Below are 72,089 nucleotides of genomic sequence, written 5' to 3' on the forward strand. Positions count from 1 at the left end.
AATATGGTTGGGGTTTGGAGGTAAAACCTCTGGGAACTCTATATATGTCATATCTGATATATTTAGAGTGTTGGTTGATGTTGATTGTAAGAATTTATAGGGTTCTTGTATTGCTCTTGTAATTTACACAAGAAGATAGTGGATTTTCGTCATTTGCTCCCATGGATGTAGGCATTGCTGAACCATGTAATTCCTGGTGTCATTGTTATAGTTATTTCTTTCATTTACTTGTTGTGGTTTTTTATTGTTTTGTATTCTCCATTAAAGTGTTGCATTGTGTGTTTGATCCTTTTACACAAATATATATTCCGTTGTGCATATTTGGGGGTTTTACACAACACTTCCAATTCATTCCAACATGTTTCATCCATGCTTTCCGATTAAACTTTGTATAAAGCCTTCACCATATCTTACTGCACTAATAGATCCTTAACCCTTCTTTACCATAAACTGAAGTTTCCCATTCCATCGAACTTTACGACATTGAAATTTGCAAAAGAAGTTCCAGAAGCCATTACAACAATGCTCTGATACCAATTTGTTCTAAAAATTAAATGCATAGTGGAATAAAACGATCTTGCAAATGCAGCAACCAATAGTGAAATATATAGAACAGAAGTCATGCAAATTATAATGAAAGTAATAACAATGACACAAAGAATTATGTGGTTCGGTAATGCCTATATCCATGGGAGCAATTGAAAATGTAATTCTTACTATCTTGTGTCCAAAGACTTGAACATTACATAGTTACAACATAAAATATGTATATATAAGTTTACCGGAGGCTTTCCCTCAAAAACCCAACTTGTCCAACGTCCCAATTCAAAATTTGAAAACAAACGCTTAGTAACTGAGCCAAACTGTCGATAGTTTGCAAAGATGCCATCAACGATTTATACCGAGAGAAAAACCATTGACACTATCACACAATTTTAAACCAAAACCCGCTAAACAATAAAAAGTTCAGTAACGCCATTTAAATGGAAAAGTAAAAGATTTAAGCATCTCCTACTTTAGTTTAAATGCAAATAAGTGATTTTCATAAGATTTGGAGATTATACGCCAAAATCCTCATTTTTACCAAAAACCTGTAAAATTGTAAAACTAGCATTTCTACTTGGTAGAATTTTGCAAATAAGCAGTTAAATCAAACGTATAAATATAAACTAGCTTTTTAGCAGTTTGGTTTTCAAAAAAAATGTTGCTGTAATCAATTTCCCCCTACCTTAAACTCGACACGAAACTACGTACGAAAACCGATCCAAACCGACAACCTAGGATCCCCGAAACCTAACAACCACAGAATATAATCTTACTATAATTTCGACTACTATCCAAATATTCAATCGAAATCGAAATCAAATCCTTACCTCGATTTTTGGGAAACCCAAAAATCTTCAAAACAACGATCTGATCCACTAAAGTTGTAGAACTTTCTTCTCTGATCCCCACAAGAGCTTCCGTTTTTAGAAACGAGCGTCGAACGACGAAGAATCTTAGAGAGAGAGAGAGAAATTTTGTTGGTAGAGAGAGAGGGAGAGAGTTTTGGGAAGAAACTTAGCTTCTAACAAACCAAAATGAATATTTATAGAGCTTTTGACCAAGTCAAACTCGTTAACAAGGCGGCATCTTCGTCGACGAATCCGCCACACAGCTCGTCGATGAAGCCATCCCTTCGTCGCCGAGCCCAAATTTTGGATAATTCTTTGACCCTTCGGTATTTGCTCGTCGGCGAGGCTCTAAAGGACTTCGTCAACAAACGTGAATCCTTCGTCGACAAACCCAGCTTATTTCGAGTTTAGGTCTCTACAATCTCCCCTCCTTATAAGAATTTCGTCCTCGCAATTTACTAACCATTGCTCAACATAAAATTTTCTTATAATTCCTCATTCCAAAGAGTCAACCGTCACCTACAAAGTGACTTCAGCCCAAATTCATTACATACCCTCACACATAGCGGAGGAATACCGTGGTTACACAAAAGATACTTCGGAAGATTACATACATAAACAAAATTCTCCCAAGGATCATGTCATTAATCTAAACCACTATACTACTATATACCTATGTACTATCAAATAACTGCGGATACTTTTGGCATATTTCAGACTCTAATTCCCATGAAGCTTCTTCCACTACATGGTTACGCCATAATACCTTCACGAGAGGTATTTCCTTAGTCCGTAACTGCTGCACCTTCCAATCCAATATATGCACTAGTACTTCCTCATACGATTAGGCATCACTGATCTCTAGAGATTCGTAACTCAGTACGTGTGATGGATCTGGTACGTACTTACTCAGTACAGACACGTGAAATGCATCATAGACTCTGGATAATGCTGAAGGTAGAGCCACTCGATAAGCAACCGAACATATCCTTTCAAGGATCTTAAAAGGCCCTATATATCAAGGACTTAGCTTCCTTTTTTTCCCAAACCTCATCACCTCTTTCATTGGTGCGATCCTCAGGAATACCATATCTCCTACCTCAAATTCCAACTCTCATCGACGAGTATCAGCATAACTCTTTTGTCAACTTTGAGCTGCTTTGATTCTTTCCCATATTAATTCAACCTTTGCAGAGGTCTGCTAGATAAGTTCTGGACTTAGTATCTGCCGCTCTCCTACCTGATCCCAGTACAACGGAGATCAACACCGACGACCATACAAAGCCTCATAATGTGTCGTCTCTATGCTCGCCTGGTAGCTGTTGTTATATGCAAATTCAACAAGCGGTAGATATCATATCCAACTATCACCGAAATCTAGTACACAAGCTCGTAACATATCCTCTAACGTCTAAATAGTCCTCTCCGACTATCCATCCATCTGCGGGTGAAAAGACGTACTGAACGTCAGTCGCGATCCCAAGGCATCCTGTAAACTCTTCCAGAAACGAGATGTAAAATGCGGATCCCGATCCAAAACAATAGAAATAGGGATACCATGGAGTCATACCACCTCCTGCACATAAAGTTCTACCATCTAATTCAGAGAGTAGCTGACTCTGATTGGAATGAAATGTGCAGTCTTCGTCAATCGATCCACTATAACCCATATGGCATTCTGCCCATGCACCATCGCAGGTAAACCTGTCACAAAATCCATTAAGACATGTTCCCACTTCCACTCAGGGATGTCGAGTGGCTAAAGTGGTCCTACTAGCCTCTGATGCTCTGCTTTGATCCGTTGATATGTCAAGCATTGCTCTACAAAATGGGCGATCTCTCTTTTCATGTTGGACCACCAAAAAGATTCCTTTAAATCTCGATACATTTTCGTACTACCAGGATGTACAATGTAGAGTGAACGATGTGCCTCCTTCATAATGACCCATTTAGTCATGGCATCATTCGGTACACAAACCTTGCCACGAAATCTCAATATCCCATCGCTAGAAATACTGAAATCCAGCTTCAACCCCTTCTGAATTCCTTCCGTAACCTCAACCAACTCAGGATCCTCCTTCTGCACCACATGGATCCTCTACTGCAAGGTTGGCTATACCACCAAGCTAGCAAGGATAGCTTGATGGTTTCCTTATACTACCTCCAAACTCAACCTCTCAAGGTCCATATAGAACTTATGCAGGCCTTCCATTACCGAGACAGACGCATCCACAGACTTCCGACTCAGAGCATCGGCTACCACATTAGCCTTTCCTAGATGATAGCTAATAATATAGTCGTAGTCCTTAATCAACTCAAGCCATCTGCATTGTCTTATGTCGAGCTCATTTTGGGTGAAAAAGTATTTAAGACTTTTATGGTCGATAAAAATTTCACACCTTTCACCGTACAAGTAGTGCCTCCAAATTTTTAGTGCAAACACCACCGCTGCTAATTCTAAATCATGCGTCGGGTAGTTCTTCTTGTATTCTTTGAGTTTATGAGAGGCGTAAGCCACTACTTTGCCCTTCTGCATTAGAACACAACCAAGCCCCTTTTTTGAAACATCACCGTAAATAAAAAAGCCACCATCACTGGATGGAAGAGTCAAAATTGGAGCAATGACCAATCACCGTTTCAGCTCCTGGAAACTCAACTCGCACTCATCCGTCCAATCATACATCACATTCTTCCGCGTAAGTCTTATCAAAGGACCTGCTAGACTAGAGAACCCTTCCACGAACCTACAGTAGTAACCTGCAAGACCTAGAAAACTTCCAACCTCCTGAACATTCTTCAGTCTCGCCCAGTCCACTACTGCTTCAATCTTACATAAGTCCACTGATACACCTTCCTTGGACACCACGTGCCCTAGAAATGCAATATGTTCCAGCCAAAACTAGCACTTTTTTAGTTTAGCATATAACCTCTTATCCTTAAACATTTGCAATACTAGCCTCAAATGAACTTCATGCTTTGTAGCACTCTTAGAATACACTAGGATGTCATCAATAAATACCACGACGAACTAGTCTAGATACTCGTGGAAGACCCTGTTCATCAAATCCATAAATGTTGTAGGTACATTAGTCAAACCAAAAGGCATAACCATAAATTCAAAATGGTCATACTGGGTTCGAAATGCAGTTTTCGAGACGTCCACTACTTTCACCTTCAGTTGATGATACCCAGACCTTAGGTCAATCTTAGAGAAGACCCGCGTGCCTTGAGGTTGGTCAAATAAATCATTGATCCTGCGTAGCGGATATTTATTCTTTATCATCACCTTATTTAGTTCTAGGTAGTCGATGCACATCCTCATCGACCCATCCTTCTTCTTCACAACTAACGCTGGTGCTCCCCAATGAGAAATACTAGGTCGAATGTGCGCCTTGTCTAGTAGCTCCTGAAGTTGTTCTTTCAACTCTCTCAATTTGGCTAGAGCCACACGATACGGAGCTTTTGATATTGGCGCCGTACCTGGAGCTAACTCAATAGAAAATTTCACTTCACGGTCCGGAGGTAACCCTGACAAGTCCTATGGAAACACATCATGGAACTCGCGTACTACAGCAATCATCTCCAATTCATGTTCTTCTGCTAGCGTGTCTTTCAAAAATTCCAGATACCCTTGGCACCCTTTAAGGAGTAGCCTTCTAACTTGCATAGCAAAAAGGATCTGTGGTGTAGAACGCACACACGATCCAAGAAACTAAAATTCTTGCTTTCCTAGCGGTCTGAACAACACCTCCCTTCTGTGGCAATCGATACTGGCATAACTGGAAAACAACTAGTCCATCCTTAAGATGATATCAAAGCCATACATGTTGTACACCACAAGATCAACTGGTAGTACCCTTCCTCGAATTTCAACCGGGAAGCCATGAACTACCTTGCTACACCCGACCACAAATCCAAATGGTGTAGCCCCCACCAGTTCATAATCTAACAATTGCACCTCTAATCCACACAATTTAACAAAACCTCAAGAAATAAAAGAATGTGTTGCCCCAAAATAAAATAATATAACAGCTTCATGAGAAAACATGTAAATGATACATGTGACTACGTCACCAGCGTTCTCAACGTCACCAGGAGTCAAAGAGTATACCCTAGCCTGGGTCGTATCCCCCTGCTGACCGCCATGTTATTTCGGAGCATTCTCTTTGTATGGCTGCTGCGAGGCTCCACTGTTTCCTTGCATCCTACAGTCTCTTGTCTGGTGCCCTTGCTTACCACACCGCATACAAGCCCCCGTAGACAACCAACACTGCCCAGGGTGTCTCCTACCACACAAAGGGCAACGTTGAAAACGTGCGGTATTCTAAGACATACCACCACTGTTATTTTTCCAATTACCCTGCTTTTCCCCAGACGAAGAACTAGGAGGCGTTGGCCTCTTCTTCGGAACCTAGACCTCTACGTCCTCAAGCAAACACTCCCCTACCACGGTGGCTTTGTCAACCAACATAGAAAAGTCTTGCAACTGCATAATCACCGTCTACATATGGATCTCCTTCCTTAGACCCCTCTAAAACTTACAGGCCTTCTTCACTTCATCCGGTATCACGAATGGAGCGAACCGTCAATGGATTGGATCCAGTTCAATATTGACGTACTCCATTAATTAGACATCCCCATTCTAACTCAATTTTCACCCTTCTACTTGGAAACAAAATCGTCAATGGATTGCCATGATTTTCTTGAACCTTTCGATTGATCCAGAAAAACACAGAAGTCTATCAATGGATTTACGTTTCCAGGTATATAAAGCAAAACTCATGGTCTTATCCATGTCCTATACTCTGGTATATTCTAAACTATCAAAACTAGAAAATCCGAAGTTCTGCACCTATCTGTAACCAGGCAACATGAATCAAATCATACTTCCAACTAGCTATGGCTCTAATACCAACTGTAGCGACCCGGCCCTTTATACGGACCCAGGTGTCGCTCACTCATACAAAATATCTGTACCTGTTCAAAATACATAGACAACCCGCCCTAAATAGGGACATACAGGCGTAACTCATACATAACAAGAATGTAAATGTTGCGGAAAAACATAAACATTCATCGGGATTTCTAATAGACATATACCAAAGTTTACTGTTGTGTCCTCAAATACATTTATACAGACTTAGAACATATCCTAATAATACAACCCCACAAGAGATATTCCAACTAAGTTCAATATACACATAAACCACTTACGTATGCTACAACCAAAAATAATTCTCCAAGTCCCTTGAGCAACTAGGACCGACGTCCTAATGGACCTGAAAACAAAGGTTGTATAATGGGGTGAGACACCTCTCAATAAGGAAGAAAGTGTTACAATAGTGTGTGACCACATATGCATAATTGAATAAAACCCATATATATATATATATATATATATATATATATGTAAAACATTTCTTTACAATACTGCAATATATAAGATTTATTTGCACATTCTAGTATTTAAATCATGCATATGAATATTGGAAAAAATGACCAGCTTGTCATAACATGTTTTGCTTATTTACCCCGTGGCACGGGTTGTGTACTGATATATCTGACAATGCCCTGTTCGTGGAGGCATTTGTCAAGTATCTAATATATAGTCCGACTGCCCCCATCTGGTCTATTATTTCACCAGTGGTTTCATTACTCCTACTAGTAGACTATCTATGTACCCACATTGATTTACGTGTGTGGTTGCACTATACCCTTCCAGCTGAGGAATTCCCTGCCATTGGAAGTATCTTTCACCTCCATTAATGAAGCTTTTTCAACTTCTGACATTGGAGTATCTTTCAACTCCTTTTATTGGAGTATCTTTCAACTCCTTTGGTAGCAAGTTGTGGTTCCATTTATCATATATACAATTTATAACAAAATATGATAACCTGTGCAATTCAAGTATGTTCACAAACTCATATATCCATATCAGGTTTAAACCGACACATATCCTCTCGGTTTTCCCCTTTTCACATATATAGCTCGATGTATAATCAGCCTCTGTATTCCACATTTTAGTATAGCAAAATGGAACTCCAGTTCCCATATCTCATATAGATAGAGTATAGAATGATCATACATTTCCATTTCAATATAAATCACACAAGTTTAATCCAAAACCCGCTAAACAATAAAAAGTTCAATAACCACCATTTAAATGGAAAAGTAAAAGATTTAAGCGTCTCCTACTATAGTTTAAATGCAAATAAGTGATTTTTATAAGATTTGAAAATCATACGTCAAAATCCTCGTTTTTAACAAAAATCATAAAACCGGCATTTCTACTCGGTAGAATTTAGCAAATAAGTAGTTAAATCATACATATAAATATATATATATATATATTTATATATAAACTAGTTTTTTAGTGGTTTAGTTTTCAAAAAAAAATGCTATTGTAATCAATTTCCCCTTACCTTAAACTCGACACGAAACTACGTACGAAAACCGATCCAAACCGACAACCTGGGATCCCTGAAACCTAACAACCACAAAACATAACCTTACTATAATTTTGACTACTATCCAAATATTCGATCAAAATCGAAATCAGATCCTTACCTCGATTTTTGGGAAAACCTGAAAATCTTTATAACAACGATCCGATCCGCTAAAGTTGTAGAACTTTCTCCTCTGATCCCCGCAGGAACTTCCATTTTTAGAAAAGGGCATCGAACAGCGAAGAATCTTAGAGAGAGAGAGAGAGAGAGAGAGAGAGAAATTTCATTGGTAAAGAGTGAGGGAGAGAGTTTTGGGAAGAAACTTAACTTCTAAGCAACCAAAATGGATATTTATAGAGCTTTTGACCAAGTCAAATTCATCGACGAGGTGGTGTCTTCGTCGACGAATCCGCCACACAACTCATCGACGAAGCCATCCCTTCGTCGCTGAGCCCAAATTCCGGATATTTCTTTGACCCCTCAGTATATGCTCGTCAACGAGGCTCTGAATTTCGTTGACGAGGCTCTGAAGCACTTCATCGACGAACGTGACTCCTTCGTCGACAAACCCAGCTTATTTCGGGTTTGGGTCTTTACAATGCATGCATGCATCATGTTTTTACTTGAAAATGTGAGCATGCATGCAAGAGAATGGAATGTGTGTGTCCATGCATGTGAGTGTGTGTTATGTGCGCATGTGCGAGTTGGTGGAATGTGTGTTTATACATGAGAGTGCATGCATGCATGGGTTTTTACATAAAAATGTGAACATTCATGCATGAAAATGGAATGTACGTGTGTGTCCATGCATGTGAGTGCATGTTATGTGCATGCATGCATGTGTGAGTTGGTGGCATGTATTTATGCATGAGAATGCATGCATGCATGAGTTTTTACATAAACATGTGAGCATGAATGCATGAAAATGGAATGTGTGTGTCCATGCATGTAGTGTGGGTGTGTTATGTGCATGCATGCATGTGTGAGTTGGTGGCATGCATAAATATGTATATGCATGCATACGTGCATGTGAGTGCAAGTAAGTTTGTGTGTGTGTGTGTATATATGTGCATGTAGTGTGTGTGTGTTATGTGCATGCATGCATGTGTGAGTTGGTGGCATGCATAAATATGTATATGCATGCATACGTGCATGTGAGTGCAAGTAAGTGTGTGTGTGTGTGTGTGTGTGTGTATATGTGCATGTAGTGTGTGTGTGTGTGTTATGTGCATGCATGCATGTGTGAGTTGGTGGCATGCATAAATATGTATATGCATGCATACGTGCATGTGAGTGCAAGTAAGTGTGTGTGTGTGTGTGTGTATATATACATGAGTTCATGGGTGTAGTGTTAAGTCTCATTTGCATAAGTTTACGTGAGTATTTTCGCATGCATGGTGAGTTGGTAGTGTAAGTTTGCATGAACATGCACGGGTATAGTTATTTGTGGATATAGGTGTGTGCTTATGTTTCTATGTGGAGCTTTTGTTATTATTTATGTTGTTATATTTTTTTTTATAAAAAAAGTAAAAATAATAAAAATAAAGGGTGAAAAAAATGTGATGGATGTGTATGCATGGATTGGTTTTTTACTATATTTATTTATTATTTTTCAGGAATATGTTATTATGTGTGTGTATATGTGGAAATTAATGTACTTTTTATGTCCATTGGAATTATTATTGTTCCTTTATTTGAAACAAAAAAAAACCAAAAAAAAATGTAAGAAAATTCAAAAACACTACAAAAAAGAAAAATCATAATTTTTTCAAACTAACCAAAATGCCCCTAAAATTGGAAATTTCCTAAAAGGTACTAGAAAATTCTAGATAAGTTTCTAAAAATTAGGGGAATATTTTTGGGTCAATTTTGTTTAATTTAATGCATTTGCCTAATCATTTTGCATGTTTAAACATTGTATGCTTCATATTTGCGTGTGTGTGCGACTTGATGATAAAACAAAGAATAAAGGGGTATTTCAGACCTTATTTATACAATTCTAGGAGGAAGAGGAGTTTATCTAGCAAGACTCCCTTTTCTTGAGGTCTTTAGACATTCCTAATTTGCACGACATTTTGTATTTTCTTTTGAAATGTTCGTTAAATGCTAATTTGGGAGTTAAGTAAGAGTCATTTGAATCAGTTTGAGATAACTCATAGTTAATTAGATACTATTTGTGGAATTAGTGCATAGGGAGTGATAAGACCTTGCCACTCATACAATTATATCCTCGAACCTAGTTATAGTAAAAGCTGACTAAGACTATTGGTTTCTTAGCCTTAAGATTAGCCTAGAGACCAAGTAATAGTAGTAATTAAGCGAACTAACTACACCTAAGTAAATAACAAGTTAGTGGCAACTTTAAAGAACCTTAAATAACACAAATCTCTTACCCTATTTCCATCTTAGATTGAGGTGTCAAACCTCCACCAATCCACAAGTGTCGATAGTGCTAACCAACCAACCAAATTTATAGTGGTAAAGAAGCATAGCTAGTGAACTATGGAAAAATAGTGGTGAAATACCACAAATGCTCTAAGATTGGGTATAAGTCCAACAAGCTTCCAAATTAAGCTAAAAGTAGAGTTAATCATGCCAACAATCAAAAGGCTGATTGTGAAGAATTTTACAATTCTTGAGGACCAAGAGCAACAACTAGAAGCTGAAAAGGATTTGAAAGAAAAAGGGATTAAAGGTAATGTCCTTGATGAGTCTTTAGTCATTCGAAGGTCATTACTTTGCCCTTAATCAAATAATGACAATTGGCTACATAAGAATATCTTTCAAACTATATGTACAATTGATGGTAAGCTTTGCAACATGATAATTGGTAGTCAGAATGGTGAGAATCTAGTTTCTCATTGAAACCCATCCTCAATCATACTAGATTATATGGCTCAACAAAGGAAATGAGGTAATTGTCTCTTCAAGATGCCTCGTTAATTTCCAAGTCGATTCCTCTAAATAATTATTTTTATTCTTCTAGGACGACTTTGGCAATATGACAAAGACACAATCCGTGATGGTGTGAAGTATAGTTATTTATTTATTTTTTTTTTGTGAAAAATGGTGAGAAATGGAAGAAGCTTGTGCTAAAGCTAATGAAGGATGATGATGTTAAAAGGCAAGAAAAGGGTTATTTACTTGGTCTCTTAAATAAAATGGATTTTGGTGAAGAAAGTAAGGAAATTGTTGGTTTACATCCTTTTTCAAAAGGAAGGGAAGTTGTACTACTTGAAGTTTCCAAATGATGTCAAGGAGATCCTTAATGAGTTCATATATATGTCGGGTGAATTATTTGATATACTTCCTCCTACAAGGGATATACAAACATCAAAGTGATCTTTTATTAGATTCTACATAACCTAATTTTCCCCCACTATCAAATGAGCCCAAGGAGAATAAAGACCTTCAAAACCAAGTTAGGGAACTTCTTAGAAAGAGATTTATTCAAGAACGCCTAAGTTTTTGCGTCGTACCAACTTTACTCAATCCTAAGAAGGACGGAACTTGGAAAATTTGTGTCGACAATAGAGCTATCGACAAAATCACCATTTATTCCAAGACAGGATTTATACTTGACATGCTAGTTGGATCTTAAGTTTTTTGTTTCAAGGGTTGACTTGAAGAGTGGTTCTCACTAAATTAGAATCAAGGCTGGAGATGAGTGAAAATTAGCCTTTCAAACCAATGAAGGGCTCTTTGAGGGACTGGTCATGCCCTTCGAGTTGTCTAATGCACTTAGTACCTTCATCGAATTCATGAACCAAGTGTCAAGACCTATCAGAGCAAAGTTTGTTGTTGTTTATTTTCATGACATTTGGTGTACATCATGGACAAGAAAAATCACGTTAACCATTTAAGGGTTGTCCTGCAACTCTTAAGGCAAAAATCATATTTATGCCAACATAAAGAAGTGTAGATTCGTGGTGGACATATTGGACTTAGTAGGTTTTATTGTCTTAGAAAAGGGAACAGAAGTTGATCTATGGAAGATTGGAGTTGTAACAAATTAACTAGGCTACTCCAAGAACAATTACAGAGATCAAAATTTTTCATTGTTTTCCCACATTTAGTGGAGATTTATAAGAAATTTTAGTGCTATTTGTTGGGAATTAATAAAAAATTCCTGAAACCTGTGAGAAATAAAATAGATAAAGAATACACTCCAAAGAAAATTCAATCACACGCACAAGGCAGTATTTACGTGGTTCAGAAATTTTGCCTACATCCACAGAGTTGCAAAGATTTCACTATTATCAGGAAGAAAAAAATAACAAAGAGTGGGGCGGTACAATGCGCTCTCTCTCTCATTTTCTCTCGCAAAATGTGACCACTTACCCTAATCACCCAAAAACAATCATTTTATATGTTGCACACAGGGTTCCAAATGGGCTACCAAACGGGCCCAAAAAATTTTCTTGGGGGCGTTGCCCCCGGACCCCCACGAGTATGGATTGGTTCGCTTAGTCCATGAGCGCTGCAGCTTGAGCCAGATAGAAATCTCTCATTAAAAAAAAGTTAGGTCATCATCCAAATTGAACGCAACTAGGCTCCACAAAAGCCCAACACTATTATCATTCCTATCACTAAATATCTTAAAAGAGGGAAGTTTGGTTGGACTTTAGAAGTTGAAGGGAGCTTTGAGGAGATAAAGAAGATGATTAATCAAGTGTTGATCTTAGCCTCACTTGAATTTGATAACATCTTTGAAGTTGATTTTGATGCATCAGAGATTGGAATTGGAGTTGTCTTGAGTCAAGAAGAAATACCAATGGCTTATTTCAAGCACGAAACTCACAACAAGGCTCAGCAAGACTATTCTACTTATGACCTAGAGTTTTATGCTATTGTTCATACTTTCAAATCCTGGTGGCATTTCCTTATTCAAAGGGAATTTATTTTGAATTCTAACCACAAGACCTTGAAAGATCTCAATTCCCAAAAGAAGCTAAGTCAAAGGCGTGCTAAATGGATTGTATTCGTGAAGGATTACACTATCACATTGAGACATGAAGTTGACTTGCTAAATAAGGTGGCAGATGCATTAAGTATAAGGGCACATTTGCTCAAACTATGTCTATTAGTGTTGTTGGGTTGGAGTCAACCAAGGAAAACTTTCTAGAAATTTTTTCAAAAATTCCAGATATCGATCGTGATGTGTGTGCAAAATTTGTTTTGAAAAACATATATTTGTTTAAGGGTGTTAAGCTATGCATTCTTGAAGGTTAATACTTGATATTTGAATTGCATGGAGGTGGTTTAGGAGGTTATTTTGGCAAGGATAAACACTAAATTTAGTGGCTAAAAGGTACATATGGCCTTCCATGCATCGAGATGCGTATAAGTATGTTGATAAATGTCATACTTGCCAAGTTTAAAATGGGCAGAAGCAAGTCTTGAGATTCCTTTACCAATAACCATAGCATGGATTTTATGCTCAAATTGCTAAGGACAGCTTGGGGCATTAACTCCATCTTTGTAGTTGTGGATCAACTTTCAAAGATGGCTCACGTTATTGCATATAATAAGGCATTATACACAACCAATGTGCCAACTCTTTTTTTTTTGTGAAGTGGTTCAGATTACATAGGTACCAAAAACAATCACATATGATCGAGACATGAAATTCCCCAACCATTTTTGGAAGACTTTATATATGGAAGATATTGTCTAAAATATTGCAATACACTAGTGTCTATCACCCTCAAATAGATGAGCAAAGTGAAGTAGTGAATTGAAGTTTGGGGAATTTATCGTGGTGCCTTGCAGAGGACAAACATTCGACAATGGTATTTGACCTACCACAATTTGAGTTTTCTTACACTAGTACCATTAACAAATCTATAGGTTGAAGTCCTTTTAGATGGTGTATAATAGACATTGAAATCAAATTATGGAACTTGTGGATGTCTCTAACAAGCCAATGCATGGTGATATGATGATGTTATTGCTTATGCTAAAAATTTAAAAGAGGTTCAAGAAAGAGTTTGAAGGAGGCTTGAAAGTGTGAACCAACTTTACAAGGAAGTTGCTAATCAACAAAGGAGTTCAAGGAGTATCAAGTTGGTGATCGTATGATGGTTTTCCTTCGAAAAGATATATTTCCAACAAGTGCTTACCACAAGTTGAAAAGTTCAAAATTGGGCTATGTAAAGTTTTTGTGCAAATTTGGTGAGAAACCCATGAAGTTGAACTCCTTCATAGCTTGGATATATCGCAAATCTTTAGTGTGGTGGACTTGTACCCATTTGTAATATACAAAGTTTTTTCAAAAACTCACCAAAGTCACTTCTAAGGCAAAAAATTAAAGTTGTCATACATGTAAGAGAGGTGAAGGCTAGGACTATAATTTATCTTAGATTATTGGTATGAGCTTGTAGACTTGATTATGGGAATTCATAAATTAGCGCTAAGGAATTAATGAAGATTAATCATGACATGTGCCACTTAGCTCAGATGACAACTTGCATAGAGGCGAACCCTTTCTAAGAAGGAGGGAATAATGCAATTCTATAATCTTTATTTAAGTTTATGCTTTTATCAAATATTGTATTTTTGGGGTGCTAAAGGCATTTCTATAATTTCTAAATTTTGGGGTTCATTTTGGTCAAATTAGATTTGGGAGCCTTTTTGTAATACACAGGCAATTTTGTGATGGGATTTATTTTTGTTAAGGCTTAGAAAAATGATTTTAAAGGGGAATTGTGTGCGAAAAATGGGAGTTAGAGACTCTCAGAAGCCTTATGCCTAGTATAAGTACAAGCCTTCAGCCACTTTTCTAGAAGGTTTTTTGCTTTTTCTATTAAGGAGATCTCTTTTCAAAGTTGAACTCCAGACTAGCTAGGGTTTGAAGATTTAGATGCTTGGGTTTTAAGGATTCAACCCTATGGTGTCTACAAATCCCCTTATTGCTATTGAAGGTGCAAAAGACTAGTAGAAAGTCATCATTCTTATTTTGAGGCAATATCAAAACAGGTACTAATCTCATGATTAAGTCTATGTTGTACCTAGAATCCATACTTGTTGGACTAAAATTCATGACAGTGATCTCTTTAATCTTTTGAGGATTCAGCAGAATGAGTCAAAGAATGCTACTAAAATGCTATCTGAAATCTTAGTCTTTATTTGTGAATTTTTCCTTCTATTCCTACACCTATTTGCATTACTTCTCCTCAAGATTTCATCCACAAACAAATTACCATACCAAACGGGTGAAAACTTTATAGGCATTATACTTGAGATCCTGTGTGAGTGCTAACCAAAAAGGATTGGACCAAGTTGCTTGACATAGCTTAATTCTCCTATAGTTTACAAAACAAGTGTGTCCACACATCAAAGCCATTTTAAGCTAGCCATGGGATAACAATCATTGACACCTAACACCATTGTTGTAGGATACAGGCAAGAATCCACCAACTTAAAAACTTTCCAAAAGTGGCATGACATGCCCAAATCATTTTTGGCCAAGACATCTAAGAATATGAAGAAGTGGGCAAATAAGAAGACAGGTGGAAAGAAAGGACATTGTCTTGGTGAAGCTTCTTCCACACCAGGCTATAGAAGGACATATTTAATCATTTGGCATGTTGTCAAGATGCTTACCAAGCGAAGCTACATTTAAAGCTACACGTCCATCCTAATTTTCCTTGTGAGCTTACTCAAGTCGTGTCATGTCAAATGAAAAATCCAAGTTGAGGGTATTGAAAGAGGGCTTCCACATCCATAACAATTATGACAAAAGAGTGGACTGCACTATTGCTTATCAAATTATCCCTAAATGGATGACCATATGAAGCAATATTTAGAGCACTTGGTGAAGTCGAAGTAACAACCCGATTGTAAAGCAAGTTGGTAATAGGAAGACTTCTTGTGACAATTCAAAAAAAGGATGGTCATCTCCAAAGAAGAAGTTATAGCAAGGGCATTGACCGAATAGGTGGGGTAAAATGTCACAACCTGCCAACTCATTGGTGAAGTAATGCCTACATGAATGCTTATGTAGGCATTATGTGAATCCTTCAATAGATTTATCTACAGAAACTTCTTCAAGAAAGATCTAGAGAATGTAATTGCCCTATAAAAATAGGAAGTGTAACTATTTTTATGAAGCACTATGTTCACTGTAAACCTAGGATCAAATTGATCTCTACAGTTAGAGAGGTGAACTAGTATTAAAAAAGTAAAAATTTTCATTTGTACGCATCCAGGCAAAGTGAGTCATAAGAATGTTTTTACTCACTTTCTTCCTTGAATTATTACATTTATTACTTTGTGAGCATGGTTCTAATAGATTAATACTAACGACTCAAGTTCTCCAAAAGTGTTTAAAGTACAAATGGAAAGCCTTCCAATAGTAAATTTTCCAACCCCGCGATACAGGAAGATGAACTATGTTTTAGAACGAAAAAAGTAGAAGAAATTTTTGAGAGGAAGACTCGACGCCTGTATGTATGAGCTCTAGGGAAGCCCCTTGACCCAATACAAGGGATAATTTAGTTCCAACCCAATTGCATCTTCTTCTTTTTTTTTTGGGTTTCTCTAGAGATACCATGTCAGCAGATGTTTAAGATGTTAGGATTTTTTTTTTTTTTCATTTCCTGGCAGCCAATATAAGGAAAAACGAATGTGTATGGTATTGCACTCAAATTCACAAAAATCTAAAATCTACCTTCTGGCCATACAAAAACCTGCTGCCTGTACATGTTATTTACATATTTACATTTCAGAATTTTGCTACAATAGTAACAATGACAGACCAGTAAAGGGAATATTACAAAGCAGCAAAGAGATGTTATGACAAACAACATCTCAGTATTACAGAGGATGGCAATCTAGAAAGCTAAATATGTGATATGAAAGAATTGGGCAGGGAGATATTAAGAACAAATAGAATGCATTAATTCAGCAAGACACTGCAGAATCTGCAAGTTGAACACGAACTTCCTCTGTTATATTGGTTTTGGTTAGAGTTGGCTTCCCAGGAATTTCTCAAGCATGTTAGCCAGAACAATAAAAGCTCTCATGGGCAAAAAGCATCATTTCATGTCGATCTGTAGGCTTGAAATCAGTTTTTCTTATTGACAACCAATTTTCTTGCTTCTGACTGCACAACCAAAACAGGTCAAATCATGACAAGGACAGGCATAAAACTTGGATGCAACAACTATTAGAAAAATGAAATGCCAAAAACATGTCCATTATCCTATATCGTTTTATCTTAACCATCATAAGCATTATCAGAAAAGATGCATCATATTTTATTCATATCAAAATATAGCTATTAACACATACATGTAATAGCTTTAAGAATCAATATGGTAAAAAGCAAAAAGAACCAACTTTGACCTCCTTGGAGTGCTTTGAAAAACCGGTTGATCATGCAGAAAGGAGACAGCACAGAAAACAGGAAAAATCAGTTGCCTTAAAGCATCCAAGCTTCCTAATGTGAACTGAAGATTAATGAGGTAGCAAGCAATGGTGAAGAACTTCATACTTGCATTCAATTTTGTGAACAATGACCTACAACTCCGAGGAAGTGCACCCACAGCCAGTTGTGTGCGCACATGCACATGCACATGCAGGAAAAAAGTTGCTAGAGGATTAAAAGAGGAAAAAAAAAAAAAAAGTGCAGAAGATTTATGGCCTGTTTGAAACTTGGAAAACATTAGGGGAAGAAAAAGAAAAGAAAACTAAGAAATTCATGTTCCAATGTATTTTTTCTCTATACAAATATTGTTAGAAAAGAAAATATGTTCCAATATGCTTAAAACTTAAGAAATATCAAATGTTAATAACACCTAAAACAAATTTTGTTATTTTTCACCTTCCTTGATAACCAAAAAAGTAGATTCCTTCCTATTTTCTTTTCTTCTCTAATATTTTCAAAGTTCAAAATTGAGCCTTAGTTTGTCCCTTCAAACTTTGGAAGTCAAATAAATATTCCAGCACTTGGTGTCAACATGATCCATATAAAGCAATGCACAATGTCTATTTTCCCTCTTCCCCGCGCTACATGCAGGGCAACAACAAAATCCAAACAGAGGGAGGCAGACGCCCTTGATTTTTCTTTATTTATTTGTTTTTTCTCTGGGGACATGGGTAGGGTAGGGAATGTGTTATTGTGGAAACAAAAAGGTATGGAAATATATGCAAGTCATTTTTCTTTAAATATGTGATATAAAGCAGCATAACACATATACCCTGCTTTCTTTCAACACCTTGAATCCTAAACTATAATTAGCCACACATGCTCAAAACTCAATAAATCAGCAGGATAAATAGTATTTAGAAAAAAAATTGCACACCACACTTGACGCATTTTAAACAGAAGTAGCAGAGGACCATTTTACATAAAAAGGACCTGCTTGAGCAAGTCCATACATAGTGTCTATAACACCGACAAATGCAACTTCCAACTTCTATTTACAAAAGTCTACAATATCCTTCAATCATGCACACCAAGGTCTTAAATTTTTAACTGAAATTTCAAGGCTACAAAACTACGGAAATTTCAATGTTGATGACAATTTTGAGTTAAATTTTTAAAATGATGGATATTAGTAGCAATGGATGAAATATTTTTAAGAAACTTTAGAAATCGTTAATAAAAAAATAATGCAATATTTGTAGAACTAAAATATTTCAAATAAAATAAATCAATGACAAGTATGCAGTGTTTAACATGCAATATTTGTTAAACATATACAATTAATATAAGTAAATTAATAAATTAGTTAAACATTATGTATCGCACAAATACAAACAATTTAGGCATAAATGGTCAAATAAAATGTTGTAGCTAATATATAAGTCTAATTTTTCATAAAAATTTATAAATCAGAAAGCTATCATTCATACCCTTCTTACAATAACCTTTAGTTTCAATTTTTAAAAATAATAATAATTAAGAGAGAAAATTCAAATTGAGTTTTGACCTTTGAATATCAAGTTTTAATTCCAATGAAATTTTATTTTGAATTAAAATTTCAACAAATTTTGCTGAACTTTGAGATTTCAATGAATTTTTAGATGACACATCGAAATTTCAATAGAAATTTTGTAAGACAGAAATTGATTGCCATTTCAATATGGAGGATGGTGGAAAGAGAGAATTTCAAAAATTTTATGGAAAATTTAGGACCATGATTCACACTAACATGCATATGAAATGAATATAGGAATATGGGTTATAAAATATACATGCAAAGTAAAATTAACTGCATTAATCCACAACAAAGAAACTCACCTATAAACATTAAATTACTATAAGGATATTGAACAGAAAATAATTGGAATCTAATTTCTCAAATTTCAAATATATTTCAAAGAAATAAAATGGTTTTGAATACATGACCTGCCTTGGAAAATGTAGCATTCTAGTATGCCATTATATGACTTATAGTCATTCCCTGGGGAAGTATCAATATCAACAATAACAAAACCAAGCCTTTAGTCCCCACTAGGTGGGGTTGGCTACATGAATCCCTTTCCACCAATTCACCCAATCAAGAGTATTTTCATCTATTAGATTAAGGGCAATTAAATCCTTCCTCACTACCTCATTACAAGTTATTTTAGGCATACCCTACCCATTTTCAAGCTAGAAACAAGAACTAACTCCTAAAAAAATATTCAATATCAACCAACCAATCAAATAATTTTATTACAAAGCATGTATCAAATATCTCTTACCACTTCCATTCCTCGTCATCTTTTAACTAAGGGCTCAACTAAGAAACTTGATATTGCCATACCTCGTTATAGATAACAATTTCCCATTATATCAAGCTTGGCAATTGCAATTGTTGCATTAATATTAAACCAATGACAAAATCATGATCCAAATAATTCAGGATTGACTTCATATGTAACATAACAATAGAAATTAGTAACCCATGCTGCAATCCAAGTATATGTTCAAAGTATGGAGTTAACAATAAACATCAACCCACTACATAGCTCTTACTGCTATCTATAACATTTATGCTTTTCATTATTTCCCTGGTATCTTAGTATGCCAGCCCATTGGAAGTCTTGAACTATTTGTCCCAGCCAGGAATATAAAGCTGAGCCAAAAAACTAGCAATATTTCAAAGAAAAAATTTCCCAATACTACATCTTTTTTTGCAAAACTGTTTTTAGGAGAATCTTTTTTCTAACCCAAATGATTTTTTTTTTTGGCCATCTATTACCATGTTTCTCTAAATAAAAAATAATAATAAAGTTTCTTGTTGATGTTCTAATTTTTTTTTTTTTTTTTTAAAAAGAGGAAAATGGGAGACAAAAAGGTCTCTCTTTCTATAGTAGAGTAGATTCTAAAAGTAACAAGAAATATTATTTAACATAACTTATCACAAGAACAAAATAATAATAATAATTTCATAAAACATATACGAGCAAAATTTTCCGAAAAATAAAATAACATATTTGTGTGCAAATTGCTGAGTGTCAAATCCATGAATGACATTTGTTTCATGTCCAGCAGTCTAGTGTACGCAACTGAAACAAACAAATTATAATTGCACATGTATGCACATGACAGCTTACCATAGTTTTAGCTCCCCTTGTCCGTCTACTATGCCTAAGATCAGTATGATGTGATCTCTTTCCAGATAGTTTCTGAATAAACTCCAGTATATGGTTATAAATGCTGCATACATCACATTAGGAAAAAAAAAATTTGTTTGTTAAATGATTGCTCGAACTCTGCAACAATCATGAACTAAACAATACTCCATAATAGCATGAGATTTTATCATCAGATAATAGTGGCGAACCAATGACATTACTCTTCTCACCCAGTTAATCATGTTGCTCCCCATAAATTAAGTTTCTTCTTCCAAATAAAATCTAGTATACTTTTAAATTTCTCCTCAAAATGTTATAAAACATAGATGTAAAAGTGCATAGATGAACTATATGCCCATCAAAAACAAAGCCAACCAAATTATTGGGGAGAAGTCTAATCTTTTCCTACTGCAACCAGTTACTGATGTTGCATCACATTTGTTTAATAGTTTCCTTCTATTTTAGTTCAAAAATAGGATTGAGATTATGTCAGACTGCCTTTTTATAATTATTCAAAAGATATTTGCAGAACCATGAACGAGATTAGGTATATTAAATGTAAATTGACTTGAAAGGCAACATAAAAGTTCTTTGAGCAACCACGATAGCACCCACAACCTGCCTTCCTCTCACAAAGTTCTTTGAGCAGGAGAATTTGTATCACAAGGGACAGAATTCAACCTATTAGCAAGCACTTGTCACTGTCGACCTCCCAACACGACATCAAGTTTCTCACCGCCACATCCACTCTCGTAGCTGCCAGCATCCTAATCATCAAGCTTCAAGTCTTCAGATTTGCTAAGGGAAAGAATTTCCATTTCTCAAGGCGCATTTTAAGAAGATTATTCTTGACCCAATACAAGCTGCAATCGTTGATCAAATTCTTGGAAGTTCTTTGGCAGCAGTGGAGAGATCTATTGGATGCAGCCTTCGAGATATTTTATCAAATTCTCTCAAAAACCCACAATTAATCGAATTTATCTTTCATCTTTCGTCTACTTTGATTCAAATTCCTCTTCTTTTTCTTTCTTTTACTTCTACTTCTAAAAGTTTCTTTTCTTTTCTTTTCTTTTCTCTTTCTTTTCTATCATTTTTATTTACTTTGTTCTTTCCTTCTTCATTTTGTTTTCTCACCAACCAAATAGATCCCCCCCGCTCTAAACTTCCTTTCTTTCCTTTCTTTTCCTTTCTTTTCACCCAAAGACCTGAACAAATTCAAAGATTCTTGTTTCTTCAGCCCTAAAATCATGAAGAAGCAATAAATATTTTTTGGGTGGAGAAATCTTGTTTCTTCAATATTCTTGGATTTTGAATCTTGAATTTAGATTGAAGAATTCTTGCAATCCCTCGTTGCTTAAATGTTCTTCGATTGATTTTCATTAGCAGCGTCAAATTTCTTGTAGCAAAGGGTACCTACTCCAATATTTTCAAGTGGTTGTCATTTCCTTTTTAGTTTCTATCACCGGTGAGATCTTCTCCTCTTTTGTTAATTTTTTTCTTATTACTATTATTAAAAAAATTTCTAATAGTTGGTTAGTAGTGGAGATTTTGTGTTTATGACTTGTAGGCTTAGCATATGCATTTTTGTGTTTTAATGTTTTTCATTTGCAAGTTTTCGAATACACAAAATTTTTCAAAAAGTACTGTTGCATGGCTTTTTTTAATTGTAGTCTAGCTTGATTCACACTTAAAATTTTATGCTTTAATTTTTTTTTTAATGCATTTGTATTAGAAATTGTGTGTGCGGTTTCTACTAGTTGAAGGTGATTTAGAAATTGTCTATGTGAAAAAAAAAACAAAAAAACAAAAAAAAAAAAAAAAAAAACAAAGCGCAAACGTGTACTTTGCCTGTCTAACACAAATTCTTTGTACACAGAGTCAGTCCCAAGCCCGGATAAAGGAGTTGGTTGTGTTAGGTAGTTAACAGCCAACTTAAAACATTGTTAGATTTTATTATCATGAATTCTTACCAAATTCAACAAGGTCAAGGGAATAGACCGAGTCAATATAAAAGGAAGAGGATAAATAAGTTAACACAAGAAACTAAGATTAGATTAGCAATTTGGAATATAGAAAATCTTACGAAAAAAAAGTAAATAGTCGAAATAATGTTTGGGGGGAAGATTAACTTAATCTACCTTCAAGAGACGAAATGGGCAGGAGAGAAAGCTAGACAAATTGAAAAATTAGGATTTAAAATTTGGTACACTGGTATAGAGAAACATAAAAATGGGGTGGGTATTATTGTAGACAAAGACCTAAAAGAATACATAGTAGATATTAAAAGAATAGGGAATAGGATCATTAAAATCAGGATAGCTTTAAGTTTGGAGATAGTGAACGTCATTAGTGTGTATGCTCCCCAAATAAGATTAGTAAAAAATCTTAAAAGACAATTTTGGGAACATATGAACAGTATTTTACAAGGGATATATATGTCTAAGAGACATTCATAGGAGCTGACTTGAATGGTCACATTACAAAAGAAAATATAGGATATGAGGATACATGGAGGCCTTGGATATAGAGATAAAAATGAGACTGGTGATACAATCTTAGATATTTCCATGTCTTACGATTTGGTTATATTGAATACTTTCTTTATAAAAAGAGAAGAAAACTTAATAACCATCAAGAGTGGGTATAGCAAAAGCCAAACAGATTTCTTCTTGAACTAAGAACGGGGATCGTCTATCTTATAAGGATTGTAAAGTTATTCCAGGTGAAAGTTTTGCTACACAACATAGAGTCTTGGTATTAGATATACATATTAAAAAATGGCTAAGGAGTAGCATAAATCAACATAAGAGAACTAGATGGTGGAACATAATATAGTAAAATTTAAACATAAAATGAACAAAGAGTGTGATTGGATAGTAAGGGATAAGGTTGATGCAAATACTGTTTGAAATAGAATGATAAATTCTATCATAAAGATAGCAATTAAGGTGACTCCAATGGAAGAAACTCGGGTAGTAAAGAAAGTTGGTCGTGGGATTAAGTAGTCCAAAAATCCGTTAAGACAAAAAGAAATTGGTATAAAATATGGCAAAATTGTAGAAATATAGAAAATCTTTAAAAAAAATAAAAATATAAAATATAAAAAAGACTATTAGTGAAGCTAAACATAGAGCTTATGATACTTTATATTGAAACTAGATACAAAAGAAGGACAAAAATACATTTATAAACTTGCTAGAGTTAGAGAAAGAAAATGCAAAGATTTAGGCGATGTAAAATGTATAAAGGACGAGAATGACAGTATCTTAATTAGAGAAGAAGACTTGAAAGAGAGGTGGTGGAGATAATTGATAAGTTGCTTAATGAAAACCAAAATGAAAGATTGAACTTGGAAGTGAAAAATGAAAAGAAGACAAAAAATAGAAGATTTATTCGCAAAATTAGAGTCCTTGAAGTTGAGATGGCATTAAAAAAGATAAAAAGGGGAAATCTATAAGACTAGATAAAATACCAATTGAAGTTTTGAAATGTTTAGGAGATAAAGGAATTGTTTAGTTAACTAATCTATTCAACACTATTATAAAAATTTTTAAAAAGCGAAAAGAATGGAGGAGAAGTATATTAATACCTGTGTACAAAAACAAAGGCAATATTCAAAACTATAATAACTATCGTGGAACTAAGATTATGAGTCATACAATGAAATTATGGGAAAGGGTAATTGAACATAGAATAAGATTAGAAACGAAGATTTCAAAAAATCATTTTGGTTTTATGCTTGGGAGATCAACAACAGAAGCTACTTATCTTTTAATAAGTTTAATGAAAAATTTTAGGGAAAAAGAAAAAAGAAAAAGGATTTGCATATGGTTTTTATTGATCTAGAGAAAGGTTATGACAGAGTACCTAGAGAAGTTCTTCGGTGAGTCTCAGAAAAGAAGAAAGTTTGTAGTAGATATATGGAGGTCATTAAGGATATGTATGATAAAGTAGCAATTAGCGTTAGGATTGTAGGAAGTGAATCTAGAGATTTTCCAATCACAATAGTTGTATATCAGGGTTCTACTTTTAGTCTTTATCTTTTTACTTTAGTAATTGATAAACTAGCTAAGAATATCCAAAACGAGATCCCTTGGTGTATGTAATTTGTAGATGATATCGTGTTGATTGATGATAGTAGGAGTGGAGTGGAATCTAAGCTAAAACTTTGGAGAGCCACATTAGAGCCTAAAGGGTTCGGGATAAGTAAGAATACGAGAATATATGGAATGTAATTTTAGTAATACAAGGAGTAGCAACAAAGAGAAGATTAAACTTGATAATCAAGATATCAATAGCACTGATAGATTTAGATATCTTGGATCTATTACGCAAGCTGAAGGGGAACTTGAAAAAGATGTAGTACATAAAATTAAAACATGTTGGGTAAAATGGAAGAGTGCATCAGGTGTGTATACCCTTAAAATTAAAAGGAAAGTTTTATAATATGACTATGAGGTCAGCTATGCTTTATGGTTTAAAATGTTGGGCAACTAATAAATAACATGTACAAAAAATAAAAGTTATTGAGATGTGAATGTTAAGGTTGATGAGTAGATTAACATTAAAATATAAAGTAAGAAATGAACATATATGTAATAATTTAGGCATACCACGGTTGAAAATAAGATAAGGGAGGGGTCGTTTAGATGGTTTGGGCATTTGAAGCATAGGCCTAATAGAGTCCCTGTAAGGAGGAAGGAGTGAGACATTGTGTCAGGCATGAAAAGGGGTAGAAGTAGGCCCAAAATAACTTGGGATCAAGTAGAGAGGAAGGATTTAATAGCCCATAATCTAATAGAGAAAAATACTCTTGATCAGGTGAATTGGCTGAAAAGGATTCATAACCGACCCCACCTAGTGGGACTTCAGGCTTTTTGTTGTTGTTGTTGTTGTTATTGCAACATAAAAGTTCTAAGGTATATAAACTGCGTTTTCATCCAAATGTTCCCTAAATTAATTTTTCACTAACCAACAAGTTTTTAATATTGTATTTGTTAGAATATATGTTAGAATATTCTTATTTTATGCTTATTTTTTTATGATTTGATTCTTTGTATTTATTATCTTTCTATTATTGTTTGGCTTCATTTGCATATAAATAGGCCCTTTATTGTATAGTTTAGATATACGAAATTTCTCTCCACAGTTTCTTTCTTTCTTTCTTCATAGTATCAGAGCTACAGACTTGTGGCCTATAAGATTTTTCCGACGTTCTTCCAATGAAGTTCCGGTGCTCTTTCTTGTGACAGTAGCTGCTATTTGGAGTTCTTTACAGCTTTTTTACAGTCCAATCTGGAACAATAAGTCCAGAAACATATTCGCAAGGTACGGGACTTCCCTCCCGTAAAGGAAGCTCCTCACGCGCTACCATGCGCCACTGCTTCTCTCTGCCTTCCTCAATTTCGCACTGTTCTGGTCACTATTCCACCGAGGTGCCACCACCATTGGAAAGCCCATTCAGAGAGGAGTTCAATGCTGCCGAAATCAAAGCCATCTGACGCCACACGCGCCCCCACGTGCCGCCTGAAGATTCTGGGGCACCACTCACGTGCCAACCTGCTGTTGCACATGCCCAAGCCTTCACACGCTGCCACGTATCTCATTCCGCACGCAACACGTTAGCCCTAGCTGCCACGTCAACACCGACCGTTGCCCAGAAAACCGTGACCGTTGACTTCTACTGACATTGACAGTTGAACATTGACTTTGATTGAGTTGACCGTTGATTTTTACCGAGTTGATCGTTGACTTTGATAGTTGACTAGCATTGACTTTTGGGATTCATGTGTTTTCTTCTCAATTTTTTGTCCTTATTTCATTTTTGCGGTCTTTTTTAGCATTTGAAGCTTCAATATGTCTCAATCTGCATCGAATCTTGATTCAATTGTCCGTCCTATTGATGTGATATTGAATGGATCCAATTATAGTATGTGGGTTCAGAATACGAAGGTTTTCTTGAAAGGATACCGATTGTGGCATTATGTGACTGAAGCAATTCTTAAGCCATTGCAGAAGGATAGTGAGAAGGAAGAGGCATTTGCATCCCGTCTAGAAGAATGGGATAGTATTCACTACAAGATTCTGTCCTGATTCGTCAATACTTCCATTCCGTTCATCAATAGTCTTCTTCCAAAACATGGGAATGCTAAGGTGGCTTGGGATTTTCTGGCCAAAAGATACAACTATACCTATGATGCTTCCTTGGAGTTTCCACTGGAAGCAAAACTTTATCAGATGAGTCAAGAACCAGGTCAATCTATTGTTGATTTTTATTCTATGATTAATCATCTTTGGGAACAATTGTCTGCCGCAAATCCAAAGTTGGAATGTTCTAAAGACATTCAAATGTTTGTTACTTGGCTTGATCGATGGAATTTTATGCAATTTATGATGGCTCTTCGGGATGATTTTGAATCTACTTGAGCCTCTCTTCTTCATCATCAACCACTTCCGACTTTAGATGTTGTAGTTTCTGAACTCATCTCTGAAGAAACTCGTTGTTCCCCTATGAAGATGCAATCGTCTAATATGGTCCTTGCCACTGCTTCTTGTGGTACTCCATAGTCTTCTATTGGCCGTTCATCATCCCAATCCACCTCCAAGATTGGTTTTTGCAAGTGGTGTAAACGCAATGGTCATACCATCAATGAATGTCGTGTATTCTAAGCAGCAACAAGCTTCCCAAGAGACAGCTTCGGTCGCTTCATCTGCTTCCTCTGCACCTGAGACTCCATCTCAATCCACTTCTCTCACTGCAACTGACGTGAAGGACTTAATTCACCAGGTTTGTCCCAATCCTCCACTACCTTGTCCGTCACCCCAGGTAAATCTCAGTGGTTTATAGACTTCACCTGCCGTAATCATATGACATCTGATTCCACACTTTTGTCTCATAAAACTGCTCTTTCTCCTAATCGTGCCATATATACTGTTGATGGTTCCCATATGCCTATTAGTCACGTAGGGTCTATTTCTACCTCTAATTTATCTATTAGTGATACTTACCTTGTGCCTAAGTTATCCTTAAATCTTCTTTCCGTTGGACAACTTTGTGAGTTAGGACTCGACCTCAAATTCTATAACAAGGGTGTTGATGTACAGGATTTACAGACGAGTCAGCTGCTTGGGATAGGCCGTAAAGTTGGACGTCTTTTCAAGCTCTCATCTCTGCAAATTCCTTCCTTAACAACAACCCCCATGGCTGCTATCACGGTCACTTCCAGTTTGTGGCACTCCCGGGTAGGTCATGCTTCACTTCCACATGTCCAGTTCTTGACCTCTCAGGGTCATTTAGGCTCAGTTAATTTTCAGTCTTTTGATTGTGTTTCATGTCGTCTTGGAAAACAGACACATTTGCCTTTTAATAAAAGTGAATCTTTTTCCTCTGCACCTTTTGACTTAGTTCATTCTGATATTTGAGGTCCCACCCCAACGCCAACTGAGGGGGGATCTCGTTATTTTGTTATCTTTGTGGATGATTATAGTCCTTATACTTGGATTTATTTTTTACAGCATCGATCTGAACTCACAAATATTTACCAGAATTCCCACAAAATGGTGCAAACTCAATTTTCTTGTACAATTAAAACTTTTCGTTTAGATAATGCCATGAAATACAAGGATAAGTTGTTTCTTACCCTCTTATAGCAAAATGGGACAGTCTCTCACCACTCTTGTCCATACACCTCACAACAAAATGGTCGAGTAGAATGTAAACATCGTCACATTATGGATACGGTAAGAGTACTTCTCATCTCTGCTTCTCTTCCAAAACGTTTTTGGGATGAAGCTGCTCTTACTGCTATCTACACCATCAATCGTATTCCCTCACCCACTATACACAATAAAACTCTGTTTGAGCTTCTTCATGGTAAGGTCCCTAACTATTCATTACTTTGAGTTCTTTGTTGTGTTTGTTTTGTCACTTTTCCTACACACGAATGCACCAAACTTGAACCACGATCCAGACTTTGTTGTCTTCTTGGTTATGGTCTCACTCAAAAAGGTTATCGTTGTTATGATCTCATAGTCAAGTGTCTTCGTATTTCTCGTCATATGGAGTTTTGGGAACATAAAATGTTTACGAGTATTTCTCCCTTTCCGCGGTCCTCTTCCAGTTATGCTCCTATTTTTATTGACCCATCTATTGCTTTAGTCCCTTACTCCTCTGCAGAGATGCTAAGCTCCTCAGACATTCCTTCTTCGACTATTCCTGAGTCATCTGACATGTCTGCAGATACTCCTAATACATCAACTACACCCGAGCCCGTCCAACTACCTGCACTCCGTCAATCCACTAGAGAAAGAGCTCCTCCTTTTCATCTTCAAGATTATCATTGTTATTATGCCCTTGCTACTCTTCACAAACCTCACAGTTATCATGAGGCTAGTGCTAGCCCTCTTTGGCAGAAAAGCTATGTTTGATGAACTAGATGCTCTCACTAAAACTCATACTTGGGACCTAGTGGATTTGCCTTCTGGGAAGTCTGCAGTTGGATGTGAGAAGTAAGGTGTAATCACAAGAGGGGGGGTGAATTGGGTTTTTAAAACTTTTTTGGAACTTTAGTTCAGTCCTTGTTGATTGCAATTACACTCTCTAATCAGCAACACAATTCTTATCAAATCACTTATTTATATTAACCAATAAAAATGATGTTGCTTATTCAGCTTCTAGAAGTTCAACAGATAAAACATCATATTAGATTTAAACACCAAAGATAATATTAATTTCAGAAAATTATCTTAAGTGTCCTTGCAATTTTGTTTCAATACAATGATGTATTAAACTTGGTTTTAATATTCAGCACTTCAGTATTGGAATCTAATGCTTCAATATATAATCAGATTTTCAGAATCAATTTTTCTTATAAACAATGAACAATGATAGCTTTAGTGAATAGTTCCAATAAATCAATCTGGAGATTCTTTGTAAAATAGATGAGATAAGCACAAGATTTAAGTCAGCTGTGTATTTCAACAATTTCAACTTTCAAAAATTTAATCCAATCAAAAACCTTGATTCAAATCAGTGTTCAATAATATCCAAACTTCCAGCAAATATTAAAACATCCACATAGTTAATATGTTTGCAGAAATTTAAAGAGATTTAGGGAAGAGGAGAGAGACACCGGATTTTTCCAAGGTTCGGCTAGCAGCCTACGTCCTTGCCTCAAGCAACTGCTATGAGGATTTTCCTTTTCAACTTTTTTTACAGGCCAAGTTACAACCTCTCCGTATCAGGTGGAGATCCCTCTCTAACAAGAATACCCTTTCTCGGTAGCCAACAATTCAACAACCCTAAATCGTCAAAAAATAACAAGACAAGAAACAATTTTGTGTACAAGAAAAGCTCTCAACAAGAGCAGATTAGTACAGTTGAATACCAATATACTTCAATCAAAAATCAATATAAAAGAGTAAAGCTCAGATTTTTATCACCGGGATTCTTATTAGATTTGAAAAACTCACTAGAAGAGATCAGAAACTGTGAGTTTGTATCAGCAAGAACATAGCAAAACTTCAAAAAAAATTTGAGCAAGAAAGCTTTGAAGAGTAGAAAGAATTTAGATTGATTGCTTCTTGTAGGTATGTATGATCTTTAGGTTTACCATGTATTTATAGATAGAAAAAGTTAATTTTCGTATTCCCCAAGTTTCTTGAGTGTTTTCCAAGTTTTCACAAGGTTCGGGGACCAAGCAATCCAATTTGGAAATTTTCCCTCGCTGTTTTTTAATTTGAAAGTTACGAAGGTCAGTCGACTGATACTATCGGGGTCAATCGCCTGATCTTTTATAGAACAGCAAATTTTGAAAGTCAGTGTAGTGTCAATCGCCTGATCCTAAATGGTCAGTCACCTGATCCTGAATGTTCAGTCGCCTGAGCTTTTACAGTTCAGTATATTTCAAAAGTCAGAAGTGAGTCAGTCACTTGAGTCTGAGAGATCAATCACATGATTCTACTCTGTTTGCTCATATTTTTCAGCATAGTTAAGTCAGTCAACTGATGAAACACTATCAGTCGCCTGATCTTACAACTTTCAGAAATTTCCAAAAACTTTGATTTTAATCTTTAATCTTGGAAAATTTAATTGAGCCTTTAAAACATTTTCCGAGGTGTTCAAAAACAAGTCTCTAAGTCCATAATGATTCCTAAGAGCTTCAAACATTTATATTGAGATTTGCGAAGTACTTATATGAAACTTCTCAAAATTCTAACTTTCTAAACTCTAAGTCTTTATGCATTTTGCTTCCATTCTTTGAGTCTATCTTGTCTTCATTCTTCAATAGACTTTAAGCTTCATTTGATCTTCTATCTTTGAGTCCAAGTTTTTAATGAACTTCATCGAGCACTTGAGATCTTGAACCTTTTATTAAAACCACTTGAATCCTGAAACATCATCACTTAACCAAATATGTTAAGTTCCCTTGATTTGTTATCATCAAAATAAGATTCTTAAGCCTTACTAAGCCAACAGGATGTAAGTGGGTTTACAAAATCAAGACTCGGTCAGATGGATCAATGGAACGATACACGGCTCGCCTTGTTGCAAAGGGTTTCTCTCAGGAGTATGGTATTGACTATGAGGAGACTTTTGCTCCTATTGCTTGTCTTACCTCTATTCGATATTTGCTTGCAGTAGCTACCATGTGTCATTGGCAACTGTTTCAGATGGATGTCAAAAATGCATTCTTGAATGGTGACCTTGCTGAGGAAATTTATATGCATCCTCCACCTAACTATGATCATCCTCCTCACATAATTTTCCATCTTCTCCGTGCTCTCTGCGGCCTCAAACAGGCTCCCCGAGCCTGGTTTGCTAAATTTAGTTGTGTTGTTGCTCAGCAAGGCTTTGTCTCTAGTGCCTATGACTTTGCACTTTTTCTTCGGACCACTGGTGCTAGTATGATTCTTATCCTTCTTTTATGTTGATGACATGATTATTAGAGGGGATGATCTCTCTAGTATTTGCGATCTTCAGCACTTTTTGAGTCAGAATTTTGAGATGAAGGACTTAGGGCAGCTTAACTACTTTCTTGGTCTCGGGAATACTTCCAGTTCAAATGGTTATTATGTCTGTCATGCTAAGTATGTGTCTGGCTTGCTTTCCAAAGTAGGCTTGATTGACAGCAAAACATGCACTTTTCCACTTGAGCCTAATATTAGGTTTCTTACTACTGATGGTGAATCTCTTCCAGCTGCTACTTTGTATAGACAACTGGTTGGTAGTCTCATCTATCTCATTGTTACCTACACAGACATATCCTATGCGGTTCACTTGGTTAGCCAATTTATGAGTGTACCTCACTCTACTCACTATGTTGTTGTTCTTCGTATCTTATGCTATGTCAAAGGGACTTTGTTTCATGGCCTTTACTTTTCTTCGTGCTCATCTCTTGAGCTCCACTCTTATTTTGATGCTGACTAGGCCGGTGACCCTACCGATGGTCGCTCCAACACGGGTTATTGTATCTTACTTGGCACCTCTCTTATTTCTTGGTGTAGTAAGAAGCAGACTATTGTTGCCCAATCCAGTATTGAGGCTGAGTACCGTGTTCTTGCTGATACTACAGTTGAACTTTACTGGTTACAATGGCCTTTGAAAAACATGGGCGCTCCTCAGACGACTAGTTTCCCTCTTTATTTTTATAATCGGAGCGTCATCCAGATTGCTCACAGTGATGCCTTTCATGAGCGTACCAAGCATATTGAAATTGATTGTCACTTCATTCGGCACCACCTTCAGCAGGGCACCCTGCATCTTCAGTCTCCTATGTAGATCAACTTGCCGATATTTTCACAAAGTCTCATCCCCCTGGTCGGCTATGTGATCTTGTTTCCAAACTCAAGTTGATTTCATCATCTCAAGTTTGAGGGGGGATGTTAGAATATTCTGATTTTATGCTTATTTTATTCTGATTTGATTCTTTGAATTAATTATCTTTCTATTATTGTTTGGCTTCATTCCTCTATTGTACAATTTAGATATAAAGAAATATACAGAATTTCTTTCCTTCAGTTCAGATATAAATAGGCCCTCTATTCTTCAGTAATAAAATTTAATTCAAGAATATAAGACTGAGGCTTTCTAATAAAGGACAACTGCCTATGTAGGATTTAGAAGCACATACCTAGGCATCGATTTTGGCTGTATGCTGTCCTACATCACAGGCTCAACAGTGTCACTAAATACTAGACTTCATATCGTTAAAATGGCTGTTAGATTCTTAGTTAAATTTCAAATTCCTCATTATCTGTAAATTTTGATGGAATTACACACAATATATAGAGAACATCAGGTTTTGTCAAACAAAAGACCTCAATAATATTACTAAATCTGTCCTTCCATGTGGGAACTTAATGACAGATGCACTCAGCTATATGGAACAATGAAGCCAAAAAATTTGGGATACAAAGAGAAGAAAACCAGCAAAAATCATAACGGCATCATCAATGTGCAAATTCACAAAATTAGCAGGCACCAAACTAGTGAGGCAGGTGGGGAATGATCTTGAACCCCAGATGATCTTTAGATCTATGTTGGTACATCAAATATGAAAAAAGAGAAGCAGTAGAAAAAGATGATTACAAGAAATTCAAAGTATAGATCAAGCACAAGCATACCTTAGTCGATGCCTGTTGCAGGCTGTGAAGAAGGCAACAAAACCATTTAAAATGCTCTTCACAGCACGGAAAACCTGAATAAATTTAAAATAATATGGTGAACATAAGATAAAATTTACTTAACCATGTCATTATTATGATCAACTGAAAAAAAAAAGAATGTCTTACAACCTGGGAAAAAAGGTCATTCCAAAGTGAACGCCACATGGAAACCTCAGATTTGCTCACTGCTACCCCAGAAGCTGAGGCAATCTGAAATAAACTGCTTACAGAGAGCCATATTTCTCCAAGGAACTCGGATATGCAGGTAAAAATAAAAACCATGAAATTGAAGAATGCAAGGACCATCCGAATAGGTACATAAAGTGCCTCCCAAAGGATCCAAAATATGGGGTATAAGATGGAATTTGCTGCCATATGATACAAACACAACAACAAACTGTTAACACACATTACAATTAGTTTTTATGGCCACCAACTAACAAATAAGTCATAATTATAAATTAACACATATGCAATAATCACTTACCAATATGCCAAATGACAGATAGGATAAATCGAATTGGCGAAAGTAGAATCACTGCCAGGTTCCCCACTAGACTGAAAGAAGACTCAATTGCAACCCAAATGACAGAACATAAGCTCTCTGCTACTTCGATGCACATATTCCAAAATGGAAGAAGGTAACCCAATAGCTCCAAAAGGGGCTCTGCCATTGGTTGGGTGAGAACCGAGAAAAAGGATCGAGTAGTGCGTGTGATTGTCAGGAACCACTGAATAGCCTTCTGAAAATTATGCAGAAATAACATTGTTCCCAAGTATTTAATCCTTGATACCATCTCCCAAGTTTCAATCCAATCCATCAGGGGACCACACAAACGAGATGCTGTTGCCTTGAGAACTGGTACATTTTTGTATAGGTCATAAAATCCAATGAGAACAGTGATAACCGAAATCAGCACATATAAAGCTCTTGCCAGAGGGCACATCCATGGACGATAGAGATGGCAAAATCCTGGGTACGACTGAAGAAATATAACCCAAGATGGAAGCCCGGACTCTAATAGCGTAAGCAACCGCAGATCAGACATAATTATTTGCTTTAATTTGAAAGGGAGGTCACGATCATTGAACCTAAACAAAATCAAAACATCCCTGTATTCAGTAGCCTCAACTGCATTTTTGCAATCACTTGTATGAACATCGTCCAAATGTTTGTTCGAGTCTATAATACTGTCATGTGTTTCCTCAGAATATGTATCAACTTCTATTCCACCACTAAAGGATTTTGTTACCCTTCTTCTCTTGTAGGGCCCAGTTGGAGGAGGTGGTGTGTGGGGCGAACTAATATCATTTTCTGTGGTTGTAGGATGCACACTAAACTCGCTATGAAGGCAGTTGGGTGATTCATTTTCTCCAGAAACATCATCGCTGCAGATATTTTCATCAGCATCATAAGAGTCAGAACCCAAGAAATCTTCTTGAGCTTCATAGAACACCTCTCCTGCAAAAGTTCCAAATTAAACATGAACAATGTCTTTGCTCACAGTATCACAAGGCCAAATAAAAACACAACTTGGCCATAAAAAATAATCACACATTCCAACTAAATATACATTCAAAGATAAGAAAAGGCAAAGCAACTTTAATATTTTAAATATTTTTAGAAAAATTCAGGTAAGTTGGCAATTAAGAGCAACAGCAAAAACAACTATCTAACAGTAAGATCTAACAAGCTTCCTCATATCCTCATACTTCTCCCAGGAAAATTTTGGTGGTAACATTGTGGACACACAAAAAGCAAGCCTCATTACCAACATATTTATGCGAAACAAAAAAGAGATTAGGAAGTTGACAGTTATCCTACCATGGATAAGCTTTGACATGTATAGGCTTTTTCAAGATGATTGACAATAAGCATGCCAGAAAATTGCCCATAAAATACACACATAACACCATCCCCCTTTTTTGGATAGGAAAAGAAACTAATTAATAGGAAAAGAGTTTACAAGGGGGAGAAAAGGCATCTCCCAAAAATATCTGAAACAAACCACAGAAAAATTGTAACATCAGAAAGTGGAAATCAATCCAACCAACTCTTCCAATCCCTATTTAAATCCTGAAAGGTAGCTTATCTAAAAACTCCAAACCCTATGCACCATAAAGAAGTCAAGAACTGAATCTTTCCCCACACCAAAGCTAGCTTCCAATCCCTTTTTTATCTCTCTAAAATGTGCAGATTGCGTACAACTTTTCAGGAAAATATGAGACAAAATATTAAAACTTTTGACCAATGTGCATGTGTGTGTGTGTGTTTCTGAATATGCCTTAAATAAACAATGATACAGGACATGAGAGGATATGCCTTAAATACTGGACTTTATCTCAATAAAATAGTTACAAGGAAGTCATGAAAACCTTAGCTGTCTGGCACAATTTCAAGTCCCTCTCTCTAGAGAAATCTTTAATGTGAAATACAATTTTGCAATATGTTAATCACCTGTCATCTGGAGCAAGCGGTAGACAAGAAATAGAATTACAACACATTTTCATGAATGGAAAACATATTTTCTGCTAAGTATGGCATAAAGGTAGGAGGTCTACCACACCTTAAGGCTGGACAAGGTTACACGGGGGTTCTTTTTGAACCTTGCTCAAAGCCTTGTTTTAAAAGCAGAGAACCTCACAGACCATCCAAAAAACTTGTAGTCATTCATTTCTAACAGATGAACAACACAAAGCAACACCCTATTCCTAATTTCCAAACACATGGCATGGAAGGCTTATGGCTAAAGAATATCATCAAAGCAAAGAGCAAAAATGATAGATGATTTGTTAAGTGGATGTTTCCCCTCTACGATCACAGCACTTCTAACAATTTAACATTTTGATAATTTAAAGAATTTGTAAGGGTTATGTTTGGCCTGTCTTCACAACAAGGGAAAAATATTAGCCCCACTTATTGCCTTTTAAAAGAACTGATGCACATAACACAGTTAAAATCGTTGACAATTTTTTCCAAGTTCGCTATCAAGGAACCCTATATTTCTTCAATTAAGAAAGAACAACGTGCGCGAGGGAATGGACAATAATGCCTCTGTTTCTCCAGATGTGATAGACAAACTCAATGATGAAGCATATGCTTGCATTCAAGTCCGATACTCCCTAGCATTTGTAGTAATAATAAATATATGAGTTTCCTTCTCTGAAAAATAACAATATTTGAGGACATGGAAAGGGTACCTGTGGTAGAGTCCAGATAATCATTCAAAAGAAGCCGCTCATAGTGTGTTCCTGAGAACCATAAAGATATAGAACTTGCAGCCTGAGCTATACTATCGAATTCCCACCTCCTCATTAGTTTAGCCTCAATAGCCAGAGATGTATCGGTCTGCAGCAGGAAAAAGTGAAAAATAAATAAATAAACAAATTGAAGATCACAATTAGCATATAAGAGTGAAATATCCATATGTGTGTGTGAGTGTGAATGAATGTATATGTATATATGCACCCAGACAGGGAATACCTGAAGCTCATTCAAATAGTTGATACCACGAACATTGTCCCATACAACTTCAAATACAATAAAACCATATAAGGTCCTATGCAACTCACTCTTGAAAAGCAAAGTCTTCCTTAATTTCTTTACAGGGAGCAAGGCCCTTTTTCGAGATGATGCTGCAGCATCAATCAACGAGAACCATCTCTCAAATTTTCTTGTCTTTTTAGTGTTTGATGTAGAGCTAGATTCCAACTTGAAAATCTCGTCATTATCCGCTCTCTCCCTACGTGCTTTAGTGTTAGCAAAAGGTGATAACCGGGACTGCAGATGAATAAACAACATCACATATATATATATATATATCATCTTAATGTGAAAGTTACACTTATACTGATACATAAAAGAGGTTCTTAGCTACCTTAGTAACCATCAATTGCCATAACCGTGCTGAGCGCAGACCTAGGCCTTTCAGCCATGGGCGGTTGTCCACCAAGATATACAATTTGTTACTTTCAGGCCCCAGGAAAAGGCTAAGATATGAAAGATAAGACTGCAAGTCCCTGCAATTTTGTGTAGGGAACAACATGACTTCAGTGACTTAACAGAATGTGAAATTGGCCAACAATTCCCCTCAAGTTACAAAATTGCACTAAATAAACAGAGCAACTGTTCTCAAGGAGGTAACAACCACAATTCTCCAAAACACGTGTACCTAGTAGCTACATTTAGGAGTTAGGATTAACGGAAAATTATAGCCATAAACAATCAAATTTTCCCATGTCTCAAATCTTTGGGAAGGTGTAAGCAAATGGTAATACAATTTTAATACAGTGAACCAGCACAGCATTAAAAATTTGCAAAAGATTTCATAATATAGGAATCAGTCAACAAATGCATAAAGTAGTATGAAATTTCAATTATGTAAAATGGTAATACAATTTTAATAAGCTTAGGGGCCAAAGAATGGTAGTATCAACTCAATTAAACTTACATTTTATATGGGAACTAATCAATTACCATGAACACAGGAAAATGTCAGTTGCCTGATACAGATTACCCATTTAAGTAAATCATCTTGTTCATTTACCAAAAACAAAATATTTAAAACAAACCAAAAACCTCTCCTTCACAAGTGATACCAAGACACATCAAAGAAAAGAAAAAACGATACTTAATCTACTAGCTAATTTGATCTGACAAGGACCACACATGCATATATGCACGCATGCACACGGACGTGCACACCTGCATACATGGTCTCATATAAGAATATTTCTTATCTTAAACCATGGGAAAGCAAAAAAAAAAAACAAAAAACAAAAAAAAGTGTATTACAGCAGCTTTTCACTTTCAGTAAAAATATTATCCTAAATCTTTTTCCTTAGACAATAAGTATGCAAAAGCACTGTCAATTTCTCTTACAGAAATTGTGCATATAGTTCAACTCCAATAGGAAAATAAACAGCAAAACAACTCAAGGAAAAGACCTCTAAGCTAGCATTCAAATAAACAAATTCCTACAAATAATTCAAAATTTTGAATTTCCAGAGGGATTATCGCATTGGAACAATTACAACATGGATAGAGTGATAACTTTAATCTTTTCTATTAGATCTAAAATATGAACAATACATTTAGAAAAGAGGTTTAGCTTTTTCTAGTAACCCAGCAACATGTATTTAATTCAAATAATTTTGAATATTAAGAACATCAACAAATCGAAATACAGCACAACTAGTATGATTCTCTTCTCCAAGTAGCTGTAAGTTCCTAAGCTTTTCCGGATGAAATTACCACACATTCTAAGTTTTAAAGAGATGAGAGAAAAAATGTGTGCCTATAATCAAGAGTTGAATCATATTTCAAACAACATGAATGGTAATTCAAATGGTAAATTGTAAGATGATGAAATTATATACCACTTAAAAAGTCTCTGAAAAACAAGGAAACACATAAACGCATGCACGCACATAACATGCGTGCACACACATGCACACAGTTTTATAGAATAACAACAATTTATCTACTTAAGCCATAGATGTACCATACCTCAGGGGAAAACATGACATAAAATTCCAAATATAATTGAATGAATTTTCTATAAATAAATAGATAAATCAAAGTTGATCCAGATATCAGAACACCAACTTATCTGCAATACCATATTTGGCCATGTACAAAATATAAAGAATAAAGAGGAGTTCAATCAAATATGTTCACCACATTTCATGCACCTTCAGTTTGAGGAAATACTATAAATATAAAATATATAGGTATATATATATATATATATATATATATATATATATATATATATATGCAAATTTAACTCCCTAAGTTTATATTGGTATCATCATATATTTAAATTTTAATTGGATGTGAACTTGAAATTGGATTAACTAAAACCCTATTAATTATTATAGCAAAATTTTATTAGTCTTTTTGGATTAACAAAGCATATTAACACATGAGACTTCTGTCAACAAGTAAACAAACAGCTGCATACTCTTATTGATGCAGGAACTTTTTCATGCTCCATTAGAAAACATGCACTTATGCTAAACTTTCACAAATCATATTTTTCCACAAATTATTAAATCCTATTCTTGTACCCATAATAACTATGGAAACATATAATGTCAAAACAGTAGAGTTAAAAAAAAATAAAAAGAGGAAAAATCTTTAACATATATCAAAATTCCTTGAATAGCCATGTCAACCCAATAAAACATATTATATATTCTCAATGTGAAGAACAAATACGATGAGTGATCTTTGATATAAGTTTTTTTTTTTTTTTTGGCCAATAAGAAGCCTGGCTCATTCTACACAACATCAGGTAGCCCATCTCCCATCCCTTACCCCTTCCCACCACTCTCAAGATTCGAAAACATGCAAGTCCCAAGTTCCAATTACTAGGATGTCCAGCAAGAGACATGTGGTTTACACTGGTCTTTTGATTACTCATATTGCACATGTCATATAGATATGTATGCAGAGCATGGTCCTCTACGCCCGCTACCAAAGTGAGAATCCTTATCCAAATAGCAGTAGTGACATCTACCAAAGTGACAATCCTGATGCATAACTATCTATTGCAGCACTGAAAATTACATCTTCACAAAAATTTTCGGTTGTATATTTAAACTGAAATAAATCAAAATTCTGATTCTGGTTTGACCAGTATAACCACAACAGGAAATGGAACCGTCAATCATGATTATCCGTACCAAATAAATAAATAAAATAGAAACTTGGAATAGTAGCACAAATGGAAGCATTTTCAGAAACAATCAAGAGGGGAGCTTACAGAAAACAATAAAAAATAACAGGAAAGTATTTCAAAATTAAATTTACGAGAAAGAATAGACCTGATTCTTACCCAATTTGCAAGCTGGTAAGGGGAAATACACACCGGCCATTGTCATCTTTCCCCATTGAAATTACGCTTTAAGTCCCGCTTAAAGCTCGAATTGACACCAAAACTGCCGCGAGTCACTGCTTAACAATCCGTAACACAAAATTTAAAATTGGGTACCCAATTAAACAAGAGAGAGAAACACAGGATTAGAGAGAGAGAGAGAGAGAGAGAGAGAGAGAGACCTGAGAGAGGGCATAAATGGAAGAAATGATTTCGACCGCCGACCTTCATTAACGACGAACGAACAACGACAAAACGTCCAGCCGGGACGGATCAATGGACAGGAATTCTCTCTCTCTCTCTCTCTCTCTCTCTCTCTCTCTCCCCGTAGAAAAGTGGGGGAGATGGTTGCTTCAGGCGGAGGGCGAGAGGGAGGGAGGCATAGTGTGGACGATCGTCAGAGACACGTTGAAGATGGGAACGGGGGACGTCGTGTAATCTGGGAAAAAGGTGTTCTGTAATGACTATGTTTGTTCGTAGGGGTAAAGTCGTAATTTCACATGGATCCGGTTACTTCCCGCGCCTGCAACCACATTTGTTCGTCGATCACACAAGAGCACAAATAAGAAATTGGCAATAAAGGGGACGAAGACACGCCCGGGATGCGCGTGGGGGAAAATCAAATCTAGTACCTACGGCTATCACCGTCTATCCTGAAGTGTGAAATGCGTCAGTTTGACGTCGTCTTGGTCTTCACTACTCTTCAAGAACAAACTTTCCCCATGGATCGCACCTACCCACTTGCATTATATGAAGACAATATGTAAAATTTACAGTTTTTTAAGGTGATAAAACACAAGAAAACACTTTTTTTTTTCATATTGTAATAATTTTAAGATTTATATATATAAATGAGATTAACGTGTTTTGAAGAATTTTCTTGTAAACCCGTAATCAAGTCCATATTATTTGACAAAAATGAACTATTTTTATGATCAAAACGATTAACTAGTACAACTTTCGATGAATAGAAAGTATGATTGTGGGGTCATCATAGAAAATGAAAACATCATTTTTTGAAGTACAAAGTACCTCCCCACCCTAATAATTTTTTTTTTGAAAGTGGACAAATTGAGTTTTGCATATAGGGGCATAGAGTTTAATTTGCTTTGAATGGGATTATGGTTGAAGGGCCCTAGCATAGAAATATGCGAAGTGACTTTTCTTTTTATTATGAAAATAATCTTTTCATAATTTTCTAAGAAACTCTGTCCAATTTTTTTTTCATTCTTGTAACAATATTATTCTTAGTAAGAATCTTCTTAGAAAAATGTTTATTGCAGTTCATTTTCCTTCAAAAAAATTCACAAGTCATTATGAAAGGATTTCATGGAAAAAAAATTTTACAAGTTTTCATTTACAACGGAATTCTGTTAGAACCATTTCCTCTAAAATCAATTAGTTATACAAATTAAATGGATAAATCATATAGTCTACAAATGACTACAAATCATTTTATTATAAACAATTTCATTTATATATTAACTAAGAAAAACCCCTTTTACAAGAGTAGTTTTATTAAACTATTACACTAGAAGTTCTCGAAATTTAACTAATTTGCACTTTTCTTTTTGAAGTGCAATTTAATTAAATTTATGAACTCATGATGTAATTTGCTAAATTGCTTTCCAAAATAAGGGAAGAAATTGTGTAAGCATAGGTCATGTAGAGTTCGACTTGCTTTGAGTGGGGCTATGGGTCTTTAGAGATGTTAAAATACCACAATTTTGATTGAAAAATAATTTGTCATATAATTTTGTATGACACTATTATCCTTTCTTTTGTTTTTGGCCAATATCCTTAGCAAAATCTTACCAGAAAAAAATTTATTGAAGTTTATTAATTTTTCTTTAGAATAAAATATGTGATAATACAAAATGAATTTATGGAGAATATTTATAACAAGTTTCCATTTTTACAATATACCGTAGAGTGATATGCTTGTTAGGGTCCATTTACATTAAAATCAATTAATCCTATACATTAAAATGATAAATCATACATGTTATTGATGACATTGTCAATAAAATTTTGCAAATATCCATTTCAAATAAGAATCCTATTACAATAATGTTTTACTAAAATAGATATATTAGAGCATAGGCATTTGAAGTTTGACATGGTTATGTTTCATACTAAAATAGATATATTACACTATAGGCATTTGACGTTTGACATAATCATTTTTCACTCCTTGAAATTTAAATTAAGATAATTTGATTCAAAAAATGAAGATAAATTTAAATAATGGAGATAATTTAATTTAAAAGTTAAAGTAAGATAATTTTAGTTAGTTGATGAGACCATTTATTTATTTATTTATTTATTTGACAGTATAGCATTGTAGCATCCTACAAATGGCCTGTTGGCCCACTCATGCGGGTGCATTTATTGATTTTTTGGGAAGGCACAGCTCGTGGGGCATGCGCAGCCCCGAGCATGCATTCTATTTTCAGTGCTGCTCCATCTCAATGCTTCTCTCTCTCATATATTTATACGTGAAATGCTTTGTAAAGTAGTGTGTGAGTGTGCAAAGAAAATATACAGAGAGAAGAACTGAGAGTGTTGTGTGCATGTGGCAGAGAGGTTTGAGCTAGAGTTGAGTGAGTGAGTGTGTTCTCGTCCTCCACTGTATTTTTCTTGCTAATATAGTGTGACTCCTTCTCTCTCGTGGACGTAGGCCGAGTTTCGCCGAACCACGTAATTTCTTTGTGTTTTTGGTGTGTGATTGTGTTGTGTTTGTGTTGCTGTAATCATCTCCTTCCCCCAACAACTGGTACTAGAGCTTGGAGAGGGTGAGGAGTGTGATTAAAAATTTGTGCTTACCTTTGGGTTCGGTGATGTCGAGGCGAAGCTGGAAGAGCAGTCACAGATGCGCGAATAGTGACTTCACGTACTGCCATATCAACTCCTCGTTGCTTCCACCGCAAAAAATTGTCCGCTGCTAATCATATTGGATCTCTCAGCTGCGAGTAATTGCAACGTCTAGTGAGGTCCATTTTTTTTCTCTGTATAGAGACAGAGACGGGGCAAAAGGATGAAGAGGAAGATTGAGTCTTCCACAACAAGTTTCTAAAAAAGGGTGAGGTCTTTTATTATTTAAAAAAAAAATAAAGGTGTTGTCACTTCACTTTTTTAAATACAATAGAAAGGAGGGGATATCTGCACATTTAATTGCAAGCAACAGAAGGGTGTAGAAGGTGCACGCCACATCTAGATATTTTTTGCCACATCACCAAGGGCCCACCTACCACGTCACCAATGGGGCCCGCCTGCCACGTCATCTGTGGGGCCCACATAAATCGAGTTAGACCTATTCCTAGTTATTTTGGTTGTTCCGGACGCATTGGTGTAGTAGATTTTGCCAAAATCAACCTCTTAGTTGCTGTTTTATAATGGATGACAATTTATCCAAGTTCGGCGTGAAGAAATTTGACGGTCCGAACAATTTCAGTTTATGGCAGAGTACAGTCAAAGATATCTTGATTCAGCGTGACTTGATCAAGCCACTAATCGAGAAAAAGCTAGAAAATATCAATGATGATGATTGGGCAGAGATGGAAATGAAAACGGTAAGTACTATTCGTTTATGCTTGTCAAATGAAATTAAATATTCTGTTTTAGATGAATCATCCCTATTGAGCTATGGAATAAATTAGAACATAGATGCATGTCAAAATCTCTAGCAAACAAGTTATTTTTGAAGAAGAAACTCTATCAGCTAAAAATGGAAGAAGGGATAAATATTATTGACCATATAAATGATTACAATAAGATCATGACCCAACTAATGAGTCTTGGTGTAAAAGTTGAAGAAGAAGATAAAGCGCTTCTTCTCCTGGCATCTCTACCACCTTCTTATGATAGTCTTGTCATAGCACTGCTTTTTAGTAAGGAAACCTTGAATTTGGAAGAAGTGATGGCTTCACTATAGAATACTGACACCCTTAGAAAGCCAATTGTTAACCTCCAAGGGCGTGCCTTAGTCACACAAGGTGAGAAACAAACCAGGGGCAAAAATCAAAAATAGAAATCAAAATCGTGGAAGATCAAGAAGTAGACAGTCCAAATCATGAGCTCCAAGAAATAAACCCAGTAACCTTGGCAATGTTTATCTTGGTGATGACAAACCTTGTGAAATTGTAGGAAAAGGAGAAGCAAAAATAAATTTGACAAGTACCACTTGGAGTTTGACTAATGTCAGATATATCCTTGATTTCAAGAAAAATTTAATATCTGTTGGACATCTTGCAAGTGAAGGTTACACTACAACCTTCTGTGGTGAAAGTTAGAAAATTTCCAAAGACGCAATGACATGCTTGCGTAGTAAGAAAACTGGTACTCTCTATATGACTTCAGATGCTTGCATGTCAATTTCAATTGCTACAAGGAATGAAAAATTCAAACCTATGGCACCAGAGACTCGGTCACATGAGTGAGAAAGGTTTGAAAATCATTAACTCAAAGGGAAAGATACCAAGTCTCAAATTAGCTAATATTCACCAATGTGAAATATACATCCTCGGCAAACAGAAAAGAGTTAGCTTTTAGACATTCGGCAGAACTCCAAAGAAAGAAAAATTAGAGCTGGTGCACATCGATGTTTGGGGACCTGGCCCAATTTCATCCATTGGCGAGAAATCCTATTTCATCACCTTTATTGACAACCATTCTAGGAAGGTATGGGTTTATTTCTTAAGACACAAATCTAAAGTGTATGATGTTTTCAGGAAATGGAAGGTCATGGTGGACAATGAAACAGGCTAAAAAATCAAAAAGCTGAGATCAAACAGTGGTGGTGAATATGAAGATAGAGAATTCAAAAGGTTTTGCTACGAGCATGTTATCAGACTTAAAAGAATCGTGTCAAGTACACCCCAACACAATGGCGTTGTAGAACGAATGAACAAAACCTTGACTTAGAGAGCTAGAAGTATACGATTACAAGCAGGTTTACCAAAGTAGTTTTGGACAGAAGCTATCAACATAGCTGTTTATCTTATCAGCCGAAGTCCATCAGTACCATTGCAGTTCTAGTTACCATAGGTGGTATGGAGCAAAAAGGAGGTAAAACTTTCACATTTAAAAGTTTTTGTTAGATAAGGTGTATTCCCAAGAGGGGGGGGTGAATTAGAATTTTAAACTTTCTTCCTTGGTTCAACTAATCCTACAATCAGTATTACACAAACCTAGGATCTTTTTATGCGATTCCAAATGCGTAGATAAAAATGATGTGGAAATTAAATCAAACGCATCATTCACACCAAAACATACATGTGTGGTAAATGTAAAGAACAGAAATATAAACAAGGCACATGATATGTTATCGGGGTTCGACTGACTGTGCCTACGTCCCCGCCTCTAGCTCGCAAGCTAGAGGATTCCACTAATAGCTCACTTAAGGGTGGAGCGGCACCGTTTACATTCAGGTCAAATTAACACAGGGCTGACCTTAACCTTAACCAGGTCAATTAGCGAGGCTGACCTCAACCTACATGCCTCAACAGGACGACGCACCTAGCTTTCCTAAATGGGTCTAAGCCAATCCGAGACTATTTCAGGGCTAGTCTCCCTCTTCAGGCCCATGCCTGGATATACAACAAATGTGTATATAATTAAATGGTACAGTGATTGTGCTTTCGTGTAAAGCAGATGTGTACCCAGATGCATGCAATAACATACACCACAATATGATTTAATATGTAAGCTCAATGTGGTCTAAAAGGTTCAACTCTCAAAGGTATTTTCTATCTGTGTAATGCGTACGTGAGAGTGACAAACAAGCAATCTTTGTATCAAAAGATATTCAGCCAATAAGTTCAGACAAAGATGTCAAGTCTCCAGTATTTCAATCAGCAAGATATCTCAAGCATGTAAGTATTAAATGATGTATATGCTTGGTTTGCAAAAGATGTGTAATCTTTGTATTCAGCAAATAATATATGAGTGAAAGAATATTGCAACAAATATCACTATCACACAAACAAATATCTCTTTAAATATTTTACAAGATAAAAGCGCAATAGATATTTGGAAGTGTCTGAAAATTTTTTGCAACCAAAAACAAATACAATCTTCTCAAGATTTTGCAATGAAGGTGCAAGCTTGGAAGATCAATCAAGGTCTTCTTAGGATAGACTTATCAACAAAGTCCCCTAAGAATCCTTAGGTTTTGCTCTCAAATAAAATCGTGTCAATCAATCAAGAGTGGGAGAGCAAACCTATTTAGACTAGCACTCAATCCACTTACAAAGGGTTTAATCAGTATGAGAAGGTAAGTATGAGTGTAGGAGGCTAAATATGAGTATTATAAGCTTTGGAAATTTCAGAGAATTTCTCCTAATCAAAGTGGTTAATCCATATCTAATTTTCTCAAATGATCTCATATATATAGGCATAGGAGAAAATATGACCGTTGGGGACCTATTGGGTATTATTAGGGAAGTTCAATGATGTTTAAAGCATTTTAACCCTGTTTAAAAAATATTTAACTGCAGTAAAAATCAGGACAACCCGAGAGGTCTGGTCGACCAGAAAGGTTTCAGTCGACCAGGACTCAAATGGTTTGGTCGACCAGGGGGTTTTTGAACTGAGGTCTCGGTCGACCGGAAGTGGGCAATTTCCCAAATTTCTGAGGCTCGATCGACCGGGTCATTTTGAACAACCTGGTTCGGTCGACCAGACCGCTGGAAATTTTCCCGAGGATCCTCCGATCGACCAAGTAGTTGAAGAACAAAAGTTCTCGATCGACTAGATGGTCAAAATTTTGACTAGGGAGGGTTTCGATCGACCAGGGCTTTTTGAACTACCTGGTTCGATCGATCGGGACTTTGGTCAACGGTTGACCAGGACCTGGGTTCGGTCGACGGGGACCTTGGTCAACGGTTGACCACGACCTGGGTTCGGTCGACCGAGGCAGAATGAACTGCTATGGTCGATCAATCGAAAGTGCACCAAGTATGCATTTCAGTCCCGTTTTGAAGCATACAAACCCTATCCAAGTGCCTAACAAACATATGTGCACATGTGTGTGTCCTAGGGTCACTTAGGGTCCAATTTTAAGACACCGAAAAAGTCCGATGTCGATCGACCGAACCCTAAGGTCTTTCTAAGGTCCTTTCTCATTCACGGTTTGTTTGAACTTACGTAATAAATCATACATGTGATGTGTGTGAGCTTATTACAAACCAAATACCTACTGTTAGAATTGGTGTATTCCCAAGAGGGGGGGTGAATTGGAATTTTAAAATTTATCACCTAGGTTAAGCCGGATAAACAGCAGTATATACACAACCTAGGGTCTGCCTATTCAATTTCCAAATGCGTAGATAAGTATAATGTGAAATTTAAGTCATACGCATCATTCACCCATAACATACATGTGCGGCTAATATAAAGTGCGGAAATATAAATGAACACACGATATGTTATCGGGGTTCGGCCAACCGTGCCTACGTCCCCGCCTCAAGCTCGCAAGCTAGAGGATTCCACTAAGAGCTCACTTAAGGGTGGAGCGGCACCGTTTACAACCAGGTCAAATTAACACAGGGCTGACCTCAACCTTAACCAGGTCAATTAGCGGGGCTGACCTCAACCTACACGCCTTAACAGGACGACGCACCTAGCTTTCCTAACCGGGTCTAAGCCAATCCGGGACTATTCTAGGGCTAGTCTCCCTCTTCAGGCCCGTGCCTGGAAATACAACCAATGTGTATTATACTGAAATGGTACAGTGATTATGCTTTCAAGTAAAGCAGATATGTACCCAAATTCGCGCAATAATATACACCACAAATATGAAATAATTTGTAAGCTCAGTGTGGTCTAAGATGTCAACTCTCAAATAGATTTACTATCGTTGTAATGAGTGCGTGAGAGTGCAAACCTAAATGATCTTTGTATCACAGGATATTCAATCTAAGTGCTCAAACAAAGATATCATCCAGACTTCATATATTTCAATCAACAAGTTTTCTCAATACACATATGTATATGAAGCTCTAACAACGTATGAGTTTGGTTTGCAAAAGGATGTTCAATCTTTGTATTCAGCAAGAGATATACGAGTTAACAAGTATTGCAACAAAGATTTATCACACTAGCAAATATCTCATCAAATATTTTCAAGATTAATAACACAGTAGATATTTGAAAATGTTTTGCAACCAAAATATAGATACAATCTTCTTAAGATGTTGCAATGGAGATGCAAATCTTAGAAGATCTATCAAAGTCTTCTTAGGATAGACTTATTAATAAAGTCCCCTAAGACTACTCAAGGTTTAGCTCTCAAAGATAATACAACAATCAAATATGAATGGGAAAGCAAACCTACTAAACAAACACACTCAATCGACTTACAAAGGGTTTAAGAGATTGAAGAAGGTAAGCATGAGTGAATGTAGCTTGGAAATGAGTATTATAGGGTTTTGGTTTTTCAAAGAATTTTCCCAAATCAAAAGTGGCTAATCCCACCTAATCTTTGCAAATGAAGACATATATATATAGGCAAGGGAGAAAATATGACCATTGGGGACCTATAGGGTATTATTAGAAAAGTTTAGTGGAGTTTAATGCATTTTAACCCTGTTTAGAAAAATATTAACCACGGTAAAAATGGAAACAACCCGAGAGGTCCGGTCGACCAAAAGTGGTTCGGTCGACCGGGACTCAAGTAGCTCGGTCGACCGAGGGCATTTTGAACTAAGGGGTCGGTCGACCGGGTAAAGGCGATTTTTGAAATCTCCGAGTTTCGGTCGACCGAGGCCTTTTTGAACTGCACGGCTCGGTCGACCGAGTTGTTGGGAATTCTCCCGAGGCGCTTCGGTCGACCGAGTTGTTGGAGTACAAAAGTGGTCGGTCGACCGGGGGGTCAAATAGTTGACTCCCAGGTGGTTCGGTCGACCGAGGTCAAATGACCTATAAGGGGTCGGTCGACCGGGACCGGGTCAAATAGTTGACCCGGACCGGTTTCGGTCGACCGGGCCAATTTGAACTGTTTGGCTCGGTCGACCGAAAGTGCACCAAGTGTGCATTTCGATCCCGAATTGACCCAACTCAATCAATTTTAAGTGCCTAATAAACATATGTGCATATGTGTGTGTCCTAAGGCCACTTGGGGTCCAATTTTGAAGACACCGAAAAAGTCCGGTGTCGGTCGACCTTCGGTCGCCCGAAGGTACACTCTAAGGTCTTTCTATGGTTCGGTTTGAGCTTACAAAGTAAATCATTCATGTGATGTGTGTGAGCTTATTAAAAACCGAAAAACCCTAATTACTATTACAGACAATTTCACTGGAAAATATTTCAATTAAGAGTTTATGAAACTGTCTTCAAGCCTTTCTTGCTTTGTGCACATTTTGATCTTGTCATTCTTGATTCCTGCACAAAAACTCAATTACCCATTAGATACAATGAGTATTTGTCATAATCAAAACCGGGCGTGACACGTAAGGTTAACACCTACTTACTATTACAGACCAATTAAATATATTACAATGCTGAATTATAAATTAGTCTTCAAGCTTTGCTTGCTTTATGCATATCTTGATCTTAACAGTCTTAGTTCCTACACAAAAACTCAAACACTCATTAGAAACAATGAGTATTTGTCATAATCAAAACCAGGCATAACCTATAAGGTCAACAGTTTTCGATTGTGTTGCTTATGTACATAGAAGTGATCAGACTAGGAGCAAATTTGATCCAAAATCTCAAAAATGCACATCTCTTGGATATGGTGAAGATGAATTTGGTTACCGCATCTGGGATGATCAAAACAAGAAAATAATTAGAAGTCGAGATGTTGTTTTCAATGAAAAGGCTATGTACAAAGACACGACATCATCGAGTAATCCTGCACTATATAACCCTGATATTGTAAAGTTGGATGATTTCACTAACAGCAACATGGCACAACAGACTATTGATAATTCCTAGATAGAGGAATTTATCATAGAGGAGTGCTCTGAAGCACCACAGACTCCAACTCCGACTCCTACTCCGACTCTAAGGAGGTCTTACCAACCGCATGTACCAAATAGGAGATATTTAGATTACTTGTTACTAACTAATGCAGGTGAACCAGAGTACTATGATGAAGCATGTCAGGTGGATGAGGCTAGCAAGTGGGAACTTGCCATGAAAGATGAGATGAAATCATTCATCGACGACAGGAGTTAGCTAGGTTGCCTAAGGGAAAAGAAGCTCTTCAAAACAAATTGGTGTACCGCATAAAAGAAGAGCATGATGGTTCGAGAAGATACAAAGCAAGACTTGTGGTCAAAGGTTTCCAAAAAATAGAAGGTATTGACTACTCAGAAATCTTCTCACCGGCTATGAAACACACAACCATTCGGACATTTTTGAGCATTATTGCAGCAAAGAATTTACACCTCGAGCAGTTAGATGTAAAAACTGCCTTCCTCCATGGTGATCTAAAGGAGGAGATATACATGCACCAACCTAACGGTTTTTCAAAGAAATGTAAAGAAAAACTTGTTTGCAGGTTGAATAAGAGTTTGTATGGTTTGAAACAGGCTCCAAGGCAGTGGTATAAGAAATTTGATGGCTTCATGCAAAAGAATGACTACCGCAAATGCAACGCTGATCATTGTTGCTATTTCAAAAGGTATTAATCGAGTTACATAATTCTTTTCATTTATGTTGATGATATGCTAGTTGCAGGATCAGACATGGATGAGATCAGAAAATTGAAAAGGCAGTTGTCCACTAAATTTGAAATGAAAGACTTGGGTCCAGCAAAGCAGATGCTTGGGACGAGAATCACTAGAGATAGAAAGGAGGGAACCATGCAGTTGTCTTAGGCCGAGTACATCAGGCGGATTCTCATAAGGTTCAACATAAGTGATGTTAAGGCAATTAGCACACCAATAGCCGGTCATTTCAAGTTATCAAAGACTTAGTCTCCAGAGTCAGAGGAACAGATAAAGGAAATGGACAAAATGTCATATGCTTCAGTTGTAGGAAGCTTAATGTACGTCATGGTTTGCACGAGACCAGATCTTAGTCATACAGTGGGAATCGTTAGTAGATTCATGTCAAATCCAAGGAATATTCATTGGGAAACGGTAAAATGGATTTTACGGTATCTCTAAGGTACAATTAAAAAATGTTTATACTTTGGCAAAAGTGATTTGACATTGCAGGGATACGTAGATGCAGATTTTGTTGGCGATATAGATCACAGAAGAAGCAATACTGGATATGTTTTCACAGTAGGTGCTATTGCTATTAGTTGGGTATCACAGATATAGAAAATCGTTGCTCTATCCATTATAGAGGCAGAGTACGTGGTCATGACAGAAGTAAGCAAAGAGATGATCTAGTTACAGGGTTTGTTGATGGAGTTGGGTTTCAAGCAAGTGAAGTACCCGGATTACCCCTACAGCTCCCATCACAATTAAGTTTTATCCACCTTTCTGGGGTTTAACCCACAAGCTAATTTTTCCAGGCCTGGCGCAAACTCCCTGATACTGAATTTGAAACTCTTTCAAAATCGTAATGTCCGATATCTTCAATTTTCGAAAAGAATTAGAGCTCTCAACTAAAGAACTAACCCAGTATCGAATACTTCTCCACGTCTAATCCGTACTTTGGTAAACTCCTTCCATTCTCTCTTTGCATCTTCAATTCCAGAGGCATCACATAATCAAACACAAATCAGATCGATTAAAATACCTTTAATAGATGATTTTCAAGCATAGAGGAACCAGTTTGCAATTTCTATTTTTCCAAGGAAGGAACCATTGGAAAGGAATCCCCAACACCACACTATCCCGACGCCAAACCTCTGAAGTCACCTCGCATAAAGAAAGAATGTGATCAGTGTTTTCCTTGCTTCTCTGCATGCAGCAATGACAAGTCAAAGCCATTGATATTCCTTTTGCCTAAATTCTATCATCTACTACCAAGCATCTAAACCAGACTTTCCATAAACACATTGAGATTCTTCTAGGCAATAGAGAATGCCAAAACCACTCATTCCACTCAAAATTATCACTTCTGCTCCTCGCTGCTTCCCATGCCGTTTTTGTAGAGAAATTGTTGTTAGAGGCAGGCTTCCAAATGAATATATCCTAACTACTTTTACCAGCTGGCACATTATGTAAGATTTTCATTGTTCTCTCTGCCCTAGCCAATTATATTAATAAACCAGAGTTCCAGTTGTTATTCAGCCAGCAATCTTTGATACACAGTTTGTTGTTCGAAATATCCTCAATGTGCACCGCTAACGGGCCTGATGTAAGCTGCCTATCAAACCAAAATGAAGAATTCCCACCTCCCACAAAAATTTTAAGATTATCCATAACTTCCGAAATGGTGGCCATCACTGGTTTCCAGAACTGATGATCATTTGGTCTCCCCTTCCTTATTAATAAATGATCATGTTGACCCTATGGGTCATACTTGGTTTTGATAATGACAAATACTCTTTGTATTTGATGACTTTCAAGTTTGTATACAGGATCTGGATTATATTGATGGCATGCGACAGCTTGAAGAAAAATAAAGACCCCGACATATTTGTTTATTGTAATCTATATTAATTCGGGTCTAAAATAGTAACATAGGGAAAGGGTCTGTAATAATTTGCATATCATGCATGTAGGAATTGATAAGCTCAAGATCTTAGAAAGACCTTAGGGATCACCCTTCGGTCGACCGACGCCAAATTTTTTCAGCATCCTCAAAAGACCTTAGAAAGACCCTAGGTCCTTGCAAAACACTCAGGAAAGTCCCCATTATCATACATATTATTTGGGGAATCTTAATTATGTTTTGAAATTTGGCTTAATATGCAAAATCTTGTGACTTCGGGCGACTGAACTTGGCAATGTATTTTGCCTCGGTCAATCGAATGTTGGATCAGTCAAAAAGTTGACCTAAGTTCGACAAACCAAACAAAAATGAACGTATCTTCTTCAATCAACAGAATGTCCATTCTGACTTTTCCCAACAACTCGGGCGCCTAAACTCTTACGATCAAAATACCCTAAAGCGACCAAATTGACAAGTTCGGGCTACCAAACTTAGGGACAGGCGACCAAATCGTGGACCTTTTGAAAATCACCTCGGTTCAGCAAACTGGACATACACTTGGACACCAAAACGTGCAAACATAACTTTTTTAACTATGTCTATTCGGGCGACCGAACCGTGGATTGGGCAGCCGAAAACTCTCAGGTTATTTAATTTTTACAATAGTTAAGCACGATTAAACAGGGTTAATTTTGTTAAATGATTTTAGAACAATTTTAATAATACCCTACATGTCCTTAACAGCAATAATTCGCCCTACTTCTATATATAGGAGCTCATTTGTGAAAATTAAAGGAAGATTAGCAGGATCATTAGTGAAAAATCCTCTCAAAGTCAAATAGTATACTACTTCAAATACTCTCATACACTCCTTCCTTTGATCAATCCAAGTATTGTGAGAGTTTCTATTGTGTTATTACTCTATTTCAAATTACTTAATACTCTCATTATATTGCTTGCTGATTGTTATTGATTTTGGAGAGTAAAGCAAGAGTTTTCCCATGGATTTAACTTGATAAATCTAGTGTTAGGAAAATTCATTAGCTTGAGGATCTTAGCATTGTTATTGCAAGATTCCTCAAGTTATCATTTTTGTATGCAAAATATTTTACAAAGCTTGATTTCAAATAACTCTTGTGCTTTATACAATTTATGAAAATATTTTTGAGTTCGTTTGAATATTATTGCTAACATCTTTGAAACACTAGTATGATATTTAGTTTTGATATACTTTTCTTTCAAAGATTAGATTGTTTGAACACTCTTGTGCATACTTGAGATTATCATTGTATTGAGTGTAGATTGCACATATACACCACTAAGCTTATCGTTCTTAGATGTTTGGTGTGCATTGATTTGTGATTGTGCTTAGTGGTACAAATCTGCTTGTGTAAGAAGCATTTATGTGTACAAAAAAATTTACATTTGTTGTATTCCAGGCATGGACCTGAAAAGGGAGACTTGCCCTGTTGAATAGTCCCGGATTAACTTAGACTTGGTTAGGAAAGCTAGGTGCAGCATCCTAATAAGGTGTGTTTAGGTTGAGGTCAACCCCGTTAATTGACTTGGTTGTAACTGGTGACGTTTCACCCGTTAAGTGAGTCATAATGGAATCCTTATGCTGGTGAGCCAAGGCAGGGATGTAGGCACAGTTGGCCGAACCCCCCCCCCCCCTAGGTTGTGAAATACTGTTGTTGGATTAGCTAAACCTAGGAATAAATTTTAAAAACCTAATTCACCTCTCTCTTGAGAATACACCAAAGCTAACAGATCATTTCTACAATATTTAGTCCTGAAAAAACCTGACCATAGATTGTTAGAAATGAGCAGTTTGAAGGCAAATTTCATTAGAAGCGATTTTTGGACTTTTTTAAGATCTCTCAAGCACATACCCCCTTCCGAGGTGGGTTTACAAATTTTCTCCTTAAAGTGTCAATGAATCTTCCTTTTACCTTTCACCTCTCCCCATAAAAAATTAGCAAGAAGAGAGTTGATGCGAAATAACCAACATCAAATGTATTGGCATGCTAGACAATACATGTCTTAATAAAATCAATCTTCCACCTTGCGAGAACAACTTAAATTTCCACCCTACAATTTTCTTCCTAATCTTCTCCATAAGAGGCTCCAAGATCCTGAAAGACAATTTTTCAGAAACCAAAGGCGCGCCCAAATACATAACTAGGAATTTACCTTCCATAAACCCGTGATTCTCAATAACCCACGTTTCCGAGTAGGAGTAATGTATTTCGAAAGGAATAACGTAGACTTTGTTGTGCTGACTTTTTGACCCAACCACTTCTCATACATCTCCAAAGCGTCAACCAAATTTTTCCCATCATTTGCAAAAATAAGAATATCATCCGCATAAAGCAAATGTGAAACCAAAGGAGCCCTAATCAGATGATTAAATTGTCTAATACAACCTATCTCCTAGTTTTTCCCAAGCAACATTGTCAAAACCTCCTCCATTATGATGAATAAATAAGGAGAAAGTGGATCCCCTTGCCTCAAGCCTCTAGTTGATTGAAAAACCCCTTTAAAAGTTTCGTTCATCATAATGGAAAATCGTGGGGACTCCAAATAATTTTTTATGAGCTTGCAAAACCTCTCAGAGAAACCAAAAGCCTTAAGAACCTCCAAAAGAAAATTTCAATTCACTCTATCATAAGTCTTAGTCATATACCATCACATTGTCATCAGCCATTTTTTTGTGCAAAGAATGAACCATTTCCTATACAAGCGTAATATTCTTAAAAATACTACACTTGAAAATAAAAGCACCTTGCTCATGGGAGATCAACTTATCAACAATCTCAATTAGCCTAAAAACGTTAATCTTGGAAAAAAAAAAATTTAAGCCATTGAGCACAAACTAATAGGCCAGAATCTATCAAAGCTAGAAGAATTGTGCACCTTCAAAATTAAAACAATAAACAAAAAGGAAAAGAACCTGGAAAGAGGAGTGCCCTGAAAAAAATTCTTTGCCGCATCCAAGACATCTTTTTTAACAATGTCTCAGCAAGAAATATAAAATTCAGAGTCAAACCCATTTGGTCCCGAACTACGTTCTTTGGGAATAAAGAACATCGCTCTTTTAACTTCTTCTTCTGTCGGATTGGCACAGAGAAAGTTATTATCAGCATCTGAAATCTACCTTTGAATTAACTCGGAGAGATCATAAGGTTCAACCACTGAAGCCTCTGAGAGAAAATTCTGAAAAAAAAAAAAAAAAAAAGCAGTGGCTTCATTATGTATTCCTTTCACACCATCCAAAATCCTCCCGTCGTTTAGAACTATACATTCTATAGGGCCCTTATGCCGCCTTTAATTGATAACTGAATGGAAGAATTTAGAATTTTGATGCCCCTCAATCAACGATTTTTTTTTCACAATTTGTCCTAAGCGAGATGCTTCCTTATTCTCCCACACCTGAATCTCCAACTCAATAGTCAAGTAATTGGCTTCGACCTCCTCGGAAAAACCTAATTGCAACTAATTTTCTAGAGATTCCATCCTTTCCTCGAGAGCTTGTAGGTTTTCTCCTACTCTCCCAAAGACATTTTTATTCCATGCACGTAAAGCAACTTTAGTTCTCTTAAGAAGAATAGCAAGTTTCAAAAGACCCAAGGCTGAGTCATTCCTGATCCATGCATCTTTAACGCATGACAAAAACAAATCATGTGAGTTCCACATATTAGGAACCGAAATGGGGTATAGCCATACAAAGAGAATGACGTATTCATATACACCACCATAAGACTATGATCTGAGGACTTCCAACTCAGATATTTGAATTTAGTCGAACCATATAGGTTGGAAAAAGCATTATTAATAAGAACTCAATCAATCTTAGCTCAACTATGAGCCACCCCTTCATGGTCGTTGCACCATGACATACGAGAGCTCGTGTTTGATAAATCAATGAGACCACAATGATGTAACAAGTCATTAAACTCCATCATATGTAAGAGTAGTCTTGGATTTCCACCAATTCTTTCCGCATCCATTTGAATAACATTAAAATCACCTAGGACCAATCAAGGGAAATCTGATTGACACGCCTCCAGTTGCTGCCATAATTCCCTTCTTTCAACATAAGAAGATTTGGCATAGACAAAACTCACCAAAATCCTTTGGCCGTTCCTAAAGAACCACTCAGAGATTGTCTGAGTCGTGATTGAAATCACTTTAAAGGCATTCATATCCTTCCAAAATAGCCACAATTTACCACCCTGATTTTCATAAGATATAAAATGGTGATAATTCAAAAACTTACCCAGCATTACGATCCGTTCCTCAGCCGCGAAAGGTTTTGAAATAGCAAACAAACCAACATTAAACTTATTGATCAGCTTCTTTAAACTGCCTCTAGACCTCCCCAACCCTCTAATATTCCAAAAAAAAGTTTGTATCAGTCATAACTTTAATTTATGTGGTCTGATGTGAACCCTCTGAGATTTCCTCACATATTTTTACTTTTTGGTTTTGGTGTTTTCCGAAGTCCATCCCTGCCCTGTATTAGAGTCATACATTTTTTCTTTGCCCTTCAACACTGAAATTTCACCTTCCTCCCTCTCAGATGAATAACCCAGAACCAATTCCCCTTGATGCAAACCTTGGTTCCCACCTTCAGTCTATTTAATACTGTCCGCATGATCCACTTTCTCTTGAGACATAGGTTTACCATATGAAACTCGAGCCTCATCATCACACCCAACTTCCCTACACTCCTCTTCATCACCTTCTGTTGAACATTCATTCATATTATTTTCCAAGCCTCTCTATGGTACATCAGATTTTTGAATTGCATAATCCCATTTTTTTTCACTCGCAGGAATTTCTAGTAAAGCAGGGCACCTATCCTTGGTTGTCTTCGTCATCAACACATTATTGGGTCTTACTTCCTGCTCCATCTGTTAATTCAGATGTAATCCCAAAAGGGGTGTGAATTGGGTATTTTAAAAATCTTTAAGTTTATTTTACCTCTTAATCCCTATTTCAATATTTAACAAATTAATTGCATGGACTTGAAATTAATTCAAATTATTATCTCAATAAATTCTATTTTACCCAATTAATTATCAAGTGCGTATAATATAAATCAACATACAACCTTGCAAAAGCTGATAATGAAATGCAAGCGGAAATTAAAAGGAGTAAGGGAAGAGAGAATGCAAACATAATTTTTACGAGGTTCAGCCAACTCGGTCTACGTCCTCGCCTTGAGCAACCCAATCAAGGATTCCACTAAATCCCTGCTCCTTTAATCGAGACGCGGCTTCCCTTACATCCGCTCCTTACAAGAGGCACAGTTTCCTCCTCACTCGGTTCACAACCCGAACCGTGATTACAATATAGAATTTCAAATCTACAAAACAACTCAATATTGCTTCTAACAAAGCTAGTGAGTTCAATAGAAAACCTAACACATATCCATATGATGAAACTTGAAGCTCAGTATGTATGTAACGATATAATCGTTATATGAATGATATGCTTCACAAAATTTCCCTTTGATTAAATCTTCCAAAATAATTATATAAGTAAGTGCTTTGAAGAAGTTAGGGTTTTAAATAATCTTTGGTTAAAAGCATATGACTATTCCACTTCAAATATAGAATCCAACTAAATGAGTTCAATACAAATATGTAATTCAATTTTTCTCCAAAAATCTAGATCGATAAGATTTATTCCAAATATCCAAAAAAACACAATATGATCTTTGTATATGTATATGTATATGTATATATACATGATATGTGTTCCAAAGCTCAAAGACCTAATATGATATTTTTCAGAAAATATCCCTCAATAATATATATCGTCATGAGCTATAAGGATATTTAATCAAGTGGTTTTGTAATATCGAAAATATCGAGTCTTTAAATGAATACCCACTTGAATCAAAAATATTTAACTATTAGCAAAACTTTTCTCAAGTAGTGATCTTTTCAAAACAATCTATATGAAGTTGAGTCTTCAGATGACAGAGCGTACACTTCAGTCTTCTAAAGTTGACAATTCAGACTTCTGGACAAGGACTTCGTTCTTAAGAACATAACACTTTCTAGTTTTTTCATTTTAGTTTTAAAAATATGTTTTGCTCTCTTTCTTTGCTAAGTCCATAAATATGCCCTAAAGATTTTCATGAGATGCATGAGTCCGAAGGTTAGTCTAAGGTATATTTTGAACTTCGAATTAAATTATATGAAATATGTAAATACATTCAGTTCTAAATACCAATTCCCATGACGATCTTGAACTTGCCACTTGCATCTTCATTCTTCAACTCTTTTAATTCCATAGATTGTGCCAAGATGTATATACTTTAGTCTTAATGGCTTCTATGAAATATGTAAATACATTCAGTTCTAAATACCCATTCCCATGACAATCTTGAACTTGCCACTTGCATCTTTATTCTTCAACTCTTTTAGTTCCATGGATTGTGCCAAAATGTATATACTTTAGTCTTCATGGCTTCCATGACTTTCTAGCCTTCCGTGCATGCTAAATATTGTTCCTATTCACAATCTTAATGCACAGATCAAATACCAAGTGATTTGTCATTATCAAAATAGGATTGGACTCATAGAATCAACACCACCCTTTTTGCCCCTTTATCCACTTCGGTACTAGTTTCCATTACACCGTCATTCATCTTTGGTTTCCATATTTTTTTTTCTTTATATTTTCCCTCAAATCTTTGTTTCTCTCCTACCCTATAAATAATTGAGGTATGTCCTTGTTAGTAACATTTGGAGCAGAAAAAATTCATTTTTCATATTTGGCCTCTTGCCAAATACATTGTTTCAGAGATAAAACAAGAGGAAATCTCTTAACTGGCTCCATCGTCAGGTCGACTTCCACGCAAATACGTGCCCCCGAGGCTCTCGTACAGTTAATTGTTACATTATCAGTCCTAAGATAACAACCAAGACGAGTCGTTATAATTTGAAGAAAATTCGCTCAGTAAAGTTGCATTGGTAACCCCAGTAAGAAAATCCATTGAGGAGCCAATGGAGATTCTTTTTTGACATCAAAATCCTTCATCCACTTAAATAGCCAAAATTAATTGACTTCCATCATTCTACCTTCCTTTGCCTACCTATGCACAAAATCACTTTCATTTTTCATGTGTACAAGCATATGATAATCATCCATAACACTGAACATTGGAATTTCCATCAAACCCCACGTTTTCACAATCAATAATCGAATTTTATAAATAGATGGCTGATTCCTCAAAAATTTCATTAGTAATGCAAAATAAAACTCTTCCTCTACCTTAACCATCTCGCTTCTGAAAAAATAAAACTCAGTTCACAATTGATATTAACTAGCAATCTCATAGGAACTTTGAACGCAGGCATCTCCACTTTTTTATTCATGGCTTGCGCATACAGCTACACTTCGGAACTAGCCTAGACGACCTTCCCCGCCGATAGTGAGGCCATCGGAGGGGGAACGAACCTTCCCAACCACCCAAGGCACCAACGAGCCGACGCCGACCTACAATATATGAAGATTAGACTTAGAGTTTTCTAGATGGGAAAGAGACTGACCTGCATTTGTAAGTGTTGTTTGTTCCTCCTTCTTCTTGGAGGCATGCAAGAACTCGCCATTCAAAGATAAGAAAAACTTGCGTGCAACGTGCAGTGGCGTATGATTAGGACCTACTGCGATGGCGTGAGTGATGAAGTGGACGGAGACAGTGGCAGTCTCCTTTTGGCATGTGGCGATGGCAATCTCCGGCAATGTGCAGCAAGTCGCGATGATGCCGGAGGGAAGCCCTAGCTTGTCTTTTTCAAGTGCGGCTGGTGTGTAGAGATCCAACCTTCTTCAAGTGCGACCGACGAAGAGCAGTATTGGAATGACAAACAACCTCTGCTGCAGGAGTAGATTTTAAATATTTTGGATAAATTTTATTTATGCCTACTAAATTTTTGGAATATGATACTCCACCCTTTTAATTTTTCAAAAACTACTAAAAAAATAATTTTATTGATACAATGAACTTTTCATTAATCAATGCTTAGTCAACCACAAATAGGTGAAAAAATGAATTTTACCTTTAATAAATGATATTTTTAAATAGAATTAATTTAATAATTTTAAGTTGAGAAAATCAGTTACCGTAATGTCTTGAAAACTGAATAAGTGAATCTAGTCCAACTAGTCTACTCGGTTTGGCTCGACTAATTGACAAACGACATGATAAAATAATTCTATTACTATTTCACTTTTTTAGAAATTTTAAAATTACTAATAAATCATAAAAATATGTCTAGTAATTATAATGTTATAGAATGTTTTTTATATGTAATTTTCATACAAAATTAATGATTAAACACACTATAAAGTGAATAGAACATATACAGTTGACTTTTTTTAAAAATATAAGTAACCTATCATAGTGTTAAAGAAAAAGTAAATTAAAATTTCAAGATTTATACTTCAGAGAACAAAATTTATGAAGTTGAATCTTAGATCTTTTGTGTGTAAAATATGAGTACTAAATGAATAAAAACTCAAATTTATATTAATTAATTAACTTTTGTTCAAGTCAATTCACTGATTTTTCTTAATTTTATCTAAATTGCAATGTTATTAAATATGATAATACTTACTTAAAAGGCAAAATTGTGATTCAACCAACCAGTTGATCCGAGCCCATTCTTAAACTATATTTTATTTTTTAAATGTGTTTAGTTGTTTAATTTGCATACTAATATATATTTTGAAATGTTATAATTATCTAAGTTTTTTTTTGAATTATTAGAATTATTTTTTATTTATATATTTTATAATTTTTTGAAATAATAATTTGATTGTGTTGTCTTACTTATGTGAAATGATTGCCTAAAACTAGTTGAATCAATTAAACCAATCTACTTAAGAATTGAGTGTTCGATTCACTTGTCCAATTTTAAATCATTGTACTTAACTCGCCAATTTCCCTAACTTAACTTATTGAATTAATGTCATTTTTCATATTTATCTTGTTATGATTGAACATAAAAAAGAAGAGTAAATGATTTTGGGATTTTGAGAGCTTAGGAAATGATTTATACCAGAATATAAGAATTAGTTAGGATAAAGATATTAGATGGAAAGGTTAGATTAGGTTTAGGGAAGTATAAGATTTTGTATTATAACTTGGAGACAGAAATCTCTTGGTAGACTTCTATGATTTTTTGATTCAGTCGATGGTCTCAGAAAATCATGGTAAATCCATCAACGGTGATGTTTCTTAGCCGTGAGATTGGTCCTTATATGGAGATTTTTGATTTTTATTGGATTTAATTTAATGATTATGCTGTTTGGAGTTATGATAAGGAATACTTATCTCTTCTCTATCCTATTTTTTAGGATGGATCCTGGAAATGAGAATGTAAAGGATGAAAGAAGAGAGGATTCAGTGACTTCTAGTGAAGAAGAAATAGATACCTCTAAGGTGTTGTGGGGTATCGCCCGTCAGGTTAAGGCAGAGATGAAGAAGGATCCAAAAGAACATAACTGCCCACCTGCAAGACAGGGCTGCAGCATTAAGGAATTTATAAGGATGAACCCTCCAGCCTTTACAAAAGGACCTGATCATGTGGCTACAGAGAATTGGGTACAGGAAATAAAAGAGATCATGGTTGTACTTAACTGCACGGACGAACAGAAGGTTCGTTATGCGGCATTCAAGATGACTGGTGAGGTGAAGCACTGGTGGCTTTCTGCGAAGTTGGTAGAGGATCAAAGGGTGGTAAAGATAACTCTTACCTGGGAGAGATTCAAGGAGTTATTCTTTGACAGGTATTTTCCTTCATCTGTCAGAGAAAAGAAGATTGAGGAGTTTACTAATCTGACCCAGGGGCATATGATGGTTGTGGAGTATGCGGCTAAATTTGTGGAATTGTCATGTTTCGCTCCATTTCTGATTCCAAATGAAGTAAGGAAAGTTAGGAAATTTGAGAAAGGATTGAGGCGCAGAATCTACGAGCTGGTGGTCGGGTTTCAGGTCTAGAGTTTTTCAGAATTAGTAATCTGAGGCCAGTCAAGGATCAGCAAAGAAAGGAAAAGAAGCACTGGGCTCTGTATGCCCAAAGTGTAATAAGAGGCATAAGGGCGAATGTTGGTTTCGCACTCTGAATTGCTATTGGTGCGGTAAGCCAGGGCATATCAAGAAAAATTGTGGGGAACCATTGCCTATGGTGTCTATTCAGAATCAGGACCGGGGAAAACAGCAGGTACCACTTCGAAGAGGTGCTCCACCCCAACTGTATACCCTTTGAGCTAAGGAGGATGCCATCGGAGAAGCAGGTATGAGATTATATTTAAGAAAGTGATGATTTAATTTAATGAAGAATGATTAAATGACTTATATAATGATATGTATGTTGAGCTCTTATAGTTGTAGTTAGCAAATGAATTCAAGTAGAGTGAAAGGATAATTAGTTAGCAAAATTTCGAGGATGAAATTTCTTAAGGAGGGGAGAATGTAACGACCCAGAAATTAAAACTATAAATAATTGGGAAATATAACAAATGGAAAGGATTATAAGGGGAAAAAGGGAAGAAATTGGAGAAGGAATAGCAGGTCTCGTCGACGAATGTTCTATCTTCATCGACGAGTGTCCTTCTAGGGATCGTCGACGAATTTTGTTCCTCGTCGACGAAGGAATCCCGATAGAGTAAATTTTAAACTCTGAATTTTGTCAACAAAAGTGTCTTCTCATCAACAAAGTATCTTCAGTGGCTCGTCGACGAACCCACATATCTCGTCGACAAATCCACGTGGTAGCAGTGTTTATAAAAAGGTCCAAGGTTGCTTCCACGCGAAGAAAATGATTTTTCTCCATTTCTCTCTCTAGAAATTCAGTTTCTCTCCCTTCTCTCTTCGATTTTGGGCTGGATTTGACCCAATTTGACAATCTAGAACTACCATGAGGTTCGTAGGATCATTCTCTGCAAGGCTGTAGGAGCTGATCGTTGGTTTGAAAGGTTTGGGAAACATCCCAAAATTAGGGTAAGTGAGTTATTTTGGAAATCTCTTAACGAATATTGTTATTTAGAGCCTAGGAAGTATTAAATAAGTATTTTTCTTAAGATTTGAGTCAGTTGGGGTTTATTTAATTAAACTATGGTTTCTGATTCAGGGTCCAAGTGAACGCTGTAGGTATCAATTCGGGGATCCTGTCGACGTAGTTCAGAAGTCAAGTAAGGGAAAATTCTATATTAAATCAGGTTTCCATGAATTAAATGAAAATGGACTATGTTATATATGTATATAAGTTTTCTTGTGGGTATAAAATGTCAATCATGTAAATTATGTTTTATGAGCTTAGGGCTGCTTATTTAGCTATGTATATGTGAAAATGAACCAATGAAAGTGAATAATATCTTTAGGATAATTATGTAAGAAATGACAGGTATATCTTTAATATATGAATACTAAGAGTTGATTGGCCTATTTTACAGGAATATATATGAATTCTACTACTAAATTGTGTGGCATGAGTAAATGTAAGTTCTGTGTAAATGTATGTTAAATGTATGAGATATAGGCTAAGTAAAGCATTAAGAATAAAATATGATATGGACTATGCTTCTTATGTATGTTAATGCAACCATGTAAATGTAAGACAGCTGAAAAGAGTCATGTTAGCAGATTCTAGCACATTTCTATGTAAACTAACGGATGATAGCAAAAAGGAGCAGTAGACTAACTGATGATGGCTAAAGACCAGTTGTAGTATGAATGAAAGAAAGGAAAATGCAATGAAATGTCAATGAAATGATAATAAAATGAAATGTGAAATGTGAACGATATAAATGGAAAGAGTCACTTAATGTAAAATGCAATGTAATGTTTAAGTTATGAACATGAATAGATGTCAATGGTTGAGTAATGACAAAAAGAGTAATGTATTATGTTATTAGAAGTATTTAGGCTATTAGAACATGTTACAATTGGGTGAGGCGTACTCTTCGCTTGAGGGCTTGCTGAGAAAGGCGAGTGCGCTAGTAACTTTAGATGTGGTAGTAGCTGTATAACATACTAGGGCAAAAGGAACCTATTTGTATAGCTGGGTAGATTTCCCTATCCTTGGGGCCTTCGCTAGTAAACTTTTGTTGAACTGTGTGAGTACAAGATCAATCTAATACTTGAGGGCTTACTGAGTAAGGTGGGTGCCCTGATATGCTTCAGTAGTGACCTTCGGGTTGCCTACGTATCATAGTAGAGGGGTGCTACTTGTATGGGTGGGTAATCACCCCTATCCTTAGGTAATCTCGTGGGTTAAATCTTTTGTGTGTGTTTGGTTAGGCTCAAAGAATGATTTTAGTGTTTATGATAATGTTTTGCAAATGTTATTAAAATGATATCTATAAATCTCATGTTAGTCACACACTATTTTAATATATTGTTTCTTCCCTTACTGAGATGTGTCTCACCCAAATATGATTATTTCTTTTTCAGGACATCCTCGAGGTCGAGCTTTGAGGGCTCGAGGGTTTATAGCATTTGTAAAGAGAAAGGGTATATTTTTTTTTATATACTATGGGGTTGTATAAAGTTAAAGTTTATGTTTTATGTTTTATGTTTTTATGTTTTAAGTATGTTGAGGAATGAATGATTGTGAATACTGGTTTTGTGGATTGAGTTTTTTAGAGATATGTATATATGGAAATGCAGGTGATGGATGGTTAATATGGATTATAGATAGAAATAGTAAACTCTGGTATTATGATATTATATTTATGGAGATTATATTTATATTTTCTGCTACGTATATATGGATTATGGATTATCAAGTATAACGCACCGGAGCCGAGTTTAAGGGTTCGGTCTGTTACACAAAGATTTCTTAGTAATCCTTGGAAATTTAGGGAATGAAGTATCATATTAAGTAAACTCAAGGGGATGGTACGGGCTACCGAGCCTGATATAATTGTACTCCTAAACCCTACTTGGATTACGTACACCAAGACTATAGGTTTGCATAATCTAAGTCTAACTTAGAGGCCAAGAAATCTATAGTAGTTAGGTGATTTAAGCACACCTATCAAATAATAGGTTAGTGGCGACTCTGTTGTATTTTTTTTTTTTTTTTAAGATCACTTTATCTCAACACAAACTTCTAACCAACTAAAAAGAAAAAGATTAATAACAAACCCTCTTTGATGCCATTCAACTAAAATGGATTAAATTGAACTTGTAATTAGTTTGGATCAAACCAATATCCATTTTAGTGAAAACATGACTAGATAAAAATTCATAAAATAAGGTATCAATTTGAAATTAATTTTTTTGAAATTAATTTTCATTTCAATATATTATTTTTATTTAGAATAGATATTTTCTCATTAAAAATATATTTAAAAACACTAACATTTCATGAAGTTTAACAAAAAAACATGGACTTCTCCTTAGCTTTCAAAAATTTTATACACTTACCCCAAAATTTTGCTAAAAAAAAGGCAAGTCTCCCTTATATTAGGATTATAAATAAGCTAATTTCGTGGACTACTTGGTGTTTGACTCAAATAAATGATTTGCTTGAACTCATTTATTTAATTAAATGGGTCGAGTTGATGAAGTCATACTCAACTTGCTAGGTGTCATAGACCCCCAGATTAGACTCAACTAAGGGGCCGCGCAGCACTCGTTGAGACTCTCCCCAACAGAATCAACCAATAATCACTTGTTCAAACCTGCAAATGTGAGTATCACATAAGTCTTGGCAACCACTCATAATCATGAAATATTAATATAGACATCGATGGATCAAGAAGGCAAGAGCATTCAAGCTTAATGATAAAATAGATACTACTTATTTTATTCAAGTAAGAGAACACCATACAAGCCATAACAGAAGTAATTTGATATTCATTTACAAATCCCTAGAGAATACATGTAAAGTCATCTCTCTCCCCCATTAAATCCCCATTACATTGTCACCCCCTAACATTCTCCCCCACTCATTCTATCGACCACCTCATTGATTTTTTGTAAAAAGAGTCTTCAATCTTCAAGTTCTATTGTTGTTGTCTTGAAGTTCATGAGTTCTTGGATCTTCTGTGTGGGCTACTAAAAGTCTTCTGTCGTGTCACCACCATTCTTCTCTTAACCAAGTGTTGTTGTTGACAACCTTCATCATTGCTGACTCTATCTGCAAGGATCTTCACTACGTTTTCGGCTACTATCTTCATTTATAGAAGGGTTGATCTCCCACATTTTTATCTATACTGATCTACTTCATGGACATAAGGCTCTCCGAGAACCGGATCTCCAGCTTCAAACTGTCAAGGTCATGTAGGCTATTCATCTATCACCACCTCAACAAGACATGATTAGTTGCAATATATTTCACAAAAATTACTGCAAAAGTAATGCATCTAATAGGAAACATAAGTTCACAAAAAGTTGCAAGTATTTTTCCCCCATTCCACTCACTAATTGGGCTCTTAAGGACTCCCCAAAAGCCTTAGGGCGCCCACCATACACTTCTTTTCACCCAAATCAGTGTTCAAGATTTTTGTTCCCTCTTGGATTGTTTTCAAGGCATTCAAGGCCTTTTTCTTAAGGCATTATGCTACCGGATGGGGCCCCATGCACATAAAACAAGCAAGTAGCAGTCGATGCACCCCACTCCTTGCATCTTTGTCATTCCAGTCTCTCGTTGTTTTGGGTCCCTTATCACCTAAGAAGCTATTAGATCCCTTGTCGCTTTCCCTACATGTAGATCTAATCACTCTAGAAGATCTTTGTTCATGATTGTCAGATGTTGAGTATTTCATCTTCTAAGAACCATTTGAGTAGTCATTTAATTGTCCACTTGTTGCAAGGGTCTGGCTTGAGAAATCCTCCAATCATTTAGCTGCTACAAGAGTCGAGGGAAGATCATGAATCCCTTGTCTTTGCAGCTCATTCTTTGGCCATGATTTGAGTCCTCAAAGAAAATGGAAGACACTGTCAAAATCTATCATATCCTTGATGTCAAGCAGTAGGGCCTGTGAGAGATATGGTGTGATCCCAAGAGGGGGGTGAATTGGGAATTAAAAATATTTTGCTAATTTAAACTTCACCGATTCACCATATTAAATCTCATTTAAGAATTAAAGCGTGTATGAAAAATAAGAATGACAATAAATAAACATCCATACACATGTGAAAATTAAAGTATGGAATTTAAATGAGAGAGAGAGAGAGAGAGAGAGAGAGAGAGAGAGAGAGAGAGAGAAATACACACACACACACACACACAAAAAAGATTTGTTACTGAGGTTCGGCCAATCTTGCCTACATCCCAGCCTCAAGCCAAACCAGTTTAGAGGATTCCACCACCTTTTCTCACTTACCAAGTGGAGCGATACCTGTAGTGACACGAAGAATAATAATATTTTAATAATAAGAGGGAGAGAAAATAGAAACAAAAACAGAATGAGGTCATAGACTTTGTCGACGACAAAATATCGAGAGAGGGTCTAGGGCGGTCTGAATTTTGTAGACGAATACAGGACTTCGTCGATGAAGTCGACGAAATTACTAAAGATTCGTCGACGAAGTGACGTGGCTCGTCGACGAATCTGACAGTATAAAAGGAGGAAAATCGAGATTTTTATCAATTCTCTCGCCGCTCTCTCTCTCTCCTACAACTCTCTCTCCCTTCTCTCTTCATTTTAGGCCCCACCAGTCGCCGGATCGACGATCCGAAGCTACCACGACGCTTCTGGTGAAGTTCTCTACCCATCTACCAGAGCGGATCATCGGGAAATCGGAGTTGGAAATCATCCCAAATTCAGGGTAAGGCCTTTTAGTCTCCTTTTGGCCTTGTGGTAGTTATAGGAAATGATACAGGCAGAAAAATACTGATGTTTAGTTCTGAAAAATATTGGTTTCAGGGTATTTTGTAGGAGACCCTGCGGGTATCTGGATAAAGTACAATAGGGGTTTTTCAGAGATAAGGTAAGGGATATATGCTATGTTAGGCAATTTCTAAATATTATGCAGTGTATTTATTTATGAAAATTATATACTTAAGTATGGTGTGGCTTGAGAATATGTATGTAGTATGGGAGTATGTTTTATGAATTGTAGTTTCATGATTTTATGTATTTCAGTGCTATGATTATGTGAATTACAGTACCATGATTTTACAGATTTTAACACCATGATTATACGAATTACGGATACAGTATTATGATTACGTAGTTTCAGTATTATGATTTACAGAGTTTAAAACATGTCATGTTTTCTATTACCATAACATTCAAAGTATATAGACAGAGCATTTACAGAATATATAGACAGTTATACAGAGATAGCATCGAGATGCTACAGTTATAGTATGTACAGAACAGAAAGATAGCGTTATGGTAATTTTGAAAACATGATGAAAACAGTGAAAGAGTATATATATGAATATGTATATAGTATCAGACCTTGTTGGACAATACAGTTTACAGAGCACGGTACCGTAACTACATGCAGTATACTGTTTACAAAGTGCAACCGCCTATTCAGATAATAGGTTGTAGGTCGATCGTATAGTGCCCTTGACGTGGACAGGCTCCCCATCAGATATAAGTAGAGGTGGGCAGATCAACCGAGAGAGTATAGTGATTTACCTCGTCGGTCAGCCAATGTAGATCCCGCCTACGGGCCGCACAACCCTGCCATGAGGGGTTAAATCATGACATACATACATCTACATGGGAAAGTTTACAGTTACTATTATGTATATACTGATTTACAGAGACAGGGAAATTACTTATGTATGTTAGAAGTATTTTGAATAGTAACTTAAATACAGATGTGTTAAATGACATGGAATTGAGGATGAATATTATGATTTGTACTGTATTTATAAATCCAGATATACATGATTATATGGAAACAGATTTTTATGAAATGATAACTCAATTGCCACACAGTAGTAATAGCATATATCATCTTACTGAGCGTTGGCTCATCCCAGTGTTGAAACTTTTTTCAGGTGATCCAAGTAGGCGAGCAGATCAGGCTCGCAAATAGAGGGGCGACAGTAGTGCCCTAACAGCAAAGTGAGTACAGTGGAAGATTTTTGTTTACCCCAGCTAGCTGAGGGTATTTTTGGGAAAACAGTGTTATGTGTATATTTTGGGGAAAATTGTAGCACTCTGGTATTGGTTTTTTTGTATTGTGTATATACCTTCATATGGTTATGTCTATGTGATTATGCTTCTCGCTGCTTAGGTTATTAATGTGGTATCAGAGTATGTTAATTATTACAGTGGAAAAAAAATCATGTTAATTAAGCAGGTCGTTACAATACCGGTTGGAATTGATGTATTCCCAAAAGGGGGGTAAATTGGGTATTAAAAATTTATCTCCTAGGTTCAACTAAATCAGCGTTATAACACAACTTAGGGTCTGTCTATGTAATCTCAAATGTGTAGATAAATATAATGTGCGGGAATTAAATAATGCACAGCATTCACATTCTATTGAAAATAATTATATAAGTGCAGAAATAAATTGCGAAAATATAAAGTGCACACACGATATGTTATCGAGGTTCGGCCAATACAGCCTACGTTCCCGTTTTTCCAAATGAAGGTATATATATAGCCTTTAATAAAAATATGACCATTAGGATATAAAGGGAATTATTAAAAAATTTTAATGAGCCTTTAGTCCAATTTACCTTCAATTAATCATAGTTACCATGGTTAAAAAATATGGCAACCCGAGAGTTTTGGTCACTTGGACCTCAGGGTCGGTTGCCCAAACACTCACAATTGGAAAAGTTGAATTTTCAACTTCATGTACCCGAGAACAGGTTCGGGTGGCTGAACCAAGGTTCCAAACGCTCAAGGTTCGGTCGTCCGATTCATAGTTCGGTCTGCCAAACTTTATGATTCGGTCGCTCAGGGTAAAATTGAACTTAGTATTCGGGCATCCAGGGATGGTAAAAAGTGTCATCCTTTACGTTCGATCAACCGAGAACAATATGTTCAATTTAGGTTCGATTGCCCGAAACCCTTTCAAACTTAAACCTAGGTCATGTTTTTGAGCATTAGTTGCCCCTATTTGCATACTTATGATTTATAAGATAGAGGGGATTTTTCCAAGTGATGTGCAGGGATCTAGGGTCGTTCTAAGGTCTAGGCTTTTTAATTTAGCTTAAAAAACCTGGCTTCGGTCGACCATCTTTTCTATGGTCATTGATTTCCCAATGGTCATTTGAGCTTATAGTCCTACCATGCATGCAATGTATTAATTATTACAGACCTTTGATTATTATAGACCCAAAATGAAAATATAATACACTACAATACAACTTGAAACAAACAAACAAAAAAACTTCATGCTCTGCTCCTCTGCAAATTCATGGATTGCGCCAAATGGTGTGCGCATCCATTGCTCATCTGTCATCCATGCTTAGAAAAATAAACTTGTTTAAATACTTAACACATAGATGAGATATTGTGGTTTGACATAATCAAAAAAGAGATCGGACTCAAAAAGTCAACAACATCGTTACAACCTCTCCTTACGGGGTGAGGTAAACCCCAGCTCAAATTTTGGGGTTGAGTCACAACCTACAACTACACCTTACAAGACGGTGCTCCTAGTTCTCCTAATCGGGTCTGAACCAATTTGGTGCACGTTACAGGCCAATGCCATCCTCTTCCGACCACACGCCGAGAATACAACAATAATAAAAATTTGCGTACAAAGAGAATGTTTTTCAGATAAGCAGAGATGTATACAATAAAAGCTCGAATATGCACTCTCAAATGATTTAAAAATGAAACTCGATAGAGTTATGATTTTTCTCTCAAAATTTTCCTGAAAGAATTTCTCTAAAAAAATATTTTTCAAATAAAAGAATAGGAGAAACAAGAGATTTCTTTTCCAAATGATTGACCTTCAAAAATAAGGCTTTCAAGCTATATATATATGAATGATAATATAAGCTTGAGCCTTTTCAAATAAAGCCCCAATAATATTTTTCTCCAAAATGATTTTCAAATGAAGAGTAGAGGAGAAACTTTGGTCTTTGGAAAACATGAAAATAAAAGGGCTATTAAGCACAATATATATATATATATATATATATATATATATATGAAAGATAATATATGCTTAAGCCTTTTAAAAAAATATATATCTCAAGAAAAAAGAAGCCTTTGAAGTAAGAATATATGAGTTATATATGCTCCATGCTTTCTTCAATAACCCACTTCAAAATGAAATAGTAGAAGAAATATGAAATTTAATACACAAAAGGGTATAAAAAATGAGGGAGAAACAAATAATAAGCAAGTATACTCCCAAGGGGTTTTTTTCCACCTTTTACAAGTGCTTGCGGTTGATATTTATAGTCTAAAACCAAAACTAGCCGTTGGGGGAAGATATAACAATATATTTTGAAAAACTAGTTGTTTTTGCCCGTTGGGGCGCTTTCTACACGAACGCCCTTTAGTTTTTTAGACATAAGTTTTACTATAGAACTCCGAATTAGACGTTCTTAGTATCAACAGAAATCTAAGTGAAAATATCATAACTTCTATGTTGAACACTTTTTAAG

General features: G+C 36.1%; 1 protein-coding gene across 3 annotated transcripts; it reads right to left on the reverse strand.

Moving 5' to 3' along the window:
• Nucleotides 1-16,455: 16,455 nt before the first annotated feature.
• Nucleotides 16,456-40,661, reverse strand: LOC131149598 (uncharacterized). Of its 3 annotated transcripts, XM_058100196.1 has the most exons (11): nt 40,590-40,661; nt 40,140-40,480; nt 39,919-40,037; nt 36,955-37,096; nt 36,561-36,857; nt 36,278-36,425; nt 33,564-34,538; nt 33,206-33,444; nt 33,035-33,108; nt 20,390-20,492; nt 16,456-16,946 (listed from the first exon to the last, which is right to left on the reverse strand). In XM_058100196.1, the coding sequence occupies exons 3-11, from the start codon at nt 39,972-39,974 to the stop codon at nt 16,908-16,910; spliced, it is 2,073 nt and encodes a 690-aa protein (XP_057956179.1). In that variant the 5' UTR covers nt 39,975-40,037; nt 40,140-40,480; nt 40,590-40,661; the 3' UTR covers nt 16,456-16,907. The 3 variants fall into 3 exon arrangements, with proteins under 3 accessions (XP_057956179.1, XP_057956180.1, XP_057956181.1); XM_058100197.1 differs by lacking the exon at nt 40,590-40,661 and having other exon boundaries at nt 39,919-40,034; nt 40,140-40,578; XM_058100198.1 differs by lacking the exon at nt 40,590-40,661 and having other exon boundaries at nt 39,919-40,034; nt 40,183-40,507.
• Nucleotides 40,662-72,089: the final 31,428 nt, after the last annotated feature.

This window comes from Malania oleifera, chromosome 2, assembly GCF_029873635.1.
Source record: "Malania oleifera isolate guangnan ecotype guangnan chromosome 2, ASM2987363v1, whole genome shotgun sequence".
In the NCBI taxonomy this organism is placed as follows: domain Eukaryota; kingdom Viridiplantae; phylum Streptophyta; class Magnoliopsida; order Santalales; family Ximeniaceae; genus Malania; species Malania oleifera.

Bases quoted from the DNA above. Each gene is read 5' to 3' on its own strand.
- LOC131149598 (XM_058100196.1), bottom strand. From the start codon at position 39,974: ATGGGGAAAGATGACAATGGCCGGTGTGTATTTCCCCTTACCAGCTTG. The intron at 34,539-36,277 runs GTACCCTTTCCA...GAACTTTTGCAG, and splicing joins TTATCTGGACTCTACCACAG to GAGAGGTGTTCTATGAAGCT. The intron at 16,947-20,389 runs GTAAGCTGTCAT...TTGGTTGTGCAG, and splicing joins CAAGGGGAGCTAAAACTATG to TCAGAAGCAAGAAAATTGGT.